This window comes from Simochromis diagramma, unplaced genomic scaffold (genome assembly GCF_900408965.1).
Source record: "Simochromis diagramma unplaced genomic scaffold, fSimDia1.1 OVJJ01000216.1, whole genome shotgun sequence".
NCBI classification, from domain to species: domain Eukaryota; kingdom Metazoa; phylum Chordata; class Actinopteri; order Cichliformes; family Cichlidae; genus Simochromis; species Simochromis diagramma.
This window is the reverse complement of record NW_024386883.1, coordinates 10,962,705-11,017,387: the sequence shown is the minus strand read 5'-3', so window position 1 is coordinate 11,017,387 and position 54,683 is coordinate 10,962,705. Positions and strand designations below refer to the sequence as shown.

Genomic DNA, 54,683 nt, shown 5'->3' with positions numbered 1-54,683 from the left:
GAAAATGATGCTCATAGTAAATGAGAAGTAAACTGAGTGCATTTTTTGGACAGAGGTTCACTTTTAATGTGTATGTATAATACAATACAGATATATAAAAATACACTCCAACTTTGCCTATGGTACAATGTATACAATGTATGAAAAGATCTTTACTGCAGATACTACTATGGCTCTGCAGATTTTTTTCTTTTATTTTAACCTATGTCGCCTCACCTTGAAGTTGGCAAATCTGTCTAACACTTTTGGTAGTCAACTCATCTCAAGCAGTTTAACAGTTTCTGTTGTGCCTGTCACTATTCCCTGTCTGTTTTCTTACCTGGTTCTTCCTGACCTTGTACTTTCTCCTCACGTTCCCCTCTTTCCTCCTCTCTCCCTCTTTGGACTGACAATCACAATAGATTGTATTCAATTAGATGAAAAAATTACATTGATACAAAAAAAATATTATTAAGATCACTAATAAAAAAAGTCCTTTCTCAGTGTACTTTCAACCAAAAGGCAAATAACCAAACCACATGTACATCTAATAAAAGATATAAATATTGAAACACTGATCCAACATTATCCTTTATTGACGGATCATTTGTTCTTACACTTGTACCTGAATGTGGCTCCTGGGTTTAATATTGGCACATGCACATATGACAAAATGACCAGCTTCTCTCATTCCATTTCAAACAGGACAGTGGCAAGAACAGTAGGCTACGGACAATTATAAGTTTTAGATTTTAAATAGGCTGTATAAATTTCAATGGGAGCAACGGGGCGGTCAAATGTCGCTGATTTTACTACAGAGCAGGACGGATTGTAGGGTAGCAAATATCGTCGGAAAACACATTTTCAACACTGCAGGTTACCTGGGTGCAATGTTTTTCAGCTAAAAAGAAACATGGTGTGACTCCTACCTAACTATATAAAGAGTAACTGCAGGTTAAATGCAGCGAATATGTCCTGTTTTAAGCCAGGCACTTACACCTCTGCTCCGCTGCGTCTCAGCCACCATCGCTCTGGCACCAAGGGTGCTAGAGCCAGAGTAGGGGAGAGGTGAGCTGGAACAAACCATTTTTTTTTGGGGGGGGGGGGGGGGTATCTATACTTTTATTGTTAAAATGTTACGTCTCAACCAAGTACTGTATGCTTTTTACATTTTTAGTAGTGTGTCACACAAACAGCAAATATTGTCAGAAAAGTAAGAAATCTTTGGGGGTGCTTTGATTCATTTTGATTTTAGCCCATTCCCAAAAATGGGCTAAAATCGCCCCTGAAATGAAGTAAACAAAATATCCACAAAAACACTTTAAAACTGTTTATTGTATCTCTTCAAAGAAAACAAAGGCTATAAGAGGCTTTTGGACAAACCAGCAATTCATTTTTATCAGTATTATTTACCAGTATGAGTTTGGAAGGGGGGCTCTCTACAGCAGGGGGGTAGTTGCCCCCCCTTGCCCCCCTATAGATCCGCCCCTGGTTGGAAATCAGTCTGGAGTTGGCTATGATAGTTGAATTAAGTAAAGAATTTTAAAGCAATGGTTTATTTACAGCCACTTTAAAAACCTGTGGTACATAACCTATACAGAAGATTATCACATAGAATACACTGCAAAAAAAAAAAAGAAAAAAAAAAAGAAGCTCTAGTGGGGCTCCCTTGTCATGTTTCTGAAAATGATCAAGTTCAGATAAAAGCAGCTCAACATGAGAGTTGCCTCCCAACACAATTTCTAAAAATGTTTAGTTCATGTAACTGTTGGAGGCCCTGAAAGGCAAAACGTTTGACTATTTCACAAAAAGGGAAGGAGTAGAGAAAAGTCTGAACAATGAATCCAGTGTGTCGCTAAAGACAGCTTTTCTTTCTTCCTGTCATATGACTCACAGCCCTCAAATTTTGAAACATTTGATATTAAAAATAGGAATTCCTAGGAATTTACAGAATATACAATATTTGAAGCAGTAATATTGGGGACACCTTTGAAAGTACACTGTATTGGCAACAGAGCAAAGGCTCCGAGTACTGCTTGCATCACTTCTTATTCATTGATTTATTTTTATACTTAAACTATAATTTGAAATTCCAATTCAACTGTTGAATGCCTACAAAGTCTGATGTAACATGTTTCTTTCAAGCAGTACAGCGACTGGCCTGATGGGGGTGCTAAACTCTATAAAGCTCCACTGTGTGAAACAGATTCAGGAGGCCTGTTTGGGTGAAACTTGAGTAGTTGACCTGAGGGCTGAATTTTAGGCCGATCTTGGAAAGCCAACATGCTTCCTCATGTCTGCTGGTATAGAAACTCATCCTCCCTTACCAAATAGTGGCAAGATATCTTTATATTATTTTTCTCCCCCACTTTAATTGCCTTCTATTATATATAATACTTTAATTTGCAGGTGCTAAGTAAAGTATACAGGTGCTATCCCACTAAAAAGAACTGCGATCTGCACGTCCTTTGGAAGGTGACAATTGGGAGTATTTGACATGAAGATTACTCATGTGAGAAAAGAAGCAGAAGAAAAGAATGACCTGAGACAGAACAGTCTTCACAGTTAAGTCTTTTGACTGCAGTCAAAAGACAAGCAAACTGGATTTGCCGGTGAAACAAACACAATTATAAAAGCTGAAGAAAAACTTGCACCTTCAGTTTAACGTTGTGGCTAAAGTTGAAGGAAGGCTTTGAATCGCTCCAGTGTAGGTAAGCTGTCAAAAGGCGAGTCTAAGGCGAGATTGGTGACTAGAGCCTTAAATTACATTTTCTTGGTGCATGTAGGTGACCTTAATGTCCAGACTAGCTCGGGGTAAGCACAGAGTGCAATAGATTTTAGAGGAATTTGGTCAGTTGGGAGTGAAATCACATTGGATGCAGTTTGAAACAGACAGTCAAGTGTTTTAATCAGTCACTGGTGTTCGCTGAAAGCCTGTTTCAGAATTAAGGTGAGGTATAGGGGCTAGGTTGATGAACCAGTTAACTGTCATGTTGTAGTTATGTATTTTCAGGTATAATGGATTTTAAATAAGAACACACACACACACACACACACATATATATATGCGGGTTAGAAAAATTGGTTCACATCAATTGCATAATAACGCTGCACAATTTTAAAGATCCTTAAAAACTTAACATTATTATTTTTTTTAAATTTGTTTTTAAAGTGATTCTCTTCACTAAACTATGATGATGCTGGTGCTGGTTTTGTTTCATGCCAGCTGCAGTGAATTCCTATAATTCACCTGTTTCTTTGCACACTGGCACACAGGCTGCCTGCCAAAAAAGAGAGAAGAAGAATCGGTGGGAAAAACGGGATGACTTTCCCTTTTTCCAATCTTTGTATTCGTTTGGGAAATCCCACAGACCCCCGCTACCGGTGAAAACTCCGCGGGAAAAACTCCCTGCAATTCCCTCGCGGGTACGCGCAGGCGGGCGTCACGTAAAGCATGCGCGAGCACGCGAACTCGCCACACCACACGGGAAGCCCCTAAATGGACAGATACATTATCTGAGACAAAGCTTCATGTGTGGGGTTTCCCAATTTTCCTCCAAGTGAACTCACCCCGTTACATAAAAAGACCTGCGGGTGCAGTTACGCTATCAGGTGCAGTTACGCTATTTTTAAGCACCGAAATTCAGGATACAGGTTATGACTAATGGTCATATTTCTATTCACTCTGCCAAATTTCCCTCCAAGTGAACTCACACGATTATAACTACAATGACCTTCAGCGTGTATTTGATGCAATCAAGCTAAGAGACTGAGTCGATATTTACGACACACGATATGAATGATTGCCATATTTCTATTCACCCCCGTAGTTTTGTGCCCGTTGTTTCATTACGTTGAATTTCGCGAATGCTTGATATTGCTGCGAGCGCGCGCCCATGCAGGATGTGTTGTGTAAAACGCTCCGCAGGTCCTGTATTTGCAGATAAACAGCTGCTGCTGCTTCCGCATCGTCCGATGCCGCTCTCTTTTCCCGCTGTCAATGCAGTACAAGAGTTCAGTCTGCATGACCCATATCCATGCGCCCAGCAAGCCGGTATCACACTGCCCCCAGCGGCCATTGAAAATTGCTACACCATTTCTTGTAAATGCTTGAATTCTCAGGCAGGTCGCTGTTTATACTAAAGGGTTGGTCCCATGCACATGTTTGTCATGCCAGACTGTGGGGGAAGACTTTTGGCTTGTGGAAGACGAATGCGTGCGCGCGTGCTTTGGAAATGAATGCACGCGCTCTCAGACTTTAATAGTGTTAACTTTGCACAACCTCCAAAGCAAAATTATTATAAGAATGCGTTATTATGATCACTATAATCGAAATACGGTGCATAACAGGACGCGATAATATAACAAGTCGGCTGTTAGGGTTTAATGTCAAATCTTAATGTGAGTTAAATATAATTTGCCACTTGCAAATATTTGCACTATTTGCACAAAGCACTATCTGTAAGGTGGATAGCTTACAAAGGAGGGAGCGGGGAAACAAACTCGAGTGACACAGGAGTTGGGTCATTTAGTTTGATGATCTAGTCTACGTGCAGCAATCAACTGTATTCCACGCGTGTTGTTTTTTAACTTCCTTCTAGCTCTCAACAGCGTGATTTCTCGGAAATCCTTTGCTACTTGCTGAAGCAAAGGATCACAGCGCATGCTCCAAACACACTGTAAAAAATGTCAGTCCTATTATAAGAGGACTTTCAGTCAATTCAATAATAAACCTTCAAATTGTATTTTTTTTAGTTATAACAGGGTGGTAATGCGCAAATATGCAGATATGACATTAATAAAGTAGCTACTGTAAACAACTACAAGGTTATCGTCAAATAACCAATACATTTTCAAAGGCTTGATAAACACACCTCTCACTTTTTTTTTTTTTTACTGAGGACATTTTTTATAGCACCAAGCCTCCTGCCGGGGAATACCCGCCACTGGAGTGGCTGTGTATAAATTCTGCACACGAAGCTGTCGGTACTCACTTGTACTCAGAAAACGTTTACAAGTGGAACACTTAAAGACGAGAAGAAGCTTTTCTTAAACCAACGGGATTATTGTTGCATTTTTTTCCTCCTGGAATCAAAAAGCAAATTAATCTGTAAGTATAGTGATATCAATTTAACATCCCTGCTCTATTTTTTAAAAGCTAAATGATGTTATTGGGATGATTTCTTTGAAAAAAATATTATCTATTATTACTTTAGGAGTCTGTCTTTCTCTCACGCTGTGTGTTTGAGAATGAGCATTGGATTAAATAACATGCAAATAGATGTAAAGTTTTTAATGCACATTTCAAACTCGAATTTTTTAATTCTGTGACATTTTTGCCAAGCCTGTGTTGAGTTGCGCTCGTTTGCTCTAAGGAATTAAGAAACCTTTTTTAGTGGGGGAATATTCGCTTACCATTCTAGATTTTTAAACTTTTGCGCTACAGGATTAATAAAATAACTGCATAACTGCACGAGTTATTTTTAGTTATTTTTTCTTCTTGTTCCTTCCAACCTTTCTAAACTAACGTTGACTCCTACACGTAAACACCTCCCTGAGCGCGCTGATTGCCCTGGCCATGAACTCTTCTGCCCCGCGCAGCAAAGAAGCAGTAGTAAATCTAAGCCGGGGCTGAGATGCGGGAGTTTATTTCCTCTTACCGCTGCGCTTCACACGCTGCATTACACCATTTCTCTAAACTTTCTTCTGCTGCTGCATTTTTTTAGGCAAACATGCCAGTGTCAAGGATGAGAATGAGGCCATGGCTGGAGAAGATGATCGAATCCAATACAGTTTGGGGTCTGGCTTGGATTGACAAGGTGAGAAGCTTTCTTATCCTATTATAATACACTGAACTGGTTCATGTAAATAGGAACTGCCTGCAAATAAGTAATGATAATTCAGAGTACAGGAATAGATATTTGGAAATCTATTTGTTGTAGGATTGATGCCTCTCCCCATGAGACAGGGAAGTGATTTCTGCAAAGCTGCACATGTTTTTATTGATGCTGAGTTGTCCCCTTGCTGTGCATGCAGTATTAGCGTGTTACAAACATTGACCTGGTTTGAAGCACTAGCTTGGGATGGGTCTTAGTGTTGCAGTGTTACTTTGAGGCGTGCTATAGTTAAAGCCACTTCACAGCTATGCCTGTGGCACTTCAAACAGGTGAAAATAGGCACGATGAGGTAGCTGAACGGAAGCTTGGTTTCTGCTTGGGAGATAACACATTACATTCTCTCAGTAAGCGCAATTACCCACGATCCAACTTAATATATATAAATTTTTTTATATTTCCCAGGAGAAAACAATGTTTTCCATCCCCTGGAAGCATGCAGCTCGACATGGCTGGGAGGTGGACAAAGATGCATGTCTGTTCAAAGAGTGGGCCAAACACACAGGTGAGAAAGCCTGAATAAGCCTGCCACCTGTTCAGAACAACTCTTCTTTACAGGATGAGGAAGTGTACTAAACTAGCATGTGCCAATGCATTTTACAGGGAAATATTCAGAGGGCCAAGTTTGTGACCCCAAGACATGGAAAGCCAACTTCCGCTGTGCAATGAACTCACTGCCTGACATTGAGGAGGTGAAAGACAAAAGCATTAACAAAGGCCACCAAGCTATGCGCGTCTTCAGGATGCTGCCTGCTAGTCAAAAATCTAAAGGTGAGAAAACTGACAGGAAATGAACGTTTTTTCTTTTTGGCGAATTAACATTGCGCTCAGTGTCTTCAATTCATGTGCTCTACAGTCTCAGTGGTAAAGAAAGTAAGTGACCAAAATGTTTTTCTTTCCTCTGCACAGATAAACGGACTAAATCAAGGGAATCGAAGGGAAGGAAGAAGGTAAATGCTATCACTGTTACTATAGCTCTAGTGACACTTGTTTTTAAATAGCATACTCAAAATATTCCTCATTTACACTGATCTAGATACTGAATGTATAGCTTTGTAAAATAATGCTACTTCGTAGCTGTGCAGGAAACAGACATACACATATGGATTTGAATGTCTCGATTTTCATTTCAAACATCTCACTTAATTTCTCTTTGATTTGTTCTTGCAGAGTTCAGTGGTTAAGATGGAAGAGAGGGAAGACAGCTACAGTGACACTCAGTCTCCCATCCCTGCACTGGTGCCAGAAAGCACACAAGAAAACAGAGTTGACAGCACAGTGCAGACAGAACAGCCAGGTGAGCAAGTTTGAAAAATCTGTACCGAAAATGTTCAGATAAACATTGCGTTTGAATCTAAAAGTCAAAGTGTACTCAATACGTTTGTTTGCCATTTTTGCAGATTACTTCTTTCCAACTGAGGTTCCTGATTGGTCTTCAACAGTTGAGATTGGCCCTGACTCCTTCATCAACAGATTTCAGGTTTCACCTGATCACAGCTCCGGTAAGACAACAACACATAGCTCATACTTGCTAGTAAATGACTTTGGCTTAGCTTGGAATAATTCAACTTAAATAGAAACTTAAATACTCATGTTCCTTTCTGTTTTTCTCCCCTTCTCATCGCTGTGATCGTGCAGACTACGACTGTCCAGAAGATATTATTGAGGTAAGCATAACCTACAGGTCTTACCCTAGTTAGAAAGCAACATTTCATTGACAGGAATACCCATGTTTGTCTTATTCTGCTTGGTTTGGCTCATGCAATAATACCCAAAACACTAATAAGCATGTTTTGTGTTGAAAAACTAGTTGGGCCAAATATAGCCATACTCAATCCAGTGTTACTCTTTCAGATTTGCAGAAAACTGGAGAAAGAAACTTCACACTGGATGACAACAAGCAGTTTAGACGACAGGGGGTTCCTGTGCAATGAACCATGCACCAGTCCAGGGAGCCAGTGGAGTGAGTCTTCATCAGGTAAATGTTGCTAGTTGGAAGCTGTCATGTAGCTGCTGCTTAAACACCACAGTCCATGCCAGCAATTTAAGAATTTAATTGTAGAATTTAGTCAACATCAATGAATATGGTTAGATTTTGTTGTAGATTACATTAGCAATCAAAATAATGCTATCAGTTTTAAGTCACATGACTTGGTTTAACTGACCTTGGATTTCGCTCTTTGTTTTGCAGTCGACGATGTAGACGACACACGGCCGCAGTACACAACTCTTGCAGACATCCCAAATTCCACAGATGAATTCTGGAACAGCTTTTGCCAACAGATCCCACTTTTGCTTTAAAAAAGTAAAGGACATGACAGGACAATTCTTTTACACTGGACTTTTAAGAAGCTCCTGAAATCTTCTCCCATCAGAGCTCTCCTCTCATCTAAATCATCCTTTCGCTAGGACACCATCCCACCATCCGGACTTCTACTGTGTGTTTGATGTTTGGAAGCAGTTTGCAGAGCCACCCTCATCGCTCTCATCCCATATGTGAAGTTGTGAACAGAAGTTATAAAGCGCACTGCTGTGTAAAAGGAATTCACATGCTCAACATTGTTTATAGTTTTGGCTGGTTCAAGGCACCATGCTGCTCGTTTTTTTCTCTGTTAAGCTCAGGCATGGTGATTCCATTATCTTAAACAACCTCTGACAATTACAAGATAGTTGTCATTAACCTCATCTTGCAGATATGCTCGCACTCAGTGCTTGTGAAGGTTAGTTAATGTACAGTGTAAAAAAAAAAAAATCACATATTTTTTTTCTTTGTTTTTCCGTTATATGTACCAGTGAATTATATGCATCTTTACATCTTGTCGAGAAACAGCCCAACAACAGGTGAAAGCTTTTCTATATTGTAAATAGTAATGTGTGCGTGTGTTTTTTTAATAAAATAAACAAAATATGAAACATATAAAAGAATTTTTGTTTTTTTCATTCCTATAGCAAGTGGTTTTAAATGGTCTCCTGTTATGAAACTGATCATTTGTAGGTCATGTTTGTGTAAAAAAACATCTATTTGTAACATCTCTTTGAGCAAGTTAATAAACTTAAATTAGAACTAGCAACAATAAACTCTAAAATATTACGAAGAATTCTAATCACGCTGGTCTAAATGATCACAGCATGCAGTTAATGATGTATTTCTTCAATTTAAATCATTGAGTCTCAAGAGCAGAAAAAAAAGTTGTGGTATGTGGTACTGTGAATAGTTGCATCAGTTTTTTTTCTTCCTCATCTCGGGTTCCCCCGATAATCCCCAGACAGTTTGAGGAAATAGTGTCATTGCAAAATATACCCACATCCACGCTATACATACTCTAAACTGGCTCGTTGACAAGGAGCTGTTACTGCAGGAGACCCCACGAATGGGATTCTTTACTTTTATCTCATGTATGTTTTCAGGTTAGTCCAGACTGTTGAAGTAGACTCGTCAAACATCCTTAGAGATGAAAACGAGATAATAGCCATGCTTTTCTTTGGGACCTGAAAAGCCTTGCTTTACAGTAAATCATGTGACTTCATTTGAGGCAGGTGAAGGGTTTTCAATGAGAAACCTCATTTGGTTAAACATAAAAACTATGGAATAAGCTTTGAAGTGTTTACGTTTTAAATTAAAAATTACTTTCAAATATACACTTAATGTGTTCAAACTTTTTTGTAGTCATTGACTTTTCTGTGGATAATAATGAGATTTTCTCAGCTCCTGCTTTCAATCCAGTTTCCAGATTTAATAGAGGTTATGTAGGTTATGTCAAAGGGAAAAAAGAGTAATTTAGTCTTTATGTGTATTGTAAATTACTTCATGTCATTTATTATGTGCATACGTTTTTTTAATATATAAATAATGCTTTGATCTTTTTTCTTGATGAAGGCTCTTGTGACGTGATTACCCTCTTTTCCCGAGGCACAACGAACACAAAAGGAATTCAAAACATTGTGTTTACAGCTTAAGCATCAATAATCACGCCTTTCAAATGATTCACTGAGGTTTCATCCAAACAACTGAAGGAATACCTGCACAATTATTCACTTTTCGGCAGAGAGGCAGAGACAGCTATATCCACAAACAGTATCTCACAAGTCACAATATGAAAAACTGAATCTCACAAGACTGCAGTATGTGTTTTTATTCCACTTTATTACAAAAAAATGTATAAATGAACATTTATGTTAACACTCACCTGCTTCTAATGTGCAATCAATTAGAAACAATTACAGGTGATTCCAAAATCTACAGTTATCTTAAAAGCTTCTGACAGTTTTTCCAGCTGCTATGGCCTCCAGCGTGCTTATAAACGTATAAAAGTGTAGTTCAATGGGAGTTCGGAAATACAACAATGTTTCCTTAGTCCTTTGAAATCAAACACCTGTGAAAATGACCTGCAGCTGTTAGTGCAGTTACCGACATTAATGACTAGATAAAGTATAGGAAATTATAATATAGTATAATATAATAAAAAAAAGCACAAAATAACTTTATGTAGTGATGCTGTCCAAAACATAGTAGAAGAACATGATTGGCTTCACTGAAACAAAGCAGCTTTGAGTTACACGTTAGCGAGGTCTTTTGCATACAGCTTTTTCTGTCATTTAAAAAAAATGGCTACACGTGAGGTGTCACGCAACAACTCGACTACATAATAAACAAATAATCATTAACTAATCCAAAAGAGGTCAGGTTGATGACACCCCCCCCGATGACAGCTGCTCATGAATAACACCTTTTGTTCGGTTTACGATGTTGTAGTTCATGACTTTTTGCGAGTATGAAGTCCCGCGACAATATGGCATCAGCAGCAGAAGTTTAAACACATCGTGTTTTAAACAGTCAAAAGCTACACCATGAAGATACAAAGAGGGTGTGCGAGCTTCTGTGGTTTCAAACCCGAGACTGGAATACCATCTGGGAAATAAACCACACACACACATATACGCAAAAAAAAAGATGTGAAACTATAAGCACAGACTGCAGACTTCATTTTTCTGTATGTTGAAATGAACATATATTTTTCTAGACATGTTTTTGTCTGTTTCCTTCTTTGCTGAAGGCATAGTTCCTTTGTCGATAGACAACCATCAGACTCTGTCCTTCCTTTGTCTGATCTTCGATGTAGCGGTGAACCATGCCAGGACTACTTTTGATCCACTGAAGATCATCCTTTGAAAAACACCAAGACCAAAACAAAACAAAAGGGGGAGAGAGAGAACAAAGAATAATGATTAAATACATTTCCAGCTTATCTTAAGGCAAACGTCCAACATAAATGGCATACATTTACTCTATTTAACTTAATGTATAAACACCGACAACACAAAGAATCTTTTCCATGTTGCCAGTTATGTCATGCAGGCACTATTCGTGTTAAATCATGTCCACGTGAATTTAACTGCTGTCGTTGTGTTCAGTCTCTAAATGATGAAAAGATGATTTGAACCAGCAGGAATAGCAAAAAAGAAATAATGGCATCTGCTTAGTACCAACATAAACCTTGTAATGGCAAAACAAACACTTAGAGGTCAAAGATGGCGCAATGACAAGTCAATGCAAATAAGAAAAAGCATTTAGCAAGCGGCAGATATGGTGTAAGTAATGCGTTGTTATGCATTTGAACCTAGATTTTCTGCTGGGACTCCTGACACTATTAGCTCCCCGGTACAACAAAGAACAGTATCTATGTTGTATTCAGTCCAATTTACACAAGCTGGTAAGCTAAATTGCCTTTGCAATTAGTTAGCATTTAACCAACAAACGTCAGGGTCACTGGTTATATAAGTGCAAGATTTGTACCCTTTTTATTCAGGTTTCCTACCCACAAAATTTCCAGTTTCGGTGCAGACACATAATTTAAGGAATCACTTTATAATGTATCAAGAACTGAAAGGTTTCAGTAAGAAAGTGGTGAATCTAATGCTGATTATACAGGCAAAAAGTTACACATTATTACAGTGTAGAGACCTGTTTAGAGTGGACTAATTATCATTAGTTGAATATTATTTCCAAACTGTGAATGTACCAAATATTCTTTTATTTATTTACAATTTGGTAAACTGAGCTGGATAGGTGCTGATTTTATCAGGACACCCATGCTGAACATCAAGTTTGCTGCTTTCGAAGCACACAAACAAGACGCACTACCTTCTAACAAACGCAAACCTACACCACAGCAGCTCACTCTCTGGGCAGTATTTACTTTTAAGGGGATTTATTTGTATTTTCTATATATTATTTTGTCCCCTTTGTTCTTTTAAAACACATTTTAACAAAGTGTAAAGTGTTTATTTGTTATTTGACTGGTTGAAACCCATTTCATATATACTAGACATAATTTGAGCATAATTATTTTTTTTTATTTATGCAGATAGAGTATGTGTGAAGCATACATTGCATTGTTTGGTAACATTTGTTTAAATGTTTAGTAATAAATATGAAGTGAAAAAAAGTTTGGATCATGTTTATTTTGTTTAAAATATATACTTATTCAGGAACATTGTACATGCATTAGTTAAACGGTTATAACATTCTTTTGGAAGGATGTTGCTGCTTCATTTCACAAACCCTGCGTATCTCTGTTAACATGAGCGTCTATCCCGGAAAGTACGGGTAAATATGAAGCCTATCTTCTGAAAGTCATGTTGGCTTTTTACTAACATAATTAAATATCAGCAAATGACTTAATCGATCTCTCTACAAAAATATTTGGGTGAAAGGCAATGGAAAAAAAATGGCGTTCTTATCTTGCCAGTATGACAGATCATTAACGACTCTTACTTGTTATATACGAGCGTAACTACATAATTCACTTCGTGCTATCGCAACACATGACCTCTTGTTTGTTCTGCTAGTTCTTATATACTTTGTTTACGCAATAAAAGTGGAAAATGTAAAACTTTCTGTCAATTGTTGACCAAAACATCATGTTGACCTTGATGATCTTGTTGAATATAAGACAAATCTTAATGGATTGTTAACATGACCCCAGTCTAAACATAGATTTACCAGAATTAATTGAAAGTGCATCGTGCATACAAAGAGGAAAAAAACAATAGTGAATCACCAGGTGGGAAGGTTGTGCATTTTTAGTTTAGTTCCTGTTACATGACACCATTGTGATTTTGTCTAAAGCATGCGGTTCTCTTTATTGTCTGCAGTTCTTAAATAAATGCTTTTTCTCTTTGTTATCCCTTTAGAAAAGCTTAAATATGTCACAGAAGCACAGTCAGTTTCAATAAAATGTTGATACCACTGACCGTCAAGGGTATGGAAGCTTGTTTCTGCCACTGAAAAACATTTTTTCAATACATAAGACAAAATTAAGCTTATTATGTCAAAATTTTGACGTCTGAGAAAATGACTCAAAATTGAAGAGCTAACTTGAAATTTTTGTGATCTAACCTTAAATTTTGACACACGGATGGCAAAAATGCTTTTATTCAAGACAACTCTAGAAGCACCAGATGGCAGATATTTTAATTAGTTAATTTAATTGGTTTAATTTTAACAGTTTTAGGAGCACTGTGGCACAGTGATGATTCAGACCAGTGAAAGGCAGCTGAAGGAGAAGTGATGGTTTTGACATAAAGCTGAAAAAATTGCTTGTGACTGTTCGAATGAATGTGTGGAATCATTGGATAAATATGAGAGTTCAGGAGAAACTTCAGCCTAATCTAAAACCTGGCTGATTTATTACAAAGTATATAAAGTCTGTGTGTAAAAAGTGACCAATAAGATGTGCAAAAAATGAACACAATTCATGTTTCACTTCTGTTTTAAGCTGCACAAATGTAGATAAAGTTAATACAACATTAATCTAACATACATCAGATTGAGGCCACATCAGGTGCAAAATAAGATAAATAAGTTCTTTGGTCCATCTTTGGAGAGCACATTGGAAATGTGCTTGCCAAGAGAAAATGGTTTGTGTTGGGATGTTAAAAAAAAGATAAACACTAAAATGTGCTTAAAATTTCGATCACGTGCTAAAGAAATATAGGCGTTAACACTGTCCCACGGCCAGGAAAGGGTGTAGCACTCAGGGAGGGATGCAGACGATGCAAAACTGTTCCTCCCTACATAGATGACACGGCCATGAAGAGATCTAACATGCAAAAACCGCAAGAGAGGGCCGAGGGGGGAGGGGACTGTATGTGTTGGTAATACACTTGGTGAATCTCTGGTGCTTTCCACCTAACAAGTATAACCATTAGACTTGTTTTGTGCTAATTTTAATGATGCTTCATCCTGAACCACTTTAGAGTGAAGCTCAACCAAAGTTGTTTTTTCTCTTTTCTTTCTTTCTTTTTTTTAACGACACAGATGTGTTTGTGAAGTTACTTCCTCAAAGCACTTGTAGACACATGCATACCACAATAACCAGCAGGGTAAAATCAAGCTGGCTTGGCATTTCCCTAGGATTTTCAGTCTTGTGACAAAGACTAATATCACTCAAACATTAACAGTTATTAATATTACAGCGAAGCAGCAGTTGTTGTGAAATCAATAAAAATAAACCAATTCTTAGCAGGTTCTAATATGATTTAACTGAAACCTCAGATGAACTAAAAAGCATGCAGCATAACATGCTGTCATGCCAAAATGCAGAAGCAGTGTGTGAAAAACTAGAACTGTAGAACCAAAGAGGGCAAGTTGCAGCCCAGTGCTGCTAGTCAAATGCGCTTGATTAATTAATTAAAGTTGTGGCATTTTGCTGGTCTGGAGTATTCAGGTGTGTTTCAAGATATCAAAAAGGAAAGACGTCAATGTTTAAGTTTGTGACAGTTAATTTAACAAAGGTTGAACAAGTATGGCTTGTTTGGAAAGGCTGCCAGGCGAAACCGCCTTATCTGAAAAAAGAACCTGGGAGCACAGCTGAAGTTTGCAAAGCTGCATCTGAACAAACGTTTTTTGGATAGATGAGACCAACGTGGAGATGTTTGGCGCTAATGTACAGTGCCACAGTTGGAAAATACAAAGCTTATCAGCAGAAAAACACTTCATAGCACACTTCACGAGGGGTGATAATTTGGGTTTGGTTTGCAGCCACAGAAATTGGCCACGTTGCAGTCCGTGATTCTGTAGGCAAATGTTAGGCAAACAGCAAAAGTCTGGCCGAAAACTGGGTCATAAAACAGGAAAATGGTCCCAAGCACATCATCATATCCACAATGTGAGAGATGAGAAAGAAAATAATCAAGATGTTGCATTGCTTCAGGTAAAATTCAGACGTTGGTTGGACTGCTTAGTTTTCTGCACATTGGCTTCGCTGTTGTGAAACAATGGGATGATGTAATATGTCATGTCTTGTTGTTAATCTGAGTTTGTATTTAATATTATTTAAATTTGGTAAGGACCTGATGAATTTTTACGGTCTCCTGATTGACTCCTGAATTTAAAAGGGTGTCCATTCTTTTTACTATGACTGTATAGTAAGAGTAAAAGCCAGATATTTTGAATCAGTTTCACAAGTACAGTAGAAAATAGAATAGAAAATAGAATACGTAATATTCTAATTTTAGAAAATTTAATGTTATGGCAATAATGAACACAAGGAAACGCAAACACAGGAAGTCCCATTGCACAAGCATGACAACTCACTGTCTGATAGTGAATTATATGAAACAATTATTTATCTCCAGGTTTGCTTCATTGCAGCAAATTCTCCAAGATTTTTTAGTGGTCGATAAACAAACTCTAGCTGTCCCGGCTCAAAGTTTTTAGGAGACTGTCTTGCGTATAGGGTTTGTAAAAAAACAAATAAGAGACACTGTCCCTGTTATCCCTGTTTCAGAAGGATATACGACGACAGCGTGCAGAAACTTGTTTTGTAATCTATAACCCATTGTGAGGAATTTAGGTAATGTTTGATCATTATCTCTTTTTCTCTCACTGATTACTGCTTTTCCAGTTTTGTAGTGTTCATATTCTTATGAATATAGATAAATATATGTGTGACGTTTTGTCTTTCTTTTCAATAATCTGCTTAATACACATAAAAATAAGTAAATAGAAAGATTGACAAAATGTTTTTTTAGGCTCAGGATGGAAGACAATCTGAAAAATATTTCCTAATTAATGCCAGAATCCGTGCTGTACCACTCACTCACACACCGAGGCTCAGAAAGCTTGTGGTGTATTTGAGTAAAATGAGACCAGGAAATAAATTATCTTATTCTGCTTAAAAGACTTTTATGATGGTTAAGATGGTTTGACCACAAGTCGAGTGCAAACATTGTAGGTTATGCAGGTTATTGACATTTTCCTAGTACTTTTCCCTGTGGGTGTGGGTGAAATCAGTAATATCCTCCCAACCAAATTCATAACTTGGAGGCACATATAAGTTTTTTCACCACCGCTCATAACATAAAGCTGCAAACTGGAGCAGATAAATGAAGCCAATGTAGACTTAGTCAAAATCACAGCTGCTCAGATGGTCATTTGAAGCTTGCTCTAAAAATAACAAACCCTTATGTTAAAACTTAATATATTCATAACTTAGGAGCAGAATAGAACTTTTAATAAATATTTACACCGGCCATAGAGACTAAAACATTTTTTTTTATGTTTAATCACTATAGCCCTACAGGTGGTGAATGCTTATATAAATTGCATAAATTGTAGTGGTGTTTTAAATTATGGATACAGAGCAAATATAAAACCTGCAGATTTTTGATGTGGCCCTTGAGGCCTGGCGTTCCCCATCCCTGGCGTAACTACTGGGGGTGCACTAGACTCCTTGTTTAAGTATCATGCCAGATACCATGAATCAAAGCGTGAATTATTGATGCTTGTAATGTTGGTGCCTTTAAGAGCATTTCTACTTCTTATTTTTTAAAAATAAATGGCTTGAGGTGAGATTTTTTTGTGCTGAATGAACTACCATTCTTTAAAGACATGCTAAAACGTATTTGTTCCATTCAACAGTTTGGGTGAACATCCATTAGGTGATGACTGTCTACACAGCTGATGGTAAATACATTATAATGATAAGGAACCCCCATAATGTCACTAACTGAATTATATTTTCTGGATTACATTTGCATGACCTCACAGAAAAATTACTAAAAGAAATTTAAAACTCATTCTTATCAACAGATCAACCAGTGCTGCACAGCAAAATCTCCAGTGTTAAATTAACACTGGAGAGTGTCTATATGGGTCCACACCTCTGAGTGTTAAATACAACACTGTTGAGTGTTAAATTAACACTTTTGACAGTGTTATATGTTTAAAAGTAACCTAGTCAGTTTTGAAGATTAACAATGGCTAACACTGAGCAGTGCTGATTTTCTAACACTGGAAAATAACTCAAAATGTTAGAAATATTCCAGTGTTAGAAAATCAGCACTGCTCAGTGTTAGCCATTGTTAATCTTCAAAACTGACTAGGTTACTTTTAAACATATAACACTGTCAAAAGTGTTCATTTAACACTCAACAGTGTTGTATTTAACACTCAGAGGTGTGGACCCATATAGACACTCTCCAGTGTTAATTTAACACTGGAGATTTTGCTGTGTGCTGAATGTGCCACTGAACCAACTGTTGTGGCTGCTTAGACAGCTAAAAGTCTACACTGTTACAGAGAGAAATAACATTATAGAAACATGTTTACCAGCTTTGTCCATGGCCACTGTCAGAGCTGTGATTACATCAAACCATACAGATGCACCTAACAGCTCTGACTGTTTTGATTGTGGGTGTGACCCAGCAGCTAAACAGTGTAACACTGACTGCATGTAGCAGTTGTGTGGGTGCACTGCTGGCTGAGTGTAATACAATATGTTGTTTACACTGATAAAATGGCATGTGAAATTTATTGTAAAGGATGCAGAAATAATCCAGAATAAACCTCCAAACTATGGCCTTTTGTGGACTCTGTAGAATTATACTACACAAAAACAGCATTAGCATTACTAATACTGCAGTTTAAGCCATCTTGTGTTGGTTTCCTTTGATTGCACAATACAGCCTTTTCCATAATTCTCATATTCTGGTTCCAAATTTATCAAAAGATAAATAAAATAATTCCTAATAAAAAAAAACAAACAAAGAGCAAATCATAAGTAAATAGGGCTTGACTGTATCAACAGGAGGTAAAGTGCTGCAGTGTTTGCAGCTTTTTATACTCCACCTATTAAGTCACTCTTTGCCCTGTGTCTGTTACTTTCTAACAGGAAACTGCGTCATAAATTACAGTCAGTCAGCTTTCTTCCCTCACCGTCTAGTTTTCGTTTTTTGTTTTTTTCCCAATTCTCATTACACCGTGCCTCTGAAAATCTGCTGTTGGAGCTATTCAGGCATGTAATGATGAGCTCCATGCATATTTTGCTTAATTAACTGCCCCAGTTCTGCTATCTTTTCTTTCAAATCATCAGCCGTGATTCATATGAAAAACATAGTGATTTGACTCACAGAGATAATACGGAGTTTCTGTAAAGGACGAATGTTTTGAACATTCTTTACGTCAAACAACCCACACCGTACACAAAAGAATTTGCAGAGTTGCCTCAGGGAAAAGTCGTGTGTTTTTTCTCATAATCTGGATCAAGTTGTTACATAAAAAATAGTCAAGTTTTGTATTCACATAATCAGGCCGCAATAGAGCTTCTTTTTATTGTGAGAATTAGGTTACTGTAGCCGTTGAGGAAGTCCAACATTAGCATCTGCGGTTGCTGCACAGTTGTTATTTGATCCACCTCTCAGCAGTGTAGATTCTCACCAGAAAACATAATGTTTGGTCTCATAAAGACTACTGTAACTGCTGTAAAATTACCAGCATGCTTTGCATGCCTTTGCAGAAAATAGAGGTTGCATGTTGCAGATAGATGAATTCTACTTCTGTATTGCTTTGATTTAAAATGACAGTGATTTTGTACAAATAGCTACATACATGTACACTCAATAGTGATTAGCCTACTAATGAAATCATTCACTTGCGTTTTACCCCGCCCTGTACTGTGCATGTTCTGCATTATAAAAAAAGGCACCAGATTAGAATGAGTTATAAGTATATTTATTTAAACCAGGAAGTGAAACTCTTGAGAGCAAGAATCTATCTTGCACGTGTTCCACTATGGGAAGAACAGGCAAAAAGCACGAAAGTTTTAAAATCATGACCCTTTTGCTGTTATGCAACAGTGTTGATCATGACCCACCTTACTGCCAGTGTGCGCAGAATTTGCCCTTGTTAATCACATTTTTAGAAATATTAGAAATAATAAATGAACTTTTAACTAAACAGGGGTGTGGTACTCCTGGATTAATTAAATCTTTAGTACCTGAAGCCTGAAGACAAAAGGAGAAAAGCCAAACATCTGTAACACGGAACGAACCAGAGCAGGTGGATTTTCAGGTTTGACGATGTCAGCTTGTGCGGTTTAAAGTCAGGATTAAGCTCTCTGGCGGGATGAATGCGTAACATGCATACCAGCCCGAAGAGAAAACACAAATGGATGATGGTAGAACCGTCATAAAAGCTGAAATGATTGACATGGCATTTGCAATTAAAGATGTTCTTGCATGAGTTCAGTTACTTTGGCAGAAATTGAATTCCCCAACAACGACAAAGTGTTTCTTGGGAACAAACTGCTCTTATTAATGTGCAAATGTAAAAATGTAGGTCACTGATGCTTTAAACTAGAACACACTCGTTACACAAGTGGCTTTGTTTCTTTAACAAAAAAGATGCAAATTAAAAGAAATAGTCATCGCTGATCAGAGATGTTACAGGCTGGACTGTGTGCCAGTCTAGTGTCTGATTTTTAAAAGGCCGTCACCTCTCGCTCCCAGTCGGTGTCTTTTCAATTTGGGTTTCAACTCTTAGTAAGACTTTGAAGCCAACAAAAGAAACAAGTTTTCAGCAGTTAAGCATTAGTTTCACAGTGAGTCAAACTGGAAGGCTCTGCTGTCTCATTACATGATACTGATAAGTCACACACATTCCAAAACAATCACCACTCATACTTGGAGTATCCTCTGGAAACATTTGCTCCACCTAATTTTTGTATGAAACCAGTGAAACAAAATGCAGGACTAAAATAATTTTAAGGTGCTCGATTTCAGCTCTATGTAGGCTTTGGAGTGTTTGTTACATTAACCCAAACAAACCATATTCTCTGCAGGAGAACTGCTTACAATACATAATCTAGAAGACAATTTGGAGGAACTATATTGACATAACTTCTGTATCCCAGCACTCGTTTGGCAGAAGTTGTTACTTTCATTCTGAGCAGCTGAAAACAATAGCAGGAAGCAGAAGGAGTAGATTGCCAACTGGGGGGCTTATCGTTGTGATCCATGCTCCATGTTTTAACATCCGCTCCTAGAAAATAGCTTGGTAGAATAGATTTTGTTTTCATCATGCACTGGATTAAGATAATTTTTTAGATGATTTAGTGTTCTGGTGTTGGATTAGAGAAATCAGAGCTAAGAGGTATTTCCTGACACTTTCGGGACACAGAGCTAATAAAAACTGAGCGTGTGTAGTTATGGAAGTATAATCCCCATTTGGCGTCACTGGGTTAAGAATGGACTTGAGTTGATCCTAACCATTTATGTATATAGACTACTTTGGCTGCTCATTACCATAAACATCTAATCAGCCAATCACATAGCAACAGCTGTTTGCCCATTGCAATGCGCATGTAGACATTGTAAAGATTGGGATCTAGTGGGTTTTGCTCACACAACCGTCTCTCCAGTTGAATGGTCCAAAAAAGAGAACATACTCAGTGAATGTCAGAGGTCAAAGGTGAGAGGATAATGACCAGACTGCTTCACATTGAAAGGAAGGCAACAGTCACTCAATTAAACACTCATCACAACCAAGCTATGCATTGGAGCACAGGTGTCCTGCAGGTTTTAGATGCGTCCTTAATCCAACACAGCTGATGAACTCCTCAACATGTCTTGAAGTTCTTCAGATGCCTGGCAGTGAACTAATCATATGATTCAGGTGTGTCGACCCAGGGTGAGATCTAAAACCTGGAGTTCGACACCCCTGCAATAGAGCAACACCAAACCTTGATACAGATTTGTTACAGCAGCAGAAGACCACACTGTGTGGATCTCCTGTCAGTTAAGAGCAGAAATCTGAGGCTACAATTCACACAGGCTCGCCAAAATTTCAAAACAATTCATGAAAATGTGTCTGATGAATCCAGATTTGTTCTGCAACATTGGGCTGGTAGGGTCAGAACTTAAACTACAAAAGCATGGATTGTCCTGTCTTGTATCAGTGGTTTGCGCTGCTTTGTGATGGCACAAAGCTCATAATCATCTCAAACTGTTTTTTTGAACATGATGTTCCCTGACATTCAAATAGCCTCGTCAGATCTCAGTCCAATAAAACAGCTTTGGGAGTGGTGGACCAGGAAATTTGCATGTGCTGCTGACAGATTTGCAGCAACTGTGTGATCTTGTAACCAGTACTAGTATCTGTTGAATCTATGTGATGACGATTTAAGGCAGCTTTGAAGACAACATGGGGTCCAACCTGGTACAGGCAAGGTCCCAAATACACATTGGATAAAGAGGCTCATATATGTCAAACTACATTTAGTAATATGAGCTAAATGTAATTAGCTCATATTACTAATTATCTGATTCCAAGACAATTTTGAAGTAATTTAATTTGCCAACCAAATTGTAGGCTCAAAGAGAAATAAAAAAATAAAATTAAAACACAGCGGCTTCATCTACTGTTGTCTAACATAACTAGAGACCATATGTTGTGAATACCATTTGGCAACAACAAGCAACAAAGGAAAAAGTAACTGCTGGTGATGTAAAGCGGGCACATTGAAGTTAATTATAAATATTTAGTGGGCTACTTAGACGTCTGGACTGCAGAATTTGTCCTGGTAGCGATGCCTGTTTAAAGATTACCAAAGTGCCTGACCTGACCTGCTTGAACAGTTGTGAACTCTAGTATCTTGTGTTTCAAACCTTTTAACAGCACAGATGGTGACTGATGTATATGTCTTAAAAGGTTAATTCAAGCCTGTATGCTGAAGTACAGACTACTGTGTAACTTTGGGCTCAAAGCAGACTCAAAGTACCTAATGCTGGTTGCTCTTTTGACTGTTTAGATTGTAGCAACTACCCCAGATTCTTACTGTCTGTGAGCTACAGAGACAAGTGGTGCTGCATTTTGCTCAGATAAATATTTGGTTTTTGTTATTAACTGTTTTCCCTTTGATGCAATTTCTTTTCTTCCACCATTTTCAGTTAACATGTTTTCATCCTGTCACATGAATCCTCAGTTTTTAATGATTTAATATGTTGTAAACTTGTCTCATTGACTTGACGGATAGTTTTATTCTCTGTTCTTCTATGTATGCATGTATGTGCATATATGTGCAGGGTGACCTCCAATGTTTTGAAATGCACCTAAAATAAACAATATTTATAATTATTACTATTGTTACTATTATTACTATGCAAAATAGAGTTTTGTTAACCAACTGCAAAAATGCACAATTAACATAGTAAACTTTTTAAAAGTTTCTCAAAGTACACTTGCTAAGATCATGAAGCACGTTTTGGGATCAGATCATGATAATGTGATGCCAAAACATGTAGGTTTCTCCCTAACCTAATTCAAAACCTCCAAAGCGGTTCAATACATCAATATGTACATGAAGATAAACTGATGAATGAACGTTCACCTATAAAATGTTTATTATTACTTTGTTTATTGTGTCCTTTGTCTTTTTTATTGCCTTTCTTCTCTCTTTACATTTCCTTTACCTTAACTGCTAGTTGACCTTCCCGAGCTTGGCTCTGCTGCAGGTTTCATTCTATTAAAACATAATGTTTTAATGCCTCGATACATGCAGTCGTTTGATTACAATCTTTATTATTCTAAGATGTTTACCGTAAAATAAAGATAATAATAACAAAGTGCCCCGAGATAACTGCTGCAAATTGGTGACGTATGAAAAAAAACTGAACTTTGGTAGTTGGTCACATATGCAGAGGAAGAAAGACTGCTCTAACTGAGACTGATTTATGCACGCTGTGGGTATGCCGGTGTCTGTGAGTGAGTGGATGTGGGTGTGTGTCTGATAGAGATAAGGAGAGGGAGTGAAAGAGCGACTGTGTGTTACAGAGAGTGAAATATTGGTCGGCTGATTTACTGGAAACACCAGAACTGCCTGTGGTTTCATTCAAACAAAAGATGATTGCAGTAAACCTTCAGGATACAACACCCTATAAAACGAAATACGAGCCATATCATCTCCCAGAGTTTAATCTAAATCAGACAAGGCTTTACATTTTTATAATATCCAGTTTAACCTTTAACCAATCAAGTGGGTCAAGTGAGATCACAACAGACTGGAAAAAGAAGTGCATGTATACTTCACTTATATCAGCTACGGCTAGTAAAAAGTTGCTAAAAACTGCTGCTTTAAATAAGGATATTATTAAACGATTACAGCTACTGAGCAGAAAAACGTATCGCTAACTTCTGCAATTCTGTTTTAAAAACATATATATTATTAGTGTATATTTTTTGAGGTAAATCAAAGACTAGGTGGTGCACAGCCATGGTGGTGAGCAGGTGGCCTCTGTCATGTCACAGGAAGAAGGCTGTGGGTTTACACTTGCTAGCTGGTTGGTCCCATTTTGTGTGATGGTTGTAGGTGTAATGTAAGCAATGTAAGGTGCAAAGCTGTACTCTACCTCTTGCCAAGTGTTAAGTGGGATAAAGCTTGGTGTGACAGAGTTTACAGACAAATATGAGTGCTCTACACATTTATGAGGTGCCAAATAGCAAAAAAAACCCCAAACCCCTTAAACTCTGAATCTGTCTTCTGTGCATCCTTGGCCTCAACACCATGCACGGATAAAAAAAAGGTGCAGGTGTTTAAAAGAAATTTGCATTTACCTGGACGTTGAACCAAATGATCCACACACAGATAAGATTGCATACATAAAGACTACTGGTGCATCTCAGAAAAATTAGAATATCATGAAAAATGTTTGATCAAGAAGGGGAACCTTCCTTGTATTTAGTAAGTATTATATGTAAAGTGAAAGATTTCAGGTAGGGTTGTTTTTGGCTTCTGTTTTAATTTTAATGATTAAGTCATATAACTAATAAAAGTCACAAAGTCATAAAAGTCACAAATATGGTACCCATGAATATTAGAATATTGTGTGTACAAGAGGAATAGAATAGAATAGAATAGAATTCAACTTTATTGTCATTGCACATGCACAGGTACAGGGCAACGAAATGCAGTTTGCATCCATCCAGAAGTGCTTTAGTGATATAGATATATTACAATATATATTAGCAATAATATAGATATGTGAGTATATTACAGAAATGGGTCTATTATGGTATGTTATAATGTACACGGTATGAAGTATGTTGTGAATATTCTATAACTATAAGTATGTACAGGCTGTAGTGAGTACAAGCTATGAACAGGATATAAATATGAAAAACTATACAGAATATGAAATAAATAACTTTACAGAATCTGAGATATACAGTTATACAGAAATGGGAACTGTGCAAGTTGTAAACAGTTGTAGGATTAAAGATTATCGAATGTACAGAATGATTATTTACACAGAGCTATACAGTAGTGCAGTTTAAGATAAGTGAGGGTGTAGATAGTTTCTACAGAGGCTATATAAAGTGCTAGTGGTTGTGAGTGGTGGTTCAGTCCATGTTATTATTGTGTGTTTGAGGGTACAGTTGTCCATTGTGGGTGTGTGTATGTTCAGTCCATGAGTTTGACGTGGGTCAGATGTCAGGAGGCAGAGTTCAGGAGTGCATGACTCCTGAACTCCTGAACAGTAAATTACTGTTCAAACAGTATAAATACTGTGTATCACTCAGTCTAGTCCAGTTGAGGCAACCACAATCACGGGGAAAACTTCTGACTTGACAGTTCTCTAGAAGATGATCATCTACACCATCCATAAAGATTATAAGTCCCAGAAGTAAGTGAAGTCTATTTATATAGCACTTATAAAAAACAAGTGTTACACAGTATAAACTGTAACAATTAAAACCATATAAATGGATAAAACAAGGTAAAAAACAATCCTGCACAGGTAGGTCTTCTTTTTTAAAGCTATCAACAGTGTCCATATATCTTAATTCCAATGGAGGCGAGTTCCACAATTTGGGAGCCACAACCTCAAAAGCACAGCCCCTACCTGGGCCGAGTTACCGGCAACAAGCGCTGATCAGCTGTCCTAGCACTTAAGAATGGATGTAGTAGATGTGGGGAGGCATCTGACCATGAAGAGCGCTGAAAGTAATCACTGAAATGCTAAACGTGCCCTAATTTTAAGGGAAGCCAGTGTAAAGAAGACAGAATTGGTGTTACATGGGACCGTTTGGAGGACCTCGTGAGCAGCTTTCAGTAGCATTCTGGACTTTTTGCAGTCGATCTCAGCACGATCTTGGCACAGATAACAGCCGACAACAAACGGCAATAATGAAGGAGTCATAATACAAACCAGTGTACAATCACTTCCATTTCACACTGAGGCACAATACATTTATGCCTGCCATGTTTCACAAATGACAAAACAAGTTTGTACAAGACGGTCAATGTATTTAGCAAAAAAAAAAAAACCCTGATCAAACACCAAGTTGTCAGGGGCACAGATAAGAACTTCATTTCTTTCAGGCATGTAAAGACAAGACACGTATCTCCCATCCAGTTCTTTATAACGTTAACGTACTCCTAGGGGGCAGGTAGTTTGGCACTATTCTGGGGTTTGAATGACACATACAACTGAATATCATTTGCGTAACAAAAGCAGCAACAAAAGGGTCGTTGCTGAAAAAAGTCTGCTAAGGTGCATCGTTGATTAGCAAAATAGAAATGTGTTCATTTAACATGAAAATCTGTTGGTTGAACTCAATTTAATCAATTTCATCATGGCAATGTGTGGCGTGATTAAATAGTGACTAAGGTTGATGTCGGCGCATGAAGAGCCACCATCATTTCTAATAAAAAGGAAATCCTGAGCCAGAGACAATGCCAAAAGCATCTAACCTAAACAGAAGAGGAACTGGACTGTTGGTCAGCGGTTCTAAGTCCTCTTTTCAGGTGAGAGTATGTTTTGTATGTAATTTGAAAATCAAGTTCCTAGAGTGAGGAGAAAGGGCGGAGAAGCATGTCGCAAGTCAGGTGTGAAGCTTTCCCCACTCTGTGATAATTTGGGGTGCTATATCATCTGCTGGTGTTGGTGGTGGTTCGTCCAGTGTTTTATCAATCCACAAGTCAAAGCATCCATCTACCAGGAGACTCTAGAGCACTTTATTCTTCCATCTGATTCCCTATCCAGCAGTACTTAGCACCTCCCTACAGAGTCAAAACCATGACTGAAGGGTAGCTGTTCATGTTATTACTGCACTTGACTGGCTAGCCAACTCACCTGACATATAACCCACAGAGAATCTGTGAAGTGTTGTCAAGAGTAAGCGGGAAACACCCAGCTCAAAAATATGCAAAAGCTAAAGGCTGGTATGAAAACAACCTGGACTTCAAAAACATCTTAACCTAGCCTCCATGCCACATCACATTGAAGCTGATGCCATTTCTAAGGTTGAATGAAGGTTCAATTGGATGGCATTCAAAATTAAATAAAAAAGCTTCCATCATGGTCTTCATTCATGTCAATGCTTGTTTACATATTTAATAATATTTCTCAGTGCCGCAGTCTTTCGAACAAAGCGGTAAAAAAGTAAACTCTTTCTTCATCTCTATTTCCATCTTTGCATTAAAATTCAAACACGTTCATGCGTTAATATGAAATATTCCTGTTTTTAATTCTTGATGACCAACTTCAACTTTTTTGTTTTTTGCAGATTTACACTCCTTATGCTTACTAGTCATAGCTATAGTTATTTAACACAATTAATTACACATAATTGCACTTATAATAACCCAACAATATGATACATAACACGATAATAAAGGTGAGTTAGTTGCATTTCAATAATTTTAGCATGGTTAATTTAAGTATTAAAGGTACTAATACTCTCCAAATTCTCACAGGTTACATTTTCAAAGATGCAAAGTTTGCATTGGAGTACTTTTTTATATGCCAATATTTCTAATTTCTAATAATTCATATTGTTTCTTAGTTTTTTTCTTTTCTTTCTTCACTTTTATCTAATCCCAAACAGTCAGGGTAGAAGGACTGTCTTCACGAGTCTGGTTTGAATAAACGGTTCTTTCCCTTACTGTTGCCGGGGACTTGCACAAAATGGATTTTTGGATTATTTGAGTCTTTCTCCACGCAGCTAGGTCTTACTTACAAAGTGCCTTAAATAAAATAAAATAAAATTCAATTTAATTATACATAACACAGAGAGAGAAGTCACGCAAGCATTCATATTCAGTAGAATCACATCCTGTTTGACTGTCATACCTTTGTAAACAGGAGTTACCTGTATGCCAAAAAAGTTGACGATGTGCAGAAGCAATCAAGTGTGCATGTGGGTGTAAAGGAGTGGGAGCATTGTAGGCGTGGGTGACAGAGATAAAGAGATTTGGATGGAGTGAGGAAGGGTAAGACAGTGTGATAAGCCAAGGCTGTTTTTGGCTGTCTTCTGGCCACATATTGGTTCGATGCTTTATAAGCTTCTGTGTGTGTATGTGTGTATGTGTGTGTATGCACATGCATGTTGTTTTTTGGTTGGGAGGGTAGCTAAATGAGTGAAAGAAATGAGACAAAGGAGAAGGCAATTTACTAGAGTTAGCTCATTTACTGGAAAGACCAAAATCCTTTCTGTTGCTTTTCTCTGTCTCTTGCTCTCTCACACAGACACACAAAGGAAGTGGATGTCATTTAGTGGCAGGATGATATAGCGCCCATATTTTGCCACATTATGTTGCAAAATAAATGCTGCTCTGCCCAGTCAACAGGTGGATGTTAATCAATAGTCACATGTGGTTACCATAACTGAAAAACATCCTGATGACCTCTTTTCTTAGGAGTGCACCTCACAATCAACAGTGCACTAAAAATAGTCATGTTAAATCACAACTCAAACAAGTCATCTATCATGAATGACTTATCTTTTTGAGACTACCATCATCTAAAGGCTTACTATGCCATGTGGGTCTTCTCAATAAAGTTATATATATCCCTTCTACAAGAAAATGCATGTTTTTCTGCAATCGTTTCTGATAAAGTCACACAGATAAACAGAAACAGTGTTGTGCTAAACAAAACAAGAGCAAAATGTGGTTTATTTTGTTAGTTAACTTAAAATGTTAAAGGCCTAGGAGCAGTGACAGCTGGTGATCTCCAGAGGAGCAACACCTTCTTCCTGTAATTTGTCTGTTTAAAGTAATGATACCAGCCCAATCTGCATCATCACAGATTTTGTGTGTGTAATGCCAACAACTCTCCATTAAGGTGGCATGCAAACAGAGAAAAAAATATCTTTTGTTTTATGAGCCAGGGAATGCTGTTATTATCCAGCCTGCCGAGCTGCTTTAACAAACAAGTATGTGCATTATAGTGATTGGCACGGTAAAGCTGATAAACAATCTATGCGGATGTAACAGGGTGTAAACCGTCTTGGACAATTTTGGCATTCCTGAGCATCAGGACACGACAGCTCCCAAGGAATGTGTTGCTTAAGAAGTCAAAGTCTTCCTCTATATTCCTCGAGAACATAATATCTTCCACACACTTTTGGATCCATTAGACACATTTACCACTGCCCCAGTGACTGAATGAACTTTTTCCCTATTTTTGCAATCCACTTTCCAATGTCTCCAGAACCTTTTCGTGATATCAAATCTACTGCTGATAAAACATAATAGTAGTAAAAAAATTTTTTTAAAAATGTGTCAACATGAGAATGAGGTCAAGAATACTTTGATGTGATGTGCCAACTTTGAGGTCTTGGTGTAAGCAATATACACTCTTTATTTGTGTTCGAGCCTGTGTGTACAATAAATATCCCATTTACCCGAAATCACCCATCATTCGAAATGTCTTTGTGCTGCCGTGCCATCTGCTGTGGGTGTGGCCACAGGTGAACAAAGTTGTTGCTATGAAGCCAAAACAGCAACAACAAACACAGCAAACAGGGTTAAAGATAAACATGAAGGTTTAAAAAACAAACCTCATAGTTTTGTTTGTTTGGACATAGCAGACATATGTGTTATTCTTTGTCCTGGATGCTGTTAATGTTAGCCTCAGGCTGGATGCCTGAGGCTAACATTAACAACTGTGAGTTAATCCCTCCAAATATATTTTTTAAAATACGTATTTCCTTAATGTCAGCCAACAGTAGCGTGACATTAAAGAAATACACTTTATCATACTCTGAAAGCATAGCGAATTTATGGCAAGAACAACTTTTTATTTCTGGGTGTGCTGCAAGAGAACCTCTACACATGCAGTTACACATATGTGATTAAACAAACCCCAATAACTGAACCCAAAACTGCCATCTGTGACAGATGTCAAGTAATTCCAGAGCTAAAAGTTGAAAATATGCACTGGATAATTCATATAAATGGTCAGATAAGCGAAATAAAAGTGGACAAACACCCAATGCAATAAAAAAAAAAGCACCTGCTGAGTCAAGCCCTTTTCACGGTCTGTGTCAGCCTCAATGTGACCTGCTCTAAACTGGAGGCTCGATTTCTCTTAAATCACGTGACTTGAGAGAAGCAGACGCTTTGCATTTTTGTCCTCTGGCCAGTAGATGGTGCTGCTCAGAGAGAAGGCGAGGCATTTCTAATAAATCCGCCTGGAGTTGGGAAGTCAGGCTTCACCTTTCATGCTTTCATTTGAACTGTGGTTTAGCCGCAGTGGAATGTTTTTTGGGTTTTTTTTGCTTTTTTTGCACCAGGCTTTAAAGTTTCAGCTTTGTAAGAAGAAGCCACAGAAACCACAGCATCAAAACAAAAACTCATCTTGAAAGCATTTTTTGCAGGAGAGTTGCTTTTTGGGGGGAACTGAATGCTATTTTTTCCTCTTTCTTTCTTTCTTTCTTTCTTTCTTCTTCTTCTTTTAAATAAACCACTTCTTTTATGAATTATCATCTTTAGTGATGATGAGAGGAGCTCACGGACTCAAGTTTACTCTCTGCTCATCAGATATGGGTAACATTATACTTGCAAACGACCCTCTGCATTTGAGTGCCCGACATCCTTGCATCACTACACACTAGCTTAGTGGTCTATAAGATATCACAGAAAAATGACACAAAACAGAAGGAGGGTATGATTTTTCTATCATTCCATTACAGCAAACTAAAAAAAGCAATTAAAAAACCCACATAAGAAACAGTGCAAAACAAACTCTACCCGAGTGAGTTACTGGCCTATTTGAGATTGCGGTCCTTATCTCATAGGAGGAGATGTATCACCAAATGTTGAGACCTGAGAGTTGGTACGCATGTATTTTTTACTGTAAAAGTCATACTATTTATGACTCTTTGCACACGCAATGCCAGTTAGCAAGATCATAAATGATTAGATAACATGTTGTTTGTAGTTTAGTACTTCTAGGTGAATGCCACCCACTCACTGCCAGCTGTTTGTAAGTCGTGCAGTCATGGTTTTACTAAACGAGTAATGATCAGTGTAAACCCTTGAATTTGTGACCATACTGGGATTTAAAATCATGGCATGCAACACACTCGCTCATTTGTGGTGTGTCTCTGAGTTAAGGTGTCATACCACTTAGCAGTGTGCATGAACATCAAAGAGAACTTAAAACTTCTAGGGTTCAAAAAGTCACTCACTACTGGCATTTTCTTGGGTTAAGCATGCTGCACGCTCACAGTTAAATAATGGCTAAACTTTTGGATTGTTACCACAATGACTTATTTAGTCCTCCTAGGTGTCACAAACTTAAAATGGACCCCCCCCCCCCCCCCAAAAAACAAACAAACAAAAAAAAAACAACAACACACAATTGCTTTGCAGTCTGTTGGTATCGATGGCTGCATGTTATCTACATGAATTATCTGATGATAAGTGTTGAAGCAAGCATTCCACTTCAAATCAGATTATATGGAAACCAGACAAAAGCATACCTAAAGCTTAAGCATTCTTATGCCGTGACACTGATACACTGCTTAAGTTAAAGTGTTGTATTTTGCCGTGATAGCATGGAGAAGTTTTTTTCATCTTATGTTTTTGCTACAAGAGTTCCTGTAACTCTGTTATGTAAAGGTCGCTGCTGGCAGGCTGGGTTCAAAGTAGCACATCTATCGCTGCTGTAGTTCAGTCGATTCATTTCCTGTTTTTAATGTAGGACACTCATCATGCTGCTCTGCAGACTGATTGTAATAAAACAAAGAAAACTGTATGCTCTAAGACTGCTTTTATGTGGCGAATTGTTGTGCCCTGCTGTCTTGTACATATGTTAGCAGACATGCAAAATATAAACGTCAGATGATTAGCAAACAAGGGCAAGTACTCAGCTCATCATTAACACTCAAACCACAAAACTTCCTTTTCTCATGCCATAAGCAGAACACAGTCACCAAAGCCATTTTAACTAGGTCTCCAGTGCCACCTACTGGTTATTTGTGATGCTGTGGTTCTTTAAGTCTTGACCAATGGTGACATCTGGTGTTCATTTATTAAACTGCATGTTTGGCCTGTGAGGTTGATGAGTGGCACGAACAAACAAACATTTTGAGACTTTTTAGTCAAATTGATAAAATTTATTCTAAATGTACTAAGAATTTAAAATAAATGTATCAGCATGTTTTGGTATGCTTTAGTGCTAATAAGTGTTGGAATACAAATATAAATGGAATGTTATGTTTATAGAAAACATAACCTATCAAAAATAATTAAAGGAAAATAATGGAATTCCGATGTTTTGTGCATTTATGTGTCAGCAGTTACTTTGTGGCAAACCTCATAAGGGGGGGGATATACACTTTTTTTGGCTTGTAGCTTTTCTTCCAAGAAATTATTAAAAATATAAAAAAAATGTTTTCTGTTTTAATTCTTTTCATTTGTCTGCATCACAGTCATTAAAGGTCCAAGTTATAAAATCGATGTAATGGATTAAAAAGTAGAGTGGTACAGTGCGGCAGTTATTTGCACTTTTATGCCACAGCAAGGTGTTCAAATCTACTGGCCTTGGTCAACCCAAGCATGTTAAGTTGACTGGTGATTCTAAACTGGGTGCTGGTGTTAATGGTGCTCTGTCTCTCTCTGTGTTAGCGAGTTATACAGCCAACCTGTCAAGGCTATATCCCATTTCTTCCCTTTTAACTGCTGGCATAAACTTCAGCTGCACCCGGACGCTGAACTGGATAAGTGGGAAAAAATGGATGGACGGTGTAGAAAGTGCCAAAAGTGTCAAATACTCAAGTAAAAATACTTCAGAGTAAAATACTTTTATACCTGGAAGTAAGACGGTAGTACTATTTTGAAGCTTTCAAAACTTTTGTAAGTGATAGAATTAATCTAAGTAAGTAAATACAATGTCATGAAAGTTCCTGTGTAAGTCCAGAAGGGAAAAGCACTCAAATGGTATACCACCTAACTAAAAAAAAAAAAAAATCATCCATCAACTCTGGGGCTGAAGCCTATCCCAGCTGTCTCAGCACGAGAGGCAGGGTACACTGTGGACAGGTTGGCAGTCTGTCGCAGGGCTAAACAATCCAGGAAAAAAAAAATCAGCGAATAACAATCTATTTTCCACTTTTAGACTGCAAGAGCTCTTCAGCTAGCAATCTATGAATTTTAAACCAAAAAACAAACAAAAGATTATATCTCTATTTTCCACATTTCCTGGCCAAGCTACATAGCCCTGTAGTGGAGCGAGCAGCCAAAATATTAAACTCACTCTGTTATGTACAAGTTACAAAAAGACTCAGTTATAACTGTGTTATAATTCAGTGCAGCATCCTAGTTTGTTTTGACAGCAGTCTGTAAGTGTCTGGGAACTGTAGAGACCAGCTGCCGGACTTCTGCGAGAGGAATTCTTGTCTGTTTTGGGACTCTAGTTGCTCAACTGTCCAGGGTCTTTGTAATACTTTTCATTTCATAATGGTCCAAATGTTTTCAGTTGGTGAAAGGCCAGGGCTGCAGGCAGGTCAGTTCAGTACCCAGATTTTTCCACAAAGTCATACTATTGTGATAAAAAAAGACTTCATCTGGAAGGGAGTATATGTTGCTCTAAAAGCTCTAAAATATACCTTTCAGCACAGCTGGGGCCTTACAAGGCATACAAGCTGCCAATTTCATGTATCCAAATACCATCAGTTATGCATTCAATGTTACATTTTGTATTAAACGTGGGACATTGTCTAACTTTAGACATATGATATATTTTCTGTGTTCTATTGTGGATAAAATATAGGTTAATGAGATTTGCAAATCATTACAATCTGTTTTTACGTTTTACAGCATCCTATTTTATTGATTTTCTGTATATGTATATGTGAGTTTTTCACATGGTGCCAAAAACGGTGTACTTTAGTAAACAATTTATGCAAAAGCTTTGTTTCATAGCCTTAAATCCTCGACCACTTCGTCTACGCAAAATATTTTATCTAATATAATATGAAATACACAGTTGTATATATCAAGGGCGTAGATTTGGTTTTGGCATTGGTGGGGACGGATGATTCAACCACCGAACGCTGCCCCGTTTCTTTTCTTTATTTTCCTTATCGTCTTTGCGTCTTGATAAAAAAAAGGAGAAATATACTTGCCTACATATGCTATTCTACATGCTTTTAAACCATTTAAAATTTCAATTCATAGTTTTATATGTGAATTAGTTCAGTTCATTTTTATTTTAAACATGTACATCCACAATCATTACAAAATATCATTCCATTTTTTTGTTTGAAAAGGAGTAGACAGAAGTATACACTTATTTGTCCCGACCCCTCTCATTAATTTAATTTAATTTTAGTCTTAAATTAAACAAAAATATGAATATGAATTATATAATGTAAAATTACTATTAAACAAACGACTAAGTATTTTAGACTTTAGTTTACTTCAGCCATATTCCATATAAATCAGGTATCATACAAAAATAAAATTAGCTTCAAATACAGTAATGACCCACCAAGTCATCATCCAATTTCACCTGTGATCTTGTGTCACCATTGCTCTCTGAGCTTTGTGTTGGTTCTTCTGTCACCTGACAAATAGGACATACATGACAATAAGAATAAAATGTGTAGCTGCTTCAGTGTTTCTGTCAATTTGTGCAAAAATACTTTCTTATATCTATGTTGTTCCTTTTCCTGCCATCCTCCTCTCCTCCTTGCAGGTCCTTGCAGCGCAGGATTGCCGCTGCTAAAACTAAACAGAGCTCCCTGAAAGGCACAGCCAATCACATTGGCCATATTTGTCACATGAGGTAGGACTCCAGGAGAGAACGTAATTTAACTCTTTCTGCACCGCTAGGTGACTGAGACGTTGACAGATCGTTTTTTTTTTTCTTTCTGCCGGTTTTGTTTTTCTTTACTTGAAGCGATTAAATTATTGGTGGGGACAATTCAATAATCGCTGGATACTGGTGGGGACATGTCCCTTCCGTCCATGCCAAATCTACGCCCTTGGTATAAATTAATGTTATATTGTTATTGTATATATTGTTCTTAATTATTTGTAACAGTTTTTTTTATTACAAAACAGTAGAAATTCGCATAAATCTAAACACTATGCTTAAATTAATAAGCGTAAGTTAAACACATTGAATATTTTTGACATATTACAAAACGAATAAAAAAATGAAATAGTTGACTATGGCGACAACTAGCGGTTAAATATATATAGTACAGCTGTACAAAAAGTATTATCTAAATAGGGGATTGCCTGAGAGCAGCCATTTAAACAGTCACAGCTATAGAAGATTTACAATACAAACCCAGAGGCTTTTTCCTTGGAAACTGAAAGAAACCTATGAGATATTCTTAATATATTGCTAAAAAAAAAACCTTTAAGATTAGCAGTGTAATGAAGGAATAGTTTGATTCAGCGGTTTTGCTACTTAAGGGCCTAGGAAGCAATTTTCCGTCTTTCCGAGAATCTAAAGAGTCATACTGAAAACAGATGTATGTGTCAGTCAAGATGTACATAAAAGGCACAAATGTTTTCATTTAGGCCTTTGTGGATTAAAATATCAAAGTGGAATTAAATACTGAGCACAGTCAATAGTAACGAATAAATACTCTTTAAGATTCATCACCGAGGGGAAAAGATGGGGCTGGAAAAAATAGTTCACCTTCTGTCTGTGAAGCATGACGATCCCTACCTTTTGGTGTTCCTTTATTCATGTTTTGTTTTCTGTGCATATCGCGTTTCTTTATAATTTTCTAATGAATAGCAGGCCAAGAATTGACAGAGAAAGTTGCATTGATTACCGATTTCATATCTGTTAAGTGATGTAAGCTCCAGCTATTCCAGTTACATCAAGGCTGTAATGAAAAACCACAACTGCCGCCATCTGGGGCGAAATGATGCGAGTATGCAGATTAAAAGAAAAAAACTCACCTTAACATGTGCCCCCATCAATATATTCCATATAAAAGATGAAAAAAAAATCCATCCATATATGAATTAAAGCTCGAGTGGATTTGAGCAAAGAATGAAGCAGTTAGCTTGTGTGTTCGGTTTCACTTTTACTTTGCTCGGCCCTTCAGGCACAATTCCTACGCAAGACTTACCAGTAACTCCCATTTGCGTTCATCGCTGTGGTCAGTTTTGTTCTTGCAGCTTCCCGAATCCAGCTTCTTATATACAAACAGTCCAGTCGATATTAATTATTTTAACGTTTTGTAATAAAATGTAAAACAATTACACTGGTTTACATTTAAATCGTGCCGTCGCATCTGAATTGAAAGCGAAATGCTGGCGGACTTTCCCCGGAAACTGATGACGCTTCATTTTTTTTTTTTAAAAACGCTCATTTAAAAAACGCATAAAACTCTAGCCAACACCGTGGCCTTTTAAAAGACACGCACAAAATAATTAATTAGCAGTTAACTAATTATTGCATGTCAACGATGAAATGTGTCAACAAAAATATGTACAAGCATCTTACATCACACACTGTGTCATCACACAGCCCCACGTAGCCTAAAGGCGCCTCATTGTCGCAGTAATAATAGCCTACTGCTGCGACACCAAGGTTTCCTTGTTAGGATCTTTTGTTTTTGTTCGTTGCCTCCAAGCCCTGGTGAAAGCACGCACATTTTTTATGTCTTATTCAGAGATACCTATGTATTATCTGATTATAGTGAGGGTGAATTAAAATGATACTTTATTAAATATCCCTGTCCCTGTTCACACTGCTCTTACCCGTGGAACCTAAATTATTAAAAATAGTAAAATAGACTCATCTTAGTCTAGGTGGCGTTGTCTTTAAGTAGCAAAAAAAAAAAAAAAAAAAAAAAAAAAAAATTCAATCAGTTATCCCACCCATTTACCACAATTAAATAGTTCGTACAGGGTCCAGATAGACAGAATATTAGCGCTATTTTTCTGTCATCACAAAAACGGAATTGAAAGAAAGGTCATACAGAAGTTGGGGAAAATATTTATTACATCACAGAAAGCTCAGCTTTTTTGTGCAGATGTAAAACGCAGTGAATAATAATAATAATACTACTAATAATAATAATAATAATTATTTTTAAAAAGGATACACCAGTGATGCTTTGTGTTCATTCCTTCTGCATCCTCCTGCATTACCAGGTCTACCCAGCAGAAGTCCTCCAAGTCACCTCTCCTCTCTGCCTAGCTCAGGTTCAGCTGTCTAATACAGCTTTTGGCACCACAACAGCACCTTAAGTAATGTTTTACCGACCAGAGCAGATGAGAAGAAACATCACAATAACACAAGTAAGCTAAACAAACAAATACAGTACCGTTACAAAATAGTTCAAAATAAAAGACATAAAACACAAAAACACTGAAAAGAAGGTTTAAAATGTATAACATGTTGTTTAGCTGCAGAACGTCATGCTGCTTCATGATGTTCTGCAGCAATTGAATATCTGAAAAACAAAAAACAACAAACAAACCAAAAAATAAAAACATAGAGAAGCCAAACTATAATTTAGATTCTTTGAGCTGGCAAACAGATGGAGTCGCTTCATTTTCAGCCTCCTTTTCCTTTTCTCCTTTTCTCCTGCTAGAACAACAAGGTGTCATTTAGCAACAGTGGGACATTAAATTTTTAACTGTGACAAAAATAGGTATTAAACATAAAGCTTGTAGATATATTAATGCCTAAACTTACCTGCATATCTGTGGCATTTGTGATATAGTCTCTGGCAAGATTTTTCCATTTGTTTCAGGCAACAACAAACATAAGACAGCACCACATATTGCTAGAACTCCCATTAGTATGTAGGGGAGTGCCTTGAATTCTTGTCCTGCAAATGAAAAATGCAAAATAAAATGATAAGGACATCAAAACAAAAACAGACTATCTGTTGCTAGTAAAATAAAAAGAAGAAGAAATAAGCAAAAGTAATTTTTTTTTCTTTCTCAAAATTATGAACTGAAAAATGTGCTTAATTTTCCAGAGTTCCAGCTGAACTGGTAGCATTGTTAAGCAGACAAATTGGAGAGAATAAGGGCAAAACTTTGGGATTTTGTACTATAAGTTGTTAAGACTTTTTCTCTGTATTATTGTGGAGTCTTTGCCTTACAATTGAGACAACTGTTGTTGTGAAATGAATTGAATGGAATTGGAAAGACAGAATAGCAGCACAAAGAAGTAACACAGTTAAGCCTGTGCAAAAGTTTTTCTGTGATTATTGACAGTAGCATTACTATGTAATAAAAGGTTAACTGATCCAGCTATCTTTAAATACTTTGGTGAAAATAGTCCTGGTAAAAGCAAAGGGCCCAAAGAAGTAAACAAACAAACAAAAAAAATCCTACCTAAGTAAATAATAAATGGGGAGATGATGGTCCCAATCCGTGCAGCCATGGAGCAAATCCCCATTGCTGTGTTTCTGATAACTGTGGGGAACAGCTCTGATGTGACAGCATACACCACACAGAATGCTGATGTGATGCCAAACTTTCCCAACATCTCAAGAAAAACAGCCACACCTGGTAAACCTATGGAAGTAAAAAACATTTAACATTACAGCACAACCTAAAAAGTCAAAAGAGATGCACATAACTAAGTGTTGTTTCCAACTTCCTCGTGTAGCTAAATATACCTTACTTAATCATTCGAGCTGTGCTAGTGCTAAATATTCATGATCGGTCGATTAATATGCATTTTTAAACAATGCAGCCAGGCTAAAGAGACTGCACTTAAGGCCTTTACACACAATGCATTAGATCGGTCCAAATATTTTGCACGTTAAAATATCTGTTCTAATTCTCACCGACTGCAGAACTTCACTTGACGATTTGCCAGGATTTAGTTTAATGAACCAAAAACTTTTTTTCAGTTCCAAATAAATAGCTCTGACCAGTCAGGCCACTGCATCTGGCAACAGGTGCAATTGTAACTTAAAACGGACACTAGTAGCGAGTATACAAATACTAAAAAAAATACCATTTTACATCAGACGAACAGCTACAGTAGACACTGCTCCGGGTCAATGGCCCTCTGAAATTATTTCTCTGCCTCCTCAGATGTGGTTCCAACTCTGTCAACAAGTGCTAAAACTGCTCAACTGCCCTATTTTGTCTCAGTGCATTTTCTGGTGAAAATGCATTTGGAAAATTTAGAACTTTGTGTTTCTTTTTGCACGCGCTCAGTGTGTAATGCCCTTTAATCCGATTTGGTCACAGTGGAAGCTAAAAGTATTCAACTTGGTCAAATAACACGTCACATGCATTCTGAATACATTTTTATTTTATCAAGGTAAGTAAATGGGGTTTTGTTCCTGTTACATTTTTTGAGGACAAAGTGCAAACATTTGTTCATCCACAGTGTGAACTCATTAACAAGTGACTTGCTTGTAACACTTTAATCATTACCTATTGGAATGAGGTGGACACAGAGGATCATGACACCTCCGAGAAAGAGCGTGGAAGACTGGCAGAAGCGCCTGGAGCAGTACTTAAGCAGTACCAAGGCAATTATGTAAGCTGGAACTTCTACGACAGCAGACAAGAAGCTGTTTATGTAAGGGTCACCGTTCAGGTTGGAAGTGTTGAGGACTAAAGCATAGTAGCTGATGGTGATGATGATCCTGCACAGAAATTCAAAGCAAAACTTAATTTGACATAAAAAGCAGTTATTTTGGTTTAAATCTTTTAATCTCCTAAATCATATGAGCAAATTCTAGATGTACCACAGAAGCGAACATATCAGTGTAATAGAGAATATATTGCAGCTTTTCACAATGACCAAAATGTTTTGCTTCTCCTCCTTCATTGTGAGCGCATCTTCAATCTGTGGCAAAAAACAGACAAAGTGGTACTTTGGTTAAACTTTGGATCCTGGACCTGCAGACTTCTGCATATGTGCTATAAAGCCATATAATGAATTTGTATAAAAAAAATAGGCTAACTTGAAATGCAAACCTAAGCCAAGAGACAAGCATAATCATGGTGCAAATGTCAAAGGTTTTAGTTTTATTCTAACCTAATGCACATTTCTCAAAACACATTCTGATTTAAAATCACCAACTTGCTGATGCACTTACCTCAGCTTGTGTAAAAATTGCCTGTGGCGGCTCTACTTTGTTCAGCTTTGCAGCGTGCTTCAGGATTGCTTCAGCCTCGTTTACTCTTCCTTGAGAGATCAGCCAGCGAGGAGACTCTGGGACTATCCTGAGCAGACAAACACAGTGGCAACATAATATTTTCAGAGAAACACAAACTTAATCATTTATCTGATAGTAAAGCAAGACATTGACGACATCCCTACCAAAACATCTTGTTGAGTTAGCTGTTTGTTGGTTGAGGTTGAATAGTCGTTTTTGTTTAGGAACGATCCTAAAGTAGTGAAATGACCCAGTATCTGAATGGCAGCCATGACAAGAGCTGATTGATCTGTATAAATGTTCAGGAAAAGTGCTTCAGTGATTTCACTATTTGCGCATCTAGTGTAGAATATGCTGGACTATCCTTCACAAAAAGAAAGGAGATGATCATGTCCCACAGTTCAAGGCAGCACACCATTCATAAAAAACAAAACAAGTGATCAACATGACTGACAAGGAATTCAGATCACGTTGCAAATTTTGGGTCTGTTTACCATATAAGGCTGTAAATTTCTAATATGCTGACATGTTTTGGAGTCAGAGTTTAACAAACTAACCGGAGAAACATCCGGCTGGCCTGGGCTACAGCTTGGAGGATGTTTTCAGTTGAGTTGATATTTTACTTATTGGCCTTTCAAGATGAAAATTAGCTATTAGCTAAATCTGGTAAAATGAACCTTTTCTCTCAGGGGATTAATGTTTTTGACAAGTTAAGTGGAAAAATGAAACAAAGAGTATGCAACATTTTTTCTATAAATTAGACAGTTTTAATACTGCCAATGAAAATATACACTTTTCCAATCATATGGTTTATAACAGTGAAAATGACAGTGTTACCCCCTACTGTATTTAACCTTAAACAAACAAACTATGAAGTAAAAGCTGGTGTTTTGCTATCTTGAACTATAAATTAATGCATTACCCTCCAATAAGAAATTATATCTTTTTCTCGAGTTGAAAACAACTTTCAGGACACAAGCCATAATGCAACAAATGAAAAAGTCTCACCACCACAGAGGGATGTAGATCAATCCACAGGCAGCCATTGGAATCAGCAGCAACCGCCATTCCCGGAGGAAGTAGGCTGCTCCAGGCATTGCCATGTACCCCAGTGCTGAGCCCATAAAAACTCCAAGAGAACAAAACGCCACTCTGGTTTTTGGGCTTAGAATTTCTGAACCTGTAAATGTCAAAAACAACATTTTGGAAAATTTGTAATATTGTTACAAGGAAAGTTCTGAAACTGAGCATTAGTGCAGTCTGTCTTACTGTCTTACTTATCAAATCAGATAAACCATTATGGTCTGGCATGAAGCACAATTAATATGTAGTTTTTGAGGTTGTAACACGAGCTGTGCATAAGTGATACATAGTATGTCTATATAACAGTTAGGAATTATGTTTGCTTATTTCTTGATTTCTTTATTCTTTCATTTAGGGCTTCCTAAATTTTATTGTACATCCAAGCAATTGACTTGTACTTCATGCACAGACAAAATTACTTAATGTCTGTGCAGCATAAAAAATCTCATTCCTTATTAGGAAAACATACCTAGCACAAATGCAATGATGTAGTTGGAGAATCCCCCAGCACCCACCAAAAAGAAAATGAAGGTGAAAATCTCCCAGCTCGGGGAGAATATCTGTGCTGTGATTGATACAGTTTGAAGCAGCATCATGATAAAGAGTATTGGTCTCCTTCCGTATCTGTAAGGAAACACAGTCTAGTAGACTAGATCAACACAAATACTGTTCAAACATTGTTGTGTGGAGTACAGACCTGTCGGACACCAGACCTGAGATCAACGCTCCCAGTAGCACACCAACATAATAAATGGAGCTGGTGAGTGGAAGTTTGTATGCATTCTCACAAACCAAGTCCCACTGCAAAATCAGTACATCGTTTTCACTCACAATTTGTTGTATACATCTGCAAATCTGTCAACTAATAAAGAAATGACAGGTGACTCAGATCACAATTTAAATTAGTGGTAGGTTTTAAATCTAAGGTAATATGGTGATAAGTTCTGAAATCCCACTGTAGGCAACGGGGTCCTGCATGGGCTACATCTTGGAGGGTGTTTTCATGATATGCTGATATTTTACTGACTGGAATTCTCAGTAACTAGTTGAAGACAAGAATAGAATAAGAACTCACAGTATCTATGACTTCTGAATATGTAAAGTAAGAGTAACTCTCCCACAGGTAGAACAACTTTTATTTTTTAATAGTTCCAGGTAATTGTTTGTGCAACAACACCAATAACTTCATTAATTTTTCATAATAACTATCAGTTAGTCTTCCCAGTACGGGGAGAATTTAATCACACATACAATTTGTAAAACACCTACTTTTAACTCATATACACATATACTGATAGAAAGTGAGAAAAAATCAGTTTATGTTAGGATAGTTATTGTTTTAGTCTTTTAAATTTGCATGATGTAGAGGAAACATTGTGGTTTGATGTTGTTTTGATGCTTGAATGCTTTGCAATCACTGGGGAAAACAAGGAACTGTCAAACTTTATAAAAAATGTAAGTCAAAATCCTCACCTGTGGCATGAGAGAGATGTTTGAATAAGATGAAAAGGACTAATAAACTAAAGAGCATTAATCTTAAATCCATTGTAACTGTAATGCAACTTTAATTGACAGTAACATTAAAAACATGATGCAGGATGCTGCTGGTTGCTGAGTAAATTCAAGTGTTTGTGTGACTTCTTTCAGTCTGCATAATTCTTGAAACAGTCATCTTTAAGCAAGATTATATTTTAACAAGCATTTGTGTTTGTTTTTTTACGGCACTAATGTACAAATAATTACTTGCTCGACTTCTAGTTGCTGCTTAATTTCCCATTAATAATAATATCACACACCATGAACCCTGTGTATAAGAGTAGTAAATGAAAGTTTGGCATTTTGACCTGTTGTTGTTGTACCTGGTGGGCTGCCATAGTTTAGCAGTTTACATGAATTAGTTTTACTTTGCATAATAGCTTAATCATGTCATGGAAAAGTCTATGTAAAACTATCTTGTCTGAAATTCTTCACATCCAGCTCCATGCCAGGCACTTCACTTAAAAGCACATCTGGTAACACTGATAAGAATTTCTAGTTACTAGATTGGCAGATCAATGCTATACCTTGTGCATGCATGTTCTAGATAAATTTATGATGCTAAATAAAATCATGACAAATTTCTCACCTCGGTAACAATAGTTGACTGGTAGATGCTTTTGCTGTGTAACCACCCATCTATACAACTCTCCCAAGGTATTTCACTAACGTTCACATCGACATTTGGGATAATATTGTTCTGAGAGTAGTTCCTGACCACATCCAAGTTAAGCCTTGAACAGGAACTCCGCTTTGCATTGCCACTAACAGTTTCCAATGGGATTGTCACGTTTTTCCACATCTCGCTGATGTTGTAGTTTTCAGGAATATAGCATTCGTGAGATGGAATAGCACCTATGAATACTATATAGCCGCCAATAAATCCATTTGGGAGAATGCTTATGGCCAGTGCTAAAAAAATCCTGAGCTGAAAGGGTCCCCAAGATCCAAGAAAAGCTGTGATGGTGTCATAGTCTCTGATTTTTACCGTATTCGTTACTTCACCAAAATCCTTCATACTTAAAAGAGTCAGTGCTGAATAGCCAGAAGATCGGATGAGCACTATTGGTCTAAGAGATTTCAGAGGTTGTGAACTGTAAAGCTGAGCTCAGGTTTTATATGCCTCACCTGATATGGGAGGTTACACAGTTACATAAAGTTTTTTTTACAACACTATTTGAGCTTTAGCACATGTTTTGTTGTGCTAAACAAGTGAATATCCTGTAGCTGAGGAGACTAGTGCATTATGACCACAGTTACACAAGATTTTGAAAAGTATTTTATTTAGATTTTAATATTTTCAATGACTTTGATGTTTTCTTCACAGTAGGTTAGGTAAATTAGACATACCAAATACTGTGCACAGAATAAAATTTCAAAACAAAAACAAGTAAAATAGAACTTTTGAAATAGAACAGATACCATGACTTAATAAATTGGATTATTTCAGAATATTTCAGAATTATTTATTTTCATTACAAAGAGAATATTGCAAAGGATTGAGGTGGGACCTTATCTTATCTTTGAATGCCCAAAAACCTGTGAACCGTGTAACCAGGTTTATTGTCCACTACCTGGGCGGGTACATGCTGATGGGCCAGCATGCAAAAAGGGCTGGAAGAAAAGGTTTCATTTGGGAAACATAAAAAGTAGGCTGGATCTTAAAAGATGTTGGAAGCTTGAGATAGACAGCTGATGTGTTAATGATGCTGGGGATGTTGTAAAGAGAGCACCACAGTCTCCCCCTCCTGGACTGGAAGCAAAGACGGTTGACATCTCAATGAAGCTTCAAATGGTGAGGCGGTTAGTGAGCATACTTAACCCAAGGACCATGGGGCCTTCAGAAGGAGGGATTGAGGTAGTGATACAGCACAGGGCAGCTTTAAGCTCCTGATTAGCCCTTTCTTTTTGATTGTTGAACTAGAATCCTGAGAACAAGCTAACTTTTGTGCCTAGTACTTCACGCAAAAACAATATATAAATTGGGAATGTCTGTCTGTCTGAGAAAATATGTGAGGGAATGCAGTTGGAATACAGAGGTGGCTGACAGGAGTGGTTGCAAAAGAGCTGAAGGCAGGAACGAGCCTTGCTTTTGAAGCAAATTGAACAGGTTGCACATACTCTCTCTGTAGAGTGGGCTACCAAAGGTTAGCTAAGAGATGGTGCCACTTTAACCGGGGCACCAAGCAAATCTGATAATGTGCACCAAAAGGGATCACTTGCATGCGAACGAAGGAAGGCGTGAATACATGGGTCGGGAACAGTAAATAAAATCACAATGCAAGCCAAGAGTGAGTATGCTGTTTATTAAGTTAAGAAAATAGGGTCTTGGTGACACGATGATCTAGCAATGCATTTTTCTGAAGCATTACCTCTTGGGATGGTGTGGACACAGAGGATCAGGATGGAGGAAGAGAGCTGAAGACTCGGAGAAGGTTCTGGAGCATTACTGAAGCAGTACCAAGACACTTCTGTAAGCTGGAACCTCCCTCAGCAGATGAGAAGCAGCTTAAGTAATGGTTGACATGCTGGTTTGATGTGTTAGGGGTTGAAGTGTAGTAGTTAATGATGATGACAGCGATCCTGCTAAGACAGAGTACTCATAACAAATGAGTTACCCTAATTTAGTTATTTCAATTACAAAGCTTAGTTGTTTTTTTTTTGAGGCAATGAGTTTTACATTATTTTTTGAAGTTCTTGGAAATAATTAGATTTTACAGTGTAGAGACTTCAGAGTAAAATTGTAAGACTGGAAATGCAAAATACACAACCAAATATCAAACGAATTAGGTGCAGTTTCGAGACTTAAATAACCAAATGTTTGTACTGTATCTAGCTTATGCATATGACTAAAGTTTACATTTTCATCTCTTGGTTTTAATACTTTTCACATTATATGTGGAAACTGTACACATACCACAGAAATGTAATGTTTTTTTCTTCATAGACAACAAATCATCAAGGTGTGGGGAGGAAAACAACAAGATGAAACTGTAGTTAAACTTTGGATCCTAGATCTGTAAATGAAACACGACTTCTGCACACATGGTACAAAGTGATATAATGAGTGACCTAACACAAACAGGCTAACCTGAAATGCAAACCTGAGCCAAAAGACAACAGGAACTCGAGTCTCTTGGTGTAAGCAAGTCTTAACCAAATACTTTTCATATTCACCGGGAACAAAAATAATATTTGTTTATAGAAATATTTGTTTAACCAAAAAAAAAAAAAAAAAAAAGTCACAAAGCCCTCCTACAGCCTTTTCTAGCCTCTTCTGCTATATTACTTCCAGATGATAAAAAGTCCAAGCCAATGAAACTACATCATAATTAAATTATCTTTCATCTAGTTTTTAGAACCTTTGACCGTTTTAGCACCTTTGCAGATTGTGAAGATCACATATTCAAACAAACAACATATTTCCAAGACTCTTATTTCAGCTTGGGTCGAAATAGCCTCTGAGGGGCCTCTTACTTTATTCTTCTTAACAGCTTCTTCCAGAATGGCCTTTACGCTTCCCTGAGAGAGCAGCCAATGAGAAGACAACAATACTAACAATATAACTACAATATCTGACAATATCAATGTAACCAAACGATGACCTGGACACATCAAAGAAAAACTTAAATTGGATGTTAAAGTTTACTTTAAAATCACTTTAAAACAGTCACAAATTAAGCCATCACCATCGCTTATTAATTTCATATGATGGTGTTACCTTTATTTAGTAAATGGAAAAGGGACTGGATCTTATACAGTATTTCTGTTCTACTGGAGCATCAACGTGTTTTATACAACATGTCTCATTCATGCGTTGACACCCATTCAAACAAGCACTTTTTATTTTTTTACAACTAAATGCTTTCTATTGAACATTAACATTTCAGATGCCAACTTGGGGTTCATTAACTTTCCCAAAGATGCTTTGACATCAAAACTTTGTGCTCAAACTACCAGCCTTCCAGTTACTGGATGACCAGTTCAACCTCCTGAGTTACAGCCACGACCATACACGTTGATCTTTTAAATATTATTCAACCATCTTGTTGCTGATTGACTTCAGTGTAACTGATTTGTTGCATCATCTAACCTTCTTAAGCATCAAGTCACAACCAGTTTCCCTGGAAAATATCTTGATGCTGCTTTGACAATTATAGTTTCTCTAAAGATAAGATAAGATAAGATAAGATAACCTTTATTAGTCCCACACGTGGGAAATTTGTTTTGTCACAGCAGGAAGTGGACAGTGCAAAAGTTATATAGCAAAATTAGAATACAATAAGAATAAAATACTGTACACAACTGAACAGAATAGAATAAAATACTATATACAGTAGAATAAATAGAATAAAATATACAATAGGATAAAATAGAATACAAATGCTGTATACAACTGAGTAAAGGAGTGGGCCCTCTGCTCCAAACGACCTGAGTCTCTGCAGCAGGTACAGCCTGCTCTGGGCGTCTGAGTTATGAGTCCAGTCCAGTTTGTTGTTCAGATGAACACCAAGGTACCTGTAGCTGTCCACAGCCTCAATGTCCATACCTTGGATGTTCAGTGGTTGCAGTGGAGGATGTTTGTGCCTGCGGAAGTCTACCACCAGCTTCTTGGTTTTACTGGCGTTGATCTGGAGGTAGTTCAGCTGGCACCAGTCCACAAAGTCTTGGGTCAGTCCTCTGTACTCCTTGTCGTCCCCATCAGTGATGAGGCCGACTATTGCAGAGTCATCAGAGAACTTCTGCAGGAAGCACTGGGTGGAGTTGTGGGAGAAGTCTGCAGTGTAGATGGTGAAGCGGAACGGAGCCAGAACCGTTCCCTGTGGGGCCCCCGTACTGCAGACGACACTGTCCGACACACAGCCCTGAGTTCTCACATACTGTGGTCTGTCGGTGAGGTAGTCCAGAATTCAGGTAGTGAGGTGATGGTCCACTCCTGAGTTCTCCAGCTTGTCCTTCAGGACCGAGGGAAGAATAGTGTTGAAGGCACTGGAGAAATCAAAGAACATGATTCTCACAGTGCTTCCAGCGGTCTCCAGGTGAGCGAAGGGAACGATGTAAAATGGTAAATGGCCTGTAAATGGCCTGTATTTGTATAGCGCTTTACTAGTCCCTAAGGACCCCAAAGCGCTTTACACATCCAGTCATCCACCCATTCACACACACATTCACACACTGGTGATGGCAAGCTACACTGTAGCCACAGCCACCCTGGGGCGCATTGACAGAGGCGAGGCTGCCGGACACTGGAGCCACCGGGCCTTCTGTAGGAGGTGAATGACGGCATCATCCGCTCCAATGCCAGGCTGGTAGGCAAACTGAAGTGGGTCCAGTGATGAGCTCACCAGGTGCTGAAGCTGAGCCAGGACCAGCCGCTCCAGGGTCTTCATCAGGTGGGATGTCAGAGCCACCGGCCCATAGCTGTTGAGGTCCTTGACGCGTGAAGTCTTTGGCACTGGTACAACACAGGAGGTTTTCCTATCACATGTCCGGCATGACCTGCCCGAAACCGGAAGTGACGTCATTTTGCGGAAATGTAGTTTTTTACCATCATGGCCTTATGAGCCTATACTTGTGTTTTTAAAAGTTATGTTTGACTTTATGACTTTCTGTGTCATTTCTGGGATGCTTAGGACTCATATTGCACTGCTGGAAATATTTTATTTTGATGCATATGCTGTTATTTTGCAAATTTGCACTATAATATATTTTTTTGTTTTTCCTGCAGTATATGAAAATTGGTGTATCTCAAAAATAAAACTATGAAGACACTTAAAATAAATTTCCTTTGGTGGGAAACTAGTTTGTGCAACTTTTTTGTATTTACAGTTTTGAGGGATAAGCCTCTTAAATTTCTCTAACTAGAAATATATGTTAAAAAATCAAAAACGATTTTAAATTTTTTTTTTGCAAAACTTTTTTGCAATTTATGTAATTACTATGCACTTAATGCAGACATATTATTAAAATGTGGGCTATAATGGTTGTATTGATGTATAGCAACTTGAAATGCTCCCAAAAATGGCTCCACAGCATGTAAAAATATACTATAAGCTCTGGCGGACTTGGTTCTATGGTAGGTCTTAAAGGGTTAAGTTAGAATTTCTAGTTATTAGATCAGTAATATACTTTGTGCAATCATTCAATTACATAAAATAAAAGGTGCCAAAAAAATCTGTTCAGGAGGATACTGATGGCCAGTTGCGAAGGTGTCATGATTTTTATGCTGTCCATTTTGTGACTAAATTTCTTAACATTTAAAGCAAAATGTTTTCTTAGTACTTAGAGCTCAGAATTGATATATAGCTCATTTAATCTAGGAGGTCAGATAGTTATGTAAAGTGTCATTTTTTAGGTCTCTTCTATTTGTGTTTCATACAGGTTTTTAATACATTTTACATAATGACAGCTGAGACATTTCCAAAGCTAAAGCTAAAGCTAAAGCTTCAAAAGCTTAATGTGGGACAGCAACTCAAGAGGAATTTATCTTGATACAGTTATGACAGAATTCACTAAATAGGCTTGGAGCATATGACAGCTTAGAGAGACACCATTGTTAACAGCACTGCTTGGTTCCATCTCCCGTTAACCTCTGATTTCTTCACTGCATTTTATAGCAATTCATAATCACAGTATTGTAGAACAAGTGATATGTATCAATATGTGGTTTATATTTCTCATTTCAAAACAGCTTGAAGTGGCCCAACAAATTAATAGAGAGCATATATTTAAAAAAGACATAAAAATAAACAAACAACATTTAACAACAAATATTCAATGACAATTTATTTGAAAAAACAGTAAAACAAACATGTAATCTATTAACATCTTGTGCATTGATTCAGTCAAAGATTTGTAACACTTAAATGGTTTCAAGTCTCCCCATTTCAATATTGGGGGTTGGGGTATCCCAGAACTCCTTGCTCTGTCTTCTCTTAAACAAACAAGATATTACAAGTTAATTAGTAAGCTTCAGATATGCTGGCAGGTGAAGTTTGCTACCTTTGGACATAATCAAGCAAACTGCTAGCCATTTCCAGATTTTATGTTAACTAAGCTTAAGACCTGCTGACTGTACCCTTTTCTTTATTAGTATGGTAGCATGATGCTTTTTATTACAGTAAATCAAACTTTTCACTGGCAGTAAAAACAATAAAATAGACAATGATGTTAAATGTGGTATTAGCTGTTAAAACACAAAACCAGAACTGTGCGCTAATAGGGTTCAAATGTTAATTTTTTACTTGAATTTTGTGACCATTCAATTCCGTAAAAAATGAATAATGTTTTTATTTGCAATATGTCTAAATACTTATAGGAATTCTTGAATTCACAATCTTAGCATGCTTGTGGGATTTTATTTTGGGATTTCAGATGGTCACTTTCACGCAAAAGACGCTTAACATCAAATAAACTAAAGAGAAAGAGCTTGCCCATCAGAATGGGCCTCACATGGTATGGGTGGGTTAACTATTGCTGCATTTGTTATGGATTTCTTCTTCTTTTGGTCCACTGCAAAGCCTGAAATTACAAAAAAAGTGAAAAAAAGAGAAAAATGTTATTTTCTATTTCTTCACATTTGAAGGTATGTAGCATAAAAAAATATATTGCCCTTTTACAACATGCACATCACCTTATCAGGAAGTCAATCAATCTAAGTGTTCTCAGAAATTATGCATTGACAAATACTAAAATCAATTTCTGACGTGTTCTACAGCCCACATGTGAGACATTTAGCACTTTGATCATATCTACATGTGATGCGTGAACTGCCCTCACCCCTGACATTTTTGCATCTGCTCCACGGTTTCCGGAAGATCTTTATGAAGGGTCTCCGGAAGGAAGAGGTTAACCACAGAGGAAGCAATTGTGAGACTTCCCATTAAAATATAAGGCAGAACTTTATTATACGTACCTAGAAATAATAAAGGAACAAAAGTCAACTTTAGAAAATGGCATACTTTTAGATACCTAAATGTATAACCTCATGAAATGTTAAGCATCTACAAATCTATGTTTACTTCAAGTTTACATGAGATGCTGCAAGACATACTTTTACCTGACTATTTAATATTTTTACATACCACTGCTGTTATTCTGTGCTGGTTTTTTAGGTACCTACGCTATATCATTGTATGACTAAGCCAATGCAGTGTCTGTGTGAGATATCTAACATCTGTGTACCTAAAAAAATGACATAAGGTGCTGTGATACTGCCAACACGTGCAGCTGAGGAGCACATCCCCATGCCAATATTCCTGAGTACTGTGGGGTAAATCTCAGCAGTATAGATGTACACGATGCTGAAGGCCATAGTGAAGCCAAACTTTCCAGTCATTTCTAATGCCAGAGCAACATTGTGAAGGGCTGAGGAGAGAAGAAATAGAGAGAGACTTAATTGTTTTTTGGTTTCATGATATTAGAGCTTTACTTTGTAAGAAGGGAAACCTTACTGTCAGGGATGAACTGGATGAGCAGAAGAACTCCTCCTCCAATGATAAGGAACAATGAAAGGAGCACTCTTCTGGGACATGTTTTAAGCAGCCACGTAGAGACTATGTAAGCAGGGGACTTCGGTTGTAGCAGACAAAAAACAGTTCACAAATGGGTTGCCACTGAGGTTGGAAGTGTTCAGCGATAAACCAAAATACCCAATGTTTATTGCCATCCTGAAAATACAAGAAAAGAAAGGTACAGTGTCATTATTTACCAATATTTGTGTTATTATATAAAGGTCAAGTCAGGCATCTGTTCACACTGACTATTTTTGCTGAATTACAAAAACCTAAAATGTCAGAAAAAGGTGAAAGCAACCATAAAACGTACCATAAAAGGAGACACATCAGTGTGATACATCTCAGATTCTTGGATTTCAGAATATCAAGCATGGTATATGTCTTGAAAAGAGGCAATTCCTGGGTGTTAAATGGAGACAGAATATAATTTATGTGATTTGAACTTCTACTTTTGTACATAGACTATTGTCAGTATATCATAAGCAGATTATATGTGGGCTTTGTCCAAGGAAAAAGCATTATGTGGATATGAATGGGTGAGATTGTACTGTATTTTAATCTTATAGTAATCTGAGGAATGATTCTTAATTCCAAACACTAGCACTAGATTTCTATTCAAGAAAGCAACTTATAATAAAACATTAAGAAAGAGAAATGATGAAATAGTGCATTCAACCATCGCAGTTATCTGAAATTTTAACATGTGGTAGCCTCAAGGAAGCTGTCCACATGGCTTTTACTCAGGTTTTTACTCAGGCTATGGAGAATGACAATAAAATAAACAGACATGTACGGGAAGAGGAAACCTCCAGCAAGACAAAACACAAACTTCCCCAGCTTCCCTCTCCAGGGGCAAAAAAATGTGAATGACTAAAATATTCAATGTGGCCTCTAGAGTCACATTTTTACATTTAGTCTGTGAATATTAAAACTACCAGCGTACACCTGTCAGCCACAACATTGAAACCACCTATGTAGCATTGTGCAGGTGCCCCTCATGCCAATAAAACAGCTCTGACCCTTGAAGGCCTGAATGTGATGTCTGGCACTGGGACATTAACGGTGGATCCTTTGGGTTCCAGGGTTGGACATCTGTAGATCTGGCTTGTTCCGCTGCATCCCACATATCTGATCGGACTCAGATCTGGGTCAACACTTTGGGCTCTTTGTAGTACCCCCCTAAGCAGGTTTGGCAGTGTGGCATGGTGCACTGTCCTGCAGAGGGAGGCCGGTGCCGTCGGAGAGTGTTGCTACGATGTGGGGAGTGGGTCTGCAACAGCGTTTAGGTGGGTGATACATGTTAAAGTAACATGCACAAGAATGCCAAGACCCAAGGTTTTTCCGGCAAAATAATGCATTGGAATGAGAAGACAAATGCTATTTGTTTCATCTGTCAGTGGTTTTAATGTTGTGGCTCATTCTGTATGTCAAATTTCCAGAAATGTAACCCTAAATTTGTTTTTCCATTTTTAGAAAATACTAGATATGGACCTGAATGTTAGACAAATGCATATATTAATACTAATATTAATAACAATGAATGAACCTCACCTCAGATTCTTTAAAGATTACAGGTGGAGCCTGAACTTTATTTTTACTTGCAGCTTCTCTGACAATGGCCTCGGCCTCTTTGACTCTCCCCTGAGTCATCAGCCATCGAGGAGACTCTGGGATAAACCTGCCCAACCAACATAGTTTTAGAGTCTATTTTCTTCACAGTTATTGACAGTGTAATTGACTTTGCATTTATGCATGAATATTGGAATAAAAATCACTGGATATCATAAAAAACATACCACCACAGAGGAAAGTTTATCAGAGAGGTTGTTGACAGAACTGCAACCAGAGTCCTCCATTCTCTGATGCCGTATGCAATCCAAGGAAGTGTCATGTACCCAATGCAGTAGAAAAGGAAGGCTCCGAGAGTTGTGAACAGCACACGCATAGTTTTACTCAAAACCTCAGTTCCTATCCAAGATGAAATCATAAATCGTTAGTGACAAGCTTGTTACTGAAGGCAGACAGAGGAATCATACCAAACACATGTTTAAATTATATTTCAAACCTAGAACAAATGCAGAAATGTAGAGGGATATCTGAGAGGCTCCAACCCAGAGGTACATGATGCAGAACATCCTCCACGAATGAGAAAAGGACTGAAGCAGGACGGAGAGACACTGGACCCCAAGAGACATAAAAACAACCTTCTTCCTTCCAAACCTGATTAGAAAGGAATCGTATATATCGCAGATATTTATTCACAGATACAGAGCATTTATAAATGCATGTGGTTTGTTTTCTTTTGGTGAGGAAATGCAATCAAATAGCTACAGTTAAGGTGTAAAAAAACAAACAAACATTACAGCTAAATGAACAAACCCTCTTTGGAAATGAACCGAAATTGGAAACATTAGAAACTGAATAAGGAAATAAAAATTTATGTTAAATACAAAACTATATTAGCCCGTGTGTTAGCACCATCCCTCTTATAACAGCAGATGGGGCTGCTGTCATTAATTCCACTATATAGTGTGGCTATAGGTTTTTTTTTGAACTGTTCTGAAATCAGTGTCATTTGCCAGCTATTTATTTTTCAGACACTACTGTAATCAGCACTGTATGAACAGACTTGATTTAGAGAAACTAACAGACTTGGAGTATATAGTAAATGACAGAAAATGTCTTATAATTAAGTCAATGTAGGTATAATTATACAGGGTGGATTCAGGGTAAGTAGAAAAAGGATAATTAGGAGTAAAATACCTGTCTGAAAGCTGTCCTGAGACTAGGGACCCAATGAGATATCCCACAAATAGACTCGAGGATGCAAATGGAACTTTCCATTGGTTGTCACAAACAAGGTCCCACTGTAAAAGACGCGAATTACATAATAAAAAAACAGCTTAAAGCTTTCAAAACTGGAATTTCATGTTAGTAATCATAATAATATGGTACTGACCTCAGTGACTATAGTGGATTGGTAGATTTCTTTGCTGTAATTCCATCCATCTAAACATCCCTCCTGCTCCAGGGTTGTCAGGTTAACTTCTCTTCCAGGAATATATCCTTGTGCAGAAAGATTTCTAACTACGTCTATCTTATATCTGCTGCACTGGCTCTGAACTTCCTCACCATCCACTATCGTAAAGGGAATGATGGCATCTCTCCACTCCTCGGTCAGGTTGACGTCTGGAATCAAACAGTGGTGTTTCGGAGCTGCTCCAACAAAGACAATGTAAAGCCCGTTGAATCCGGTTGACACAAAAACAACATTTAGGAGAAAGAATGTGGTCCAGAAGTAAGGACCGCTCTGTCCAAGAAATGCTGTATCGTCATCATAATCTCCCATTCTTTATATATAAGTATATTACAAAAAATACCTCCCTGCTCTGAAGGGAAAAAGGCAAAGTCTTGTAAAATTCTTCAGAGCTGGCTTTCTTCTTAAACTCTTCAGCTTAGTGTCAGAGTGTTAGAGCTGAGCTCTTTGTCAGGCAGAGTGAGCCGGTCTCTTGGTGGGACGGAGTTAAACTTTAAATTTAAGTGCTGAGTTTTAAAACCTCCTTTCTAAAGGATAAATTTTCATCGCAATGTGAAACTTCTTGTTGATCCTCTATTCTTATAAGCAGTCAAGGCAGAAAATGAATCGAATATTAAAGAATGACAGACAGCTCATGCGGTAATTTGATTGGATTTGATTTACTGTAAGTAAGAATAACCAGAAGCTTCATAGTTACCCAGCCCCCTCACCCAGCCCCCTCACTACTGTGGAAATTTCCTCTAAACAACATTCCACTCTATTAAATACTCCCAAGAAGTCCACGTGCCTGTACTCTAAATGTTGCTAAGAAGAATTAGGTCTCTCACTGGACTATTTTAAGAAACTCTGTTAAGGCAGACATGACTTCATGTAGATTAAAGATTTTTTGTGTGCACCTATTGATCATGCTTTTGTAAATTTACTACAGATTTTTATATTTAGCCACTTTTACA

The 54,683-nt window shown here is 37.6% G+C and overlaps 3 protein-coding genes and 1 long non-coding RNA gene across 5 annotated transcripts; 1 reads left to right on the top strand and 3 right to left on the bottom strand.

The window, feature by feature from the left end:
• The first annotated feature begins 4,960 nt into the window (after positions 1-4,960).
• irf1b (interferon regulatory factor 1b) lies at positions 4,961-8,790 on the top strand. Of its 2 annotated transcripts, XM_040032248.1 has the most exons (10): positions 4,961-5,089; positions 5,706-5,798; positions 6,279-6,378; positions 6,477-6,644; positions 6,783-6,823; positions 7,044-7,170; positions 7,274-7,375; positions 7,512-7,540; positions 7,728-7,851; positions 8,065-8,790. In XM_040032248.1, the coding sequence occupies exons 2-10, from the start codon at positions 5,712-5,714 to the stop codon at positions 8,172-8,174; spliced, it is 888 nt and encodes a 295-aa protein (XP_039888182.1). In that variant the 5' UTR covers positions 4,961-5,089; positions 5,706-5,711; the 3' UTR covers positions 8,175-8,790. The 2 variants fall into 2 exon arrangements, with proteins under 2 accessions (XP_039888182.1, XP_039888183.1); XM_040032249.1 differs by lacking the exon at positions 7,728-7,851 and having other exon boundaries at positions 8,065-8,625.
• LOC120733817 lies at positions 8,591-35,885 on the bottom strand. The gene is made up of 2 exons (XR_005695909.1): positions 35,542-35,885; positions 8,591-11,037 (listed from the first exon to the last, which is right to left on the bottom strand). It is a non-coding gene; the product is annotated as an uncharacterized LOC120733817 (long non-coding RNA).
• Positions 35,886-36,836: 951 nt separating this feature from the next.
• Positions 36,837-43,195, bottom strand: slc22a4 (solute carrier family 22 member 4). The gene is made up of 10 exons (XM_040032668.1): positions 42,767-43,195; positions 41,339-41,442; positions 41,111-41,265; positions 40,567-40,738; positions 39,499-39,625; positions 39,145-39,245; positions 38,828-39,042; positions 37,769-37,951; positions 37,119-37,254; positions 36,837-36,873 (listed from the first exon to the last, which is right to left on the bottom strand). The coding sequence occupies exons 1-10, from the start codon at positions 43,193-43,195 to the stop codon at positions 36,837-36,839; spliced, it is 1,659 nt and encodes a 552-aa protein (XP_039888602.1).
• A 5,741-nt stretch (positions 43,196-48,936) lies between these two features.
• slc22a5 (solute carrier family 22 member 5) lies at positions 48,937-54,395 on the bottom strand. The gene is given in 11 exon segments (XM_040032246.1): positions 48,937-49,698; positions 49,957-50,092; positions 50,362-50,544; positions 50,631-50,745; positions 50,747-50,846; positions 51,004-51,092; positions 52,245-52,371; positions 52,490-52,661; positions 52,759-52,913; positions 53,457-53,560; positions 53,653-54,395. Coding segments are annotated over 11 exon segments (1,626 nt in total). The 5' UTR covers positions 54,043-54,395; the 3' UTR covers positions 48,937-49,643.
• Between the last annotated feature and the right edge of the window lie 288 nt (positions 54,396-54,683).

What these genes read in the sequence shown, in the direction of transcription:
- irf1b (XM_040032248.1), top strand. Translation starts at nt 5,712, where the DNA reads ATGCCAGTGTCAAGGATGAGAATGAGGCCATGGCTGGAGAAGATGATC. An exon ending in GTCCAGAAGATATTATTGAG is followed by an intron (nt 7,541 to 7,727) that starts GTAAGCATAACC and finishes TTACTCTTTCAG; the next exon opens with ATTTGCAGAAAACTGGAGAA. An exon ending in GTGGAGTGAGTCTTCATCAG is followed by an intron (nt 7,852 to 8,064) that starts GTAAATGTTGCT and finishes TTTGTTTTGCAG; the next exon opens with TCGACGATGTAGACGACACA.
- slc22a4 (XM_040032668.1), bottom strand. Translation starts at nt 43,195, where the DNA reads ATGAAGGATTTTGGTGAAGTAACGAATACGGTAAAAATCAGAGACTAT. An exon ending in ATCTACATCCCTCTGTGGTG is followed by an intron (nt 39,626 to 40,566) that starts GTGAGACTTTTT and finishes TTGTCTGCTCAG; the next exon opens with GATAGTCCCAGAGTCTCCTC. An exon ending in CAAATGCCACAGATATGCAG is followed by an intron (nt 36,874 to 37,118) that starts GTAAGTTTAGGC and finishes TTTGTTTTTCAG; the next exon opens with ATATTCAATTGCTGCAGAAC.